Source organism: the organism of the source record quoted next, unplaced genomic scaffold (genome assembly GCF_019419815.1).
Source record: "Pyrus x bretschneideri cultivar Hongxiangsu unplaced genomic scaffold, Pyrus_bretschneideri_v1 Contig73, whole genome shotgun sequence".
Taxonomy (NCBI): Eukaryota; Viridiplantae; Streptophyta; class Magnoliopsida; order Rosales; family Rosaceae; genus Pyrus; species Pyrus x bretschneideri.
This window is the reverse complement of record NW_025999813.1, coordinates 1,986,076-2,058,164: the sequence shown is the minus strand read 5'-3', so window position 1 is coordinate 2,058,164 and position 72,089 is coordinate 1,986,076. Positions and strand designations below refer to the sequence as shown.

At 37.1% G+C, this 72,089-nt stretch overlaps 1 protein-coding gene and 2 long non-coding RNA genes across 4 annotated transcripts; all 3 read left to right on the top strand.

Moving 5' to 3' along the window:
- The first annotated feature begins 16,353 nt into the window (after positions 1 to 16,353).
- LOC103926668 lies at positions 16,354 to 19,104 on the top strand. Of its 2 annotated transcripts, none has more exons than XR_007254667.1 (8): positions 16,354 to 17,009; positions 17,121 to 17,180; positions 17,362 to 17,562; positions 17,681 to 17,766; positions 17,922 to 18,170; positions 18,269 to 18,363; positions 18,482 to 18,566; positions 19,072 to 19,104. It is a non-coding gene; the product is annotated as an uncharacterized LOC103926668 (long non-coding RNA). The 2 variants fall into 2 exon arrangements; XR_007254666.1 differs by having other exon boundaries at positions 17,121 to 17,185.
- Positions 19,105 to 37,960: 18,856 nt separating this feature from the next.
- Positions 37,961 to 59,278, top strand: LOC103965124 (3-isopropylmalate dehydratase large subunit, chloroplastic-like). Its single transcript, XM_048574561.1, has 21 exons — positions 37,961 to 38,177; positions 38,695 to 38,786; positions 38,932 to 39,048; positions 39,184 to 39,264; positions 40,347 to 40,437; positions 40,807 to 40,971; positions 53,189 to 53,542; positions 53,633 to 53,761; positions 53,861 to 54,031; positions 54,739 to 54,891; positions 54,974 to 55,042; positions 55,125 to 55,241; positions 56,551 to 56,621; positions 56,781 to 56,862; positions 56,948 to 57,043; positions 57,273 to 57,322; positions 57,876 to 57,930; positions 58,042 to 58,173; positions 58,343 to 58,390; positions 58,513 to 58,671; positions 58,919 to 59,278. The coding sequence occupies exons 7-21, from the start codon at positions 53,483 to 53,485 to the stop codon at positions 59,057 to 59,059; spliced, it is 1,533 nt and encodes a 510-aa protein (XP_048430518.1). The 5' UTR covers positions 37,961 to 38,177; positions 38,695 to 38,786; positions 38,932 to 39,048; positions 39,184 to 39,264; positions 40,347 to 40,437; positions 40,807 to 40,971; positions 53,189 to 53,482; the 3' UTR covers positions 59,060 to 59,278.
- Positions 59,279 to 63,636: 4,358 nt separating this feature from the next.
- On the top strand, positions 63,637 to 64,789 carry LOC125472758. Its single transcript, XR_007254668.1, has 2 exons — positions 63,637 to 63,796; positions 64,370 to 64,789. It is a non-coding gene; the product is annotated as an uncharacterized LOC125472758 (long non-coding RNA).
- The last annotated feature ends 7,300 nt before the right edge of the window (positions 64,790 to 72,089 follow it).

Sequence of the window (72,089 nt, the reverse complement as noted above, 5' to 3'; positions counted from 1 at the left end):
TCTCACCCCAATTCCTCCTATCCTCTGCAGTGCCGAGCTTTGGAGCTCTGCTTCAGTGTGGCTCTGGAGCGGTTGCCCACTGCCCAAAACATGAGTCTCGACATGGAGCCCCCCCATCTCTAATGCTCTCATGGCCGCCTTGAAGCGAGCTCAGGCTCACCAGCACTGCGGCTGGCCCGAACAGCAGCAGCAACCTCTATTAGCCGTCAAATTCGATTTCGTCGGAACCCACATCTCCGTGGCCCTCAAAAAGCGTGGAGACATCGTCCTAACGTCAGCCCAAGTCAGTGCCTTCGGGCCCTCGGGCCAGCACAAATCGACGGGCCTGGCGCTTGAGCCTGCTCGGGCTCCCTCGCCAGCCAACGCTGGACTTCCTCCCTCAGGCAATCCAACCCTGTTCCGGAGCTCGTCCCTCGAGCATGAGCTCCTGCTGGAGTTGCTCTAAGGGTTTATAATATTTGTAGTGACTACCCTCTGTAAGGTTTGATTATATTTATATGGTCAATGCATTTAGGTACTTCTAAAATGTGTTGGACCCTCATGCTTGAAATCTTGATTAAAATATGTATAATTTGTATTGGAATGCAAAAGCCCAAAAAAAGAAAAAAAAGTGTTATTAAGTGGTGAAACGGGTAACTCATTAACTTAATGTGTTGAATTTGAGTGACTTATTAACTTAACGGTTAGGATTAAGGTGACTCGTTAGCTTAACGAGTTGAGTGAATGTTGGGAATAACCTAAGAATTAAGATTTTAACCCTAAATCACAATATGATATATAGAACAAGAAGACTTACCCATCTAAGCCAACGTGGTTGTCAAAAGAACTCTTCTACTCACTCAAGCCCTTTATGCTCTTATGGTGAGAGAACCCTAGACTTAGAACCGATGCTTTGTGAGTAGGGAATCCCTTTTATTTATTGATGACTAGCATCCAACTTCCATCGTATCATGGGTGAGTTGGTTATCGTCTCATATCATCACAACCTGGAAGTTATTGAGTAGTGGAGGAACGGTTTGTATTCAAAACACGTTGGATGTATTTCCTCAATTATAGGATGTTGGTTTTACACGTATTCAAACTCTAATGATTTGCATTACCAACATATTACTTCTCCTTTATCTACTAGTTGAGTCCACATAGGATTCTTACAGTGAAATCTGATCTAAACCTAATAAATAGGGTAAAGTACAAAAAACTACCTCAACTATTGGGGTCACGACAGTTTCATACCTCATCTTTAAAAATTGACAATGACATACCGCATCTTACAAATTTGTGACAATGTCATACCTCCGTCAATTTTTCTGTTAGTTTTTCTGTTAAATGCTGACGTGGCAAGAGATGGGGACCACTTTCTATTAAAAAATTATTAAAAACTAAAAAAAATATTAATAATAAATAAAAGTAAATTAAAAAAAAAAGGGTAAAGTACAAAAAACTACCTCAACTATTGGGGTCACGACAGTTTCATACCTCATCTTTTAAAATTGACAATGTCATAACGCATCTTACAAATTTGTGACAATGTCATACTTCCGTCAATTTTTCTGTTAGTTTTTCTGTTAAGTGTTGACGTGGCTTGATTCGGGACATACTTTCTATTAAAAAATTATTAAAAACTAAAAAACAATTATCTAATATTTTTTAAATATTAAAATAATAATAAAAAGCAGAGAAAAAAAAAACATCAGTTCGTCCCTCCCCTCCCCCTCCCCCCTCCCCCTCCTCTCTCGTCTCCCCATCTTCATTTTCTTCCCCCCACTTGCAAACCCAAAAAAATAAAAAAAATAAAAAATTTTTGAAAACCCAACAACCCCATGCGGAAGAACAAGAAGGAGAAGGAGGAGGAGGAGGAAGAAGAAGAAGAAGAGGAAAAAAAAGGAGGAAGGAAAAAAAAAATTCCCCCTATCGGCGCGGGAGAAGAAGAAGGGAGAAGGAGAAGGAGGAAGAAGAAGAAGAGGAAGAAAAAATTAAAAAAAAATTTGAAAACCCATCAACACCCCCTGCAGAAGAAGAAGAAGGAGAAGGAGAAGGAGAAGGAGGAAGAAGAAGGAGAAGAGGAAAAAAAGGAGGAAGGAAATTTTTTTTTTTTAAACCATCAACTCCCCTGCAGAAGAAGAAGAAGAAGAAGAAGAAGAAAAAAAGAAGGAAAAAAAAAAAAAATTGAAAACCCATCAAACCCCAAATCCACCACTTTCATCCATTCTCCACATCCTCTTCCGCACCCATCCTCCATCTTCTTTGCTCACCCATCTTCCCGCCGATGGGATCTGGGGTTTTTTTTTTTCTTTGTTGGGATTTGCAGGTGGGGGAAGAAGATGAAGATGGGGAGAGGAAGGAGAAGGGGGGGAGGGGAGGGACGAAATGAGGGGTTTTTTTTTTTTTCTTTTCTGCTTTTTATTATTATTTTAATATTTAAAAAATATTAAATAATTATATTTTAGTTTTTAATAGAAAGTAGGTCCCAAATCAAGTCACGTCAGCACTTAACAGAAAAATTGATGGATGTATGACATTGTCACAAATTCGTAAGATGCGGTATGACATTGTCAATTTTAAAAGATGAGGTATGAAACTATCGTGACCCCAATAGTTGAGGTAGTTTTTTGTACTTTACCCTTTTTTTTTAATTTTACTTTTATTTATTATTTTAATATTTAAAAAATATTAAATATTTTTTTTAGTTTTTAATAATTTTTTATTAATTTTTTAATAGAAAGTGGTCCCCATCTCTTGCCACGTCAGCATTTAACAGAAAAACTAACAGAAAAATTGACAGAGGTATGACATTGTCACAAATTCGTAAGATGCGTCAATTTTAAAAGATGAGGTATGAAACTGTCGTGACCCCAATAGTTGAGGTAGTTTTTTGTACTTTACCCTAATAAATAATTCCGTTTACAGGCCAGTACACTAGTTGAGCTGGTGTTCCCGGCAAATAAATGCATGAAACATAACAAAAAAAATGCAAGCTAACTTATTTTATCAAGGCAATTCATAATTTTCCCTAAAAGTGAAAGAGAATTTGGAAAAAACCATCCCCCACCAAGAACTGACAGCAACCAATCACCCAGCCGCCACGAACTCATGGCAAGACAACGACCCCTCCATTGATGGCGATAATTACAACCTCTGATCAAAATGAAGGGGTGGCCGATGACAATTTATAGTGCCTTTCTCTCATGTAAGGGAGGTTAGAACGAAAAATAGGAAGGTAGAAGGAGATAGAAAGAAAAACGAGAGGGGAAGGGAGAGATGGGTGGGCATGGGGCGGAGGTCAGAGACTTTGATGGGAATTTGAGTCAGTTTATTTAATTAACTTTTTATTCAAATTTATTTTCTGAAAATTAGAATTAAATGGGAAGATTGTTTGCAACGTGTCAAAACAGAGGCTAGGTGTCTAATATAAGCTACATGTTAGGTGTTCATATGTTGGGAACACTAGCTATGGTACCAGGTACGCCAAAATATTAATGCTAGAGAGATTAAATTTGTAGACTAAATTTTGTAGACTAAATAATATGGAAGTTGATGATTGAATTATTACTTAAACATTGATGAATGTGCTCATTTCCTATTGGTGACATATTTAGTCTATAATTTAGTTTACAAATTTAATCTCTCTTGTGACGACCTATCCCTACTTTTCACTGGAATTTCTTTTTCCGTTGGTGTGTTTTGACAATTTTACCATTTTTGGACAAAAGTGGAATCTGACGTGGACATTGTTTTCGACTGTTATTTCTTTTTCCTGGTTTCGTACTTAAGTAGTATTCGTCGTTACGAATGCATGAGCATGAGTTAGACCCAAATTGGATTTGTAACAAAAAAGCTACACTTTGTTAAAGTACATGACCACGAGTACTTTTGTACACTCGCGTACAAATTAACAGTGTCAGAAACACTGTAAGGAAGTAGATTTTGTACATTAAAAATTGTACAAAATCTGAAATCAAATTCTTCCTTTAATTGGTGGATCCGTGTCCCCTCTCCCCCACACAAACAACCAATCATCTCCTTGATTTCCTCCTCACCACCCAATCAGTTGCTTTCCCTTATTTGAAAGCAACCAATCAGACTTTATTACCATCATTTGCACCAACCAATCAGAAAACTCAGCACTCTCTCTCTTTTCTCTCTCCCTGAAGCACTTTCTCACCCTCTCACTCTGCAACTCTCTCAAACGAACATTAAACCCTACAAACGTAACCTGAAAACCATACCATTGAACTCATCCCGACCCCACGAGCATAACCATGCAACCAGTTTCAAGAATGGTTGAGTTTTGACTCACCAACTCGAAAGCTCCAACTCGGTAAGTTTTGAGTCGACGATTTTCAGATCAAGTCACGGTGTTTTAGGACTCGGGAAGGCTCATACTCAACTCCCTAAGGGTCCTAGTCAAGATTTGAGGAAGAGTTGGCGTGAAACAACTCAGTTTCAAGGAGTCAAGTTTTTTGCCGAACCTTTCGAGGAATTTTTAGGCCACTTCCCATCCATTTTTGGACTTCCAAGACGTACAATCTTGTTCTACTCTTCATAAGCTTCATAACTTACTCATTTCTCAACCATTTTTTATGAAATTTATATGGAACTCATTTCTCAACCATTTTTGATGAAATTTATATGAAAATGAAGCTTATGAAGAGTAGAACAAGATTGTACCTCTTGGAAGTCCAAAAAATGGACGGGAAGTGGCCTGAAAATGCCTCGAAAGGTTCGGCCAAAAACTTGACTCCTTGAAACCGGGTTGTTTCACGTCAACTCTTCCTCAAACCTTGACTAGGACCCTTAGGGAGTTGAGTAGGAGCTTCCCCGAGTCCTAAAACGCCGTGACTCGGTCTGAAAATCGTCAACCCAAAACTCACCGAGTTGGAGCTTCCAAGTTGGTGAGTCAAAACTTAACCATTCTTGAAATTGGTTGCATGGTTATGTTTGTGGGGTCTAGATAAGTTCAATGGTATGGTTTTTAGATCACGTTTGTAGGGTTTGGTGTTTGTTTGAGAGAGTTGCACAATGAGAAAGTGCCTTCGGGGAGAGAGAAATAAGAGAGAGAGTGTTGAGTTTTTTGATTGGTTGGTGCAAATGATGGTGATGAAATCTGATTGTTTGTTTTCAAAGGACGGAAAGCAATTGATTGGGTGGTGAGAACGAAATCAAAGAGATGATTGGTTATTTGTGTGAGGGAGAGGGGACATGGAAGAATTTGATTTTAGATTTTGTACAATTTTTAATTTACAAAATATTTTTCCTTACATTGTTTTTGACACTGTTAATTTGTACGTGCGTGTACAAAAGTACTCGTGGTCATGTACTTTAGAGCAACTCCACCCCTAAAGACTTTGCGCCAGCACCCAGCCCATTTATCCACTTCAGTGAACAGTAATAGACCCAATGAATAGTAATAGGCCAAAGCATCTCCACCCCAAAAAAAATGTGCTGGCACCCAGTCTAAAAATGCGCTGGCACAAACGATCTTCACCCCTACAAAATGCGTTGGCACCCAGTCCATTTAAAATATTAAATAATTTTTTTATAAAATAATAAATAAATAAAAATAGTTTTAATTTCGGATAGGATTTTTAACCAATCTCGTCACGCCACGTGTCATTATCCGAACGTACTATTTTTTGAATAGATTTCCGCTAAGATTTTCAACCAATCCCAACAACCCATGTGTCACTTCCTGTTTACAATAATTTAGGCAAGATTTTGATAAGATTTTTAACCAATCTTGTCACGCCACGTGTTATTATCCGAACGTACTATTTTGTAGATAGATTTCTGATAAGATTTTCAACCAATCCCGACACGCCACGTGTCACTTCCTATTTACAATAATTTAGCCAAGATTTCAATAAGATTTTCAACCAATCACGTAGTGCCACGTGGCATTGTCCCTTCCGTGTCTTCAACTGTGTTGGCTTCTTGTTCTGCTGTGTCTGCTTCTGGCGAACTGTGTAGACCCATACCGTGCATGACAACTTCTGGACCGGTTGCCACAATTTTGTATCTAGGGCAATCTTTGACAATTTGCCAACATTCCCATTTGTTGAATGATTTGTTATGGTTCTTTGCATTGTAGAATGCTTGTGCTTGTAGTGTCTATAAAAATGTGGGATAAGATAGTATTAAAAAATACAGGTGTAACACAAATAAATAAATTAAAATATTGATGGACGTGGAATGCATATAAATTACATAAGAAATTAAATAAATTAAAATATTGATGTGGGTGTAACACAAATAAATAAATTAAAATATTGATGGACGTGGAATGCATATTACATAGAAATTACATAAGAAATTAAATAAATTAAAATATTGATGTGGGTGGAATGCATATAAATAAATAAAAATATTGTTACCTCATCCGCTAAACTTGTCCCACTACGCAGATTACCAGAAGCATGAGAGATGGCGTTTTTCCAACAAGTAAAGGATGCGTTGAGTTTTTTTCCAACGACCTTGAAGACCTTGACTAGATCTGGCATCTTTTCCATGTACATCGCAAAACGATTTCGTAATTTTACTCCACATTTATCGCTTATCCATCTCATTACCCATAATCGGGTCATGAGTAGTGCGAACCCAACATTCACACAACGTAACATCTTTACTGAGCTTCCACGAAGTCATTTTTTTCTCTCAAAGTGTACAAAATATTCAAATGTAGAAAGTGTAGAAAGTGTAGAAAATATTGAAATGTGGTGTAAGATGGAAGATGAGAGTTAGGTATTTATAGAAAAAAAAAATTAATTTTTTAAAATTTTTCTGTATTTTTTAAAAAAATTTCACAATTTTTAATTAATTTTTAATAAATTTTAATGTTGTAATTAATCTGGACCGTTGGATTTGAAAAATAATCAAATCCAACAGCCAACTAGCTGCCACGTGGTCAACGGTCAAATTTCTGACCGTTGGGCCTTTTTTTTTTTTTTGGTGAAAAAAACGTGGACCGTTGATCTGTGATCGGACGGTCCAATTTAAAAGTCAAATTAAAAATTTTTTTACCGTTGGAAATCCAACGACTCTGAGGACGGCCACGTAGCCCTCAGCTGGGTATATGCAAGTGGCCTGAGAAGTGGGCCCCACCGCCTGCAATGGCTGTCGGCTACTCGCGCCCAGTCGCGAGTGTTGTGCACGCGCCAAGCTTTTGGACCGGCTTCTGGGTCTGTCCGAAATAGGCTGGGCTGCTGCCTGGCTTGAGCTGGGTGCCAGGCTGTTTTGCGGGCTGGAGGTGATGAACAGGGTGCCGGGCTGTTTTCTTCACTTGGTGCCGGTCCAAATGGTGAGGGCTGGAACTGCTCTTAACGGAGTGTAACTTTTTCGTTACAGATCGGATTCGGGTCTAACTTGTGTTTATGCGTTCGTAACAACGAGTACTACTTAAACACGAAACCAGGAAAAAGAAATAACGGTCGAAAACAACGTCCACGTCAAATTCCACTTTTGTCCAAAAATGGTAAAATTGTAAAAACACACCAACGGAAAAAACAAAATTTTCCAGTGAAAAGTAGGGACGAGTCGTCACAGCCTACCCCCTTAAGAAAATTTCGTCCCCAAAATTTAAAATCATTTGTTATACAAAATTCGAAAATAGGGAGGATAAAATATATGTACGTGACAAAGAAATTAAGTCAGAGTGGTTGTACAAAAAGGGAAAATGCCGCTCCGTAACGATCGGAGTGCATTAATTCTTTTTTCATGCTTCTAACTCATTCTTTCCTTCTTCTTTAGTACAGTACTATAATATAATAGTTTTCACAAAACAAAACATCGAAAATATTTATATGTACTAACGTCCCTTCAAAAATACATATATACAACAACAAAAGGTTAAAGTAGTTATACTGATTTTAAAACTGAACACAGGATTTTTCAACTACGCACTCGAGTGTTGCGTATTACGAAGTAAGTATACAGTAACCTTGGGTCGGGCCCAAGTAATTTAATAGGTAAATACAACAAATACATAAATAAGTACTAACGTAAAAGAATCTACCTATTTACTTGCTTAACTAATCCAACGAATAAGTCATTGATATTACGGTCTGCAACCCGCAATATCGACAACTCACTGTTGTCATGATAAGCAAGTAAATAACTCCCGAGGGAGCAATATTACCATCATGCTCCCATTGGGAATTACACAAACAACTTCTGGTCAAGTCTCTACCGTGCTCACGCACTAACCCCTTAGGCAACAACAGCAATAAAACAATTCTATATTATGAACTCTCACAATTGAACACTTGTTCGTAAAACTCCTATGTCAAACAAGTGTTAAGTAAAGAATCTCCATACTACGTCTCAACAGTGTCACAACCAAGACCAAAAATAGTAGCCGTAGTTACAAGCAGTTCTAACAGAAATAAGTGTCTAATACGATAATGCTACCACTAAAGAGCAGATAAACGCAATATGCCACGAAGGTCCAGGTAAATCGTTCAGACTGGCCGTTAGTCTGAGGGAGAAATGTAGTTGGTGATGAAACTTACTACACGTGGCCTTCAAGAAGACTTCTCCAAAACTTGGAAGTAAAACACTCATCACAATGAGATACCACAGTGACGTACCTGCCACGTAAACAAACCATGTAGTCCGCAACTCCTTAGTAAACAACTTCATAGTAAAGCTTTCTCGAACTTAGTGAGAAAGTAACTACGTCGAGAAGGCTTGAAGAATACTCGAGAATTTGAGGATCAAAACAAGTCCATCAAATCTAAAGTACTAGATAACTGGATTGGATGCATAACATCAAACTACAACAATAGTTTTCAAGATATTCAATCACCACGGAAGATTCATTCAATTAAGTATTTGTTAGGTGATTGAGAAATTAATGGTCACGACTGCACTTCCATTGTCAACGGTGCTCTTAGACAATGCATCATTTTCAAGGCAATACGAAATGCAGTAGGGTAGACACGTACCCAAGGTTGACTGGAATGCCTTTTAGTACAGAGTGGTAACAATGGGATTACCGTCAGAGTAGGTATTCATCAAAATGTCAGAAGACCCAATAGGTTTCAAGACTGAGCAATTTTACCAAGAGGTGTAAAATGTTGTCCATTTGGACCAACGGAATGCGAATTAACTCGTTAAGTCAATCAATGACTAAAGTTACGTGAAGTAGTGAAATGACGAAATTTAGGAAATTATTTTGAACTTTATAGGTTCACAGGTATGCGTGAGTTACCATGATTATACTTACAGCCTTGATTAATTAATGTTACGAGAATTGTTGTGCTATTGTGAAATGCTAAAATAATCCTACGGGATGCGAAGGTAAGTTACTTTGTTGACTAGAATTATTGAATTGTTATGGTATGATTATATTTATGTTATCTACTCATCATTGCTGCACCTCGGTGATAGTACTCGCCCCAGGGCCAGGGCCAATCCTTCACGTGTATGTTCACATCCACACCGTTCGCTTGCCTTGGATCCAAGTAGGTGCTAGTCCTATCGTACAAATTGCATCAGGCAATTCCGACTCATATGTGACTGCGCTTTGACGCCAGCCTTCACGTTTACCTATTAAATTACTTGGGCCCTACCCAAGGTTACTATATACTTACTTTGGAGTACGCAACACTCAAGTGTGTAGTTAAAAAAAATCCTATGTTCAGTTTTATTATCAGTACAACTACTTTAACCTTATGTTGTTATATATATGTATTTTCGACGGGACGTTAGTACATATAAATATTTTTGACATTTTGTTTTTGCGAAAACTATTATATTATAGTATTGTATTGAAGAAGAAGGAAAGTATGAGTTGGAGGCATGAAAAAGGAATTAATGCGCTCCGATCACGACGGAGCGGCATTTTCCCTTTTTGTACAACCAATCTGACTTGATTTCTTCGTCACGTACATATATATTTTATTCTTCCTATCTTTGAATTTTGTGTAACAAATGATTTTAAATTTCGGGTACGAAATTTTCTAAAGAGGGGTAGATTGTGACGACCCGTCCCTACTTTTCACTGGAATTCTTTTTCCGCTAGTGTGTTTTGACGATTTTACCCTTTTTGGACAAAAGTGGAATCTGACGCGAACGTTGTTTTCAACTATTAATTCTTTTTCCTGGTTTCTCACTGAAGTAGTACTCGTCGTTATGAACACGTGAGCACGAATTAGACCTGAATTAGATCTGTAACGAAGAAGTTACGCTCTGTTAAAGTACATGATCACGAGAACTTTTGTACACACGTGTACAAATTAACAATGTTAGAAACATTGTAAGGAAGCAGATTTTGTACATTAAAAATTGTACAAAATTTGAAATCAAATTCTTCCCTTGATTGGTGGATCCGTGTCCCCTCTCTCTCACACAAACAACCAATCATCTCCTTGAATTCCACCTCACCACCCAATCAATTACTTTCCTTCCTTTTGGAACCAACCAATCAGACTTCACTTTCACACTTCACACCCAATCAAATTTCAAAAAAATCAAACTAGCACCCTCTCTCTTATCTTATTCTCCCCGAACGCACTCTCTCACTCTCTCACTCTGTAACTTTCTCAAACAAACACCAAACCCTATGAGCGTGACCTAAAAATCATACCATTGAACTCATCTCAACCCCACGAACACAACCATGCAACCAGTTTCAAGAATGGTTGAGTTTTGACTCACCAACTCGGAAGTGTGGATTAGGTGAGTTTTGGGTTGACAATTTTCAGATCGAGTCATGAAGTTTGACGACTCAGGAAAGCTCCTACTCAATTCCCTAAGGGTCCTGGTCAAGGTTTAAGGAAGAGTTGACTTGAAACAACCCGGTTTCAAGGAGTCGAGTTTTTGGCAAAACCTTTTGAGGCATTTTCAGGCCACTTCCCATCCATTTTTTGGACTTCCAAGAGGTACAATCTTGTTCTATTCTTCATAAGCATCATTTCCATATAAATTTCATAAAAAATGGTTGAGAAATGAACAAGTTATGAAGCTTTGAAATTTTACCCAGAAATTGGTGAAAAATTCCATATTCTAGCATAACCTGACGGCAACCAACGATGCTCGCTAGAGAAGACAACAGAATATTCTGTCAAAGTTGACAGAATATTCTAACGATGTCTGGTAACGCCATTAAACTCTGTTAATTATTTAACGGAATATTATGTGAAACTGACGGAATATTCCGTTAAACCCTATGTTTGAGCAAACTACAGAGGTTTTATTTAAGTTTCTGTTTAAGTGTTATTAAACTAAGTTAATTAGTAATTTCACATATAGGGGAAACGTATCCTGAGGACATACAGGGTCAAGCAAGGCTCAGAGGCTTCGTTTCGACTGCGTAACTATGAGTGGGTCATTTCTTTTTATAAGTATACGCATACTTGCTAGTTTCCAGTTATACTTTAAAAAGAATTTACTACGTATGACCTGCTTATACTAAAATTACATGAAGTAGTGAACTGACTGAACTTAGGGTATTATTTTGCGCCCTATAGGTTCACAGGTATGCACGAGATACCATGATATTATATTGGGTAAAGTACAAAAAACTACCTCAACTATTGGGGTCACTACAGTTTCATACCGCATCTTTTAAAATTGACAATGTTATACCGCATCTTACGAATTTGTGACAATGTCATACCTCTGTCAATTTTTCTGTTAGTTTTTCTGTTAAGTGCTAACGTGGCTTGATTCGGGACCTACTTTCTATTAAAAAATTATTAAAAACTAAAAAACAATTATTTAATATTTTTTTAATATTAAAATAATAATAAAAAGTAGAAAAAAAAGAAAGAAAAACCCTCATTTCATCCCTCCCCTCCCCCTCCTCCCTCATCTCTCCTCTCTCCTCTCCCCATCTTCATCTTCTTCCCCCCACCTGCAAATCCCAAAAAAAAAAAAAAAAAAAACTAGATCCCGTCGGCGGGAAGATGGGTGTGCAGAGAAGGTGGAGGATGGGTGCGGAAGAGGATGTGGAGAATGGATGAGAGTGGTGGATTTGGGGTTTGATGGGTTTTCAAAAAAATATTTTTTTTTTCCTTCCTCCTTTTTTTCCTCCTCCTCTTCTTCTTCCTCCTTCTCATTCTCCTTCTTTTTCTTCCGCATGGGGTGTTGATGGGTTTTCAAATTTTTTTTTTTCTTCCTCTTCTTCTTCTTCCTCCTTCTCCTTCTCCCTTCTTCTTCTTCCACGCCGACGTGGGGGGGGGAATTTTTTTTTTCCTTCCTCCTTTTTTTCCTCTTCTTCTTCTTCCTCCTCCTCCTCCTCCTTCTCCTTCTTGTTTTTCCGCGGGGGGGTTGTTGGGTTTTATTTTTTTTTTAATTTTTTTGGGTTTGCAGGTGGGGGGAAGAAAATGAAGATGAGGAGAAGAGAGAGGAGGGGGAGGGGCAGGGGAGGGATGAATTGATGTTTTTCTTTTTTTAGCTTTTATTATTATTTTAATATTTAAATAATATTAAATTTAATAGAAAGTAGACCCTAAATCAAGCCACGTCAGCATTTAACTGAAAAGTAAATGGCCAAGTAACGGAAGATATAACATTGGACCAAATTCTAAAGATGAGGTATGACATTGTCAATTTTAAAAGATGAGGTATGAAAGTGTCGTGACACCAATAGTTGAGGTAGTTTTTTGTACTTTACCCTATTATATTTACAGCTGTGATTATTACTATGTTGATAGAGTTATCGAATCTTTGTGGCATGATTATATTTATGTTATTTGCTCATCATTGTTGCACCCCTGTGTTAATACTCACCCTAGGCCAAGGCCAATCCTTCACGTGTATGTTCACATCCGCATCATTCGCTCGCCTTGGATCCAAGTAGGTGCCAGTCTTGTCGTACAGATTGCACTAGGAAATTTTGACTTGTATGTGACCGTGTTTCAGCGTCAACCTTCATGTGATCGTAGTACTAGAGCGTATTGATTACACCCAGTTTTGTCATACAAGTCGCATTAGGCAACTCCGACTCGTGTGCTAGCATAGATTGATGAGCAATCAGTTCAATTGTACAAATTACATTAGGCAACTCCGACTTGTGTGCTAGTAGATTGTTAAGCATTCTTTATGTTATGTTTACATATTGCGAGATTATGTGATTATGGTCACCTTGTGCTTACTTACGATAGCTGTATTTTATTGATTTTCTTGAGACTTTGCAGGTTACGGTAAGTATTTTCTTATTATACGTAGTACGAATATTTTGGAAACTATACTTGATTTTACGGCGAAGGGTTATATCGTTTTTGAAAAGGTTTTTACAAAACACTATTTTTTGACCCACTTAGTTTTGTTTTTCGCCCCTCCAGGTTTAGTAGCTATGCTTACATGTAAGCGAGGACTTTGGAAAAATCGTTGTAGATGGTTATCTTCAATGGTATAACCTTCACCCTACTTTACTGTACTATTCTTATGCTCTGACATCACGTGAGAATTGGGTTAAATCCCGCTCACCCGCACACTTTTATGATTAGGCACACTTTTAGGTTTTAATTTATTCACATTCTTTTTCCACTACACTACACTTTATGGCTTCGTCACCCTCCAGGTGTCAGCCAACACAACTCAATTCGAAGTCCAAGTGGACATTTCAGGTCGGGGTGTGTTCATAAAAAATGGTTGAGAAATGAGTAAGTTATGAAGCTTTGAAATTTTACCCATAAACCAGCAAAAATTTCCAAATTTAGGCGAAACAAGATGACGGCGACCGGCGAAGCTCGTCGGAGAAGACGACGAAATATTTTGTCAAAGTTGATGGAATATTCTAATGGCGTCAGGTAACACCGTTAACTTCCATTAGTTATTTAACGGAATATTCCGTCAGACTAATGGAATATTCCTAATGAACGTCAAGGTTTGGCCTGCGCATGGTGGCACGTATGGCCATGCCCTAGTTGGCTCATCCGCCCTCCAATTAGCTTTCTGTCAATTTGTGTAGGTCCGTGACGTCAAGTAGATCGATTTCTTATATTCAAACCCTATGTTTGAGCAATCTATGGAGGTTTTATTTAAGTTTCCATTTATGTGTCATTAAACTAAGTTAATTAGTAATTTCACATATAAGGGAAACGTATCCCAAGGATGTATGGGGTCAAGCAAGGCTCGGAGGCTTCATTTTGACTGCATAACTGTGAGCTAGTCATTTCTTTTTACAAGTATATGCATACTTGCTAGTTTCTAGTTATACCTTGAAAAGAATTTACTACGTATGCCTTGCTTAGACTAAAATTACATGAAGTAGTGAAATGACTGAACCTAGAGAATTATTCTACGTCTTATAGGTTCCCAGGTATGCACGAGATACCATGATATTATATTTACAGCTGTGATAATTACTATGTTGATTAGAGTTATCGAATCTTTGTGGCACGATTTTACTTATGTCATCTGCTCATCATTGTTGCACCCCGATGTTAGTAATTCGCCCAAGGTCAGAGCCATCCTTTCACGTGTATGTTCACATCCGCACCGTTCACTCGCATTGGATCCAAGTTAGGTGCCAGTCTTATTGTACATATTGTATTAGGCAATTCCGGCTCGTATATGACCATGCTTCAGCACCAGACTTAGCGTGATTGTAATACTAGAGCGCATTTATTACACCCAGTCTTGTCGTATAGGTTGGATTAGGCAACTCCGACTCATGTGTCAGCATGTGTCGATGAGCATTTGTTATGTTATGTTATGTTTACTTATTACGAGGTTATGTGAAATTGGTCCCCTTGAGCTTATTTGCGATAGATGTGCCTTATTGATTTCTTGAGACTTTGCAGGCTACGGTAAGTATTTTCTTACTATATATAATACGTATATATTTTGGAAACTATACTTGATTTTACGGCGAGAGGTTATAATGTTTTAAAAAGATCTTTTACAAAGCATTATTTTCTAACCCACTCAACTTTTTTTTTCACCCCTCCAGGTTTAGTAGCTGGGATTTTGTGTAAACGAGGACTCTAGTAAGACCTCAGTAGATGGTTATCTTTAGTGGTATAACCTTCACCCTAATTATTGTACTGTTCTTATGCTCTGCCATAACATGTGAAATGGGTTCAATCCCGCTCACCCGCGCACTCTTTTGATTACGCACTTTTAGGTTTTAACTTTATTCGTATTTTTCCACTACACTACACTTTATGGCTTCGTCACCCTCTAGGTATCGGTCAACACAATTCGATTCGGAGTCCAAGTGGACATTCCGGGTTAGGGTTTGTCATCTCTATCGTTACTATTCTCAGATGGATGATGGAACACGCCCATGTGGGCATGTCAGCCAGACTAATGAGCTTAACGGAAGAGGATCCTCGCCGGATTGGTGGATCCTCCCACCATAACCGTTCATCGTGAATCGTGCAGTCAGAAATCATTGTAATTTTTTTGTTTAAAATTGACTATAAACAGTACCTGACAAAAACTGACCGAACGATGCACGATGAACGGTTGTGATGGGAGGATTCCCGGGATCCTCACAAAGAGGATCCGGCAAGGATCCTCGAGCTTAACAATCTTGGATTAAATTCAATCGTTGATATCTCTATGATCAAATCAAAGGGTATAAAAAAAATTTAACGGCTCAAATTTAAATTTAATATTCACCTAATTTAGTGATTTTTTTAATGATTATCGGAATTCAAATATTTTTAAGTTAAAAATGTTCATAAAAATAAATTAGGATAATCTACATATAAAAAAAAAACTTAAAAAAGAAACTACATTTATTTTTTTAATAATTTTGAACTAAAAAATTTAACTTAGAAATATTGGAACAGAAAAACTGTTCGTGAATTAAAGCCTAAACGTTTTATGTTAAAAAATTTAAATTTTATTCTAAAAGTTGAAGATGATTTAATAAATTGTAATTTCATTCTTGCAAATGTATTTTTTTTAGGTTACTTTTCGTTTTTTAATCCAAATTTTAGGTTACACTCTTATTCAACTTGGGTATCGCTGTCCCGATCCCTAACTGATCATGTTTTTCTTTCTAAAAATGCGGTTTTTGATGCAATTTCTTTTCCAATTTCTTTTCCCACGATGCTTCATTTCCCACAGAATATACCCAAACTCTAGGACTGTAGCTGCACATAGCCCTCCCCTAGCCTTCATCACAACCTGCTGCTAATGTACTACTTTAGTACAACACAAACCCACTACCAAACCCTAGTGAGCAATAGAAATTACTTTAGTCTAAAGAAAGAGGCGAAATTGTACTGTAGAAATTAGCCGTGTTTTGGACCACATTTCAGTTTATTTACAGAATTGCCACTCGGTTGCTTTTAACATACTTTCGTTTTATTTACAAAATTGCCACTCAGGCTTAAGAACTGATTTTCAACCGTTAGCTGCATTTTAGCTTTTGACTCGGGGAGAGAGGGGAGGGGGATATCACGGCTGACAGATTGGAGAGAGACGATGACTCCCATTTTTGACTCGGAGACAGCTGGGTGTCGCTGTGTCGAGCAGAGAGAGGGGGACAGAGCGACTACAGAGCAGGGAGACACAGGGCCTGCATTTCAGCTTTGACTTTGGGAGAGAGAGGGGAAGGGGAGATCATGGCTGACGAATTTGAGAGAGATAATGGCCCCCTTTTTTTACTCGGAGACAGCTGGGTGTCGCTGTGGCGAGCGGAGAGAGGGGGACAGAGAGACTACAGAAGAGGGAGACACAGGGCCTGACAGATTGGAGACGGATGGGAGCTACGGATTTGGACTGAGTGAGAGAAAGATTTTGCTAGCTCCTCTGCCAGGATCTATGGGATTTTCTCCCATTTTAGAGAGAGAGATGGACATGGAGAGAGATACAGAGCGGAAAGCATGGGTGTGTGTATTCTTTAGGGTTGACAGGTTACGAACAGAGTCGGTGATGAGGGGATGCCTCAGGGACGAATGGCAGGGTCTGGCCTTCATTTCTGTAGCTCGAGAGCTTCGGTGAGATGAAGGAAAGGAGCAGGGAGATGGGCTCGAGTCGGCGAACGGCCGAAAAGATCTTCAGGGATTACAGTGATCGGAGAACCGACGCCGTCCACGATTTAACTAACGGTACTCTGATCTCTCTCTCTCTCTCACTCTCCTCCGTTTCTCTCTCTTAATTTCCTTTTGGTTTTGGAAATCTCTGACCTTTTGGGTGATGTTGTTTTCTCATGTGGACAGAGAGAGAGGTCGAGCAAGGTTTCGTCGATTTCGGTCAACTTGGGCTACCCCCAACGTTTGGTAAGGTATCAATCTCTTACTGGTTTTCACTTTGATTTTTTTTTATGGAAGGTATGAGATTTCTTTAATCATACAATCAGCTTGCCCTTAATTATTCTTTCACTATATTTGACTGTTGTAGTCCTCAAATGACACAATAAAAATCCCAAGAAAAATTTTCTCACTCTGTAATTTCCCTCAGATCCCTCGCCGATCTCTTCTCTCGCCTATGTCGTCTTACTCCACCGTTCACGTCAGGAAGGCCCGTGCGTGGTTTTTTGGGTGGGGATTTCAGATTTCAAGGGGGAGAGAGGCTGTGCTTCGTTTCAATTGGGCCAAGCCTCTATCTGCAAATCGAGTCCCCGGTGAAGCATAAGCATTACAGGCCTGCAGTAAATTCTAGGTCACCTCCTCCGTCTCCGATAAGCTCTCCTATATACATAAGTATTAAAAGAACAATTTCCAATATTTAATTTCACCATTTTCTCACACTTCCAGTTGATTGTCCCTCGAATTTGCAGGGAAAGAAGAAGGAAGGAAATGCCGCGAGGTACGTCACCAGATCACAAGCTGTCAAGCAGCTTCAAGTCAGTCTTCCCCTCTTCAGGTCTGTCTTTGGTATTCAAGTTGTAATTTCTGTATTTTCACATGATTTATGTAATTTATGTTAATCTAGGGTTTAGGGTTTGTGCATTATTCGGATTTATCGGTTGAATTATTGTATGATTGCTTAATACATGTGCATGTTGTTGGAAATTATAGAAAATTGTGTATTCTAAAGGGCGTGTTCCCTTGGGAGCTGAAGAAAAAGGTGAAAGGAAATCACCATACCTATTATTACTTGAATGATGTTTCTTTAATTCAGCATGAACCGCTACTCGAGTAGTTGAGAGAGATAAAAGCATACGAAAGAAAAGTAAAGAGAGCCGATGCGAAGAAGAACAAGGAACGAGCTGCTCTCCTAAAAGAAAGAAGACCCACTTACAAATTAGATAGAATTATTTTGCAGAGGTTTGTTGGGTTTTTCTTACTGTTAAAAAATTAGTTGCATGTCTGATATTGTATGTAGGGCCTCTGACAGTTGTTGTTTGGTATGTTTGGAATTGCAGATATCCAAAATTCGTTGATGCACTTAGAGATATAGACGACTGCCTCAGCTATTGAGGACAGAATTGATGTCAAACGCATTCATAACTGTCGAAAGGTATATTTAAATTTTTCTAAAAAAAGTAGTTCTGAAGTATGAAATGATGCTTAGTTACTTCTAGGAGTTAATCGTTTCGTGGAATCTTCCCTTAATATTGGTGTTGCTTTCGTACCAGGTTGAGTCATGAATGACAAGCTTACATATCTTGGACTCATAAATTGCGTAAAGTCTTTGTATCTGTTAAAGGCATATATTATCAGGTTTGGTTATGTATTGTACACTGCTTATCAAATCTTCAACTGTGCATTTTATGTTATTGTGTTATTTGGATATGAATTCTTCCGTTGTTTGTCCATGCAAGCAGAGGTTAAGGGGGAAAAAAGTCAGATGGTTGATCCCTCACCCTTTGCACCAAGTTTCGACTGATGATATTGATTATATTTCGTACTTTGTATTTCTTTTTGTCCGTTATCAACCTCTGTTCGATTCCGGATTGGGAGTTTGATAAAGAATGTGACTTTGAGATGACAGAGTTTTTGAAATTGTGTTGTAGCCATGTGTGAAGCTAAATGATGCAACCTTTGATCTCTCCCATCTGAATAAAGCTAAATTTTTGTATTAAAATGTTATAATATTCAAATGTATACTAAGTTTCTCGGTAGCCAAAACAGACCCTTTACATGATTTTGTCTAGAATTCATTTAAAGATTTAAAATTTCTCTTCACTCTGTTAATGGGTTTGATTTTTCCCCATCTGTTTTGCAGTTTGAGTCTACTGAGTTCTGCGGATTCACTCAATTGCAATCATCTATTTTGCAAGTAATCTCTACCTTCATTATTATTCGCATATGAATGTTAGGTTTTATTTAGATGTATTAATACTTGGAATGTGCTTGATCATATTGCCAGTGTTTGCTTATTTTTTACAGCATTTGCATCGTGAAGTCAATGAAATTGGGTTCCATTTGTCCGGTTTATAAAATTCCATATCGACGCAGAGGTATGAATCATGATAATTTTATGTGTGCAATGATCAATTGGCGATGATACATCAATCTTTTGTGTTTCAGTTTCTTTTGTGTTTGTGTAACTGATCCTAGGATGTTTGTTGCAGGCACTGGGAAGACGACTCTGTCTACGGATCATAATCGGTATCTAATTGGATTTGATGAGCACTGCTGGAGCAACAATGGTGTGTCAAACATTGAAGGTGGTTGCTATGCCAAGTGCATTGATTTGTAAAAGAACTGGGAACCAGATATTTGGAATGCTATCAAATTTGGGACTGGTACTTAACATCATGATTTAATTGAACATTCTACTTTAAAAATGACAGTTAGCGCGAAATGTTTATGTTCTGTGTCATGATTGGAGTGATATTTCAAATTCTTATCAAATAGGTTGCAAGTGTTTGGCAGTTTTGGAGAATGTTGTGTTCGATGACCATAATCGATAAGTTGATTACTCAGAAATCTGTTACTGGTAAGTAATTTAAATTTTGGGGTATTTAGTTGAAAGTTTTAATTTATAGTTTAGTTTAGTTTTTTATTTATTTATAATTTTGGTATTTTGTTTGTGTTTGATTATATTGAATTCGGATTTTAGTGAACTTATGTTTGGGCTTGATATTTTCCTACAGGTTGTGATTGAGGGAGCTAGAAATAATAGTTGGATTTCATCGTCGTAGGTAAGGAAGACCTCCCTCTCTTATTTCCATGCTAATCATTCCAATTTTCATTTTTGTGTCCAATTCTAAATTTTAGAATCAGGGTTTAGATTAGAACCATGTGTTACGCATTTGGGATTTTGAGTACAGTTAGTATTTCATATTTTCCCTCTTTTTTTTTTATAGAGATAATCAACTGTTATTAAGCTGTTTTGGTAGTGATTATAACTTCCTTTAGAAATAATGAATCAAGTGATAGAGAGATAAGCTAATCGAAACAGTTCAAATATGAAGGAAAAAAGGTTTTGCTTTTTTAAGGTTTCAATTTTTTTGAAGTTTGGAGGCTTATGTCAATCTATAACAATTGTTTGAATGGTTGTATCTAAGTATGCATTATACATTCAATTGAGCCGATGATGCATGTGTGCCAATGAATTTTGAAGAGTTCGGCTTGGTTTTCTCTCTTTGGTCTTTAACATGAAAGGTGAGGCACCTATTCGTTGACTAATTGAGTCCCTTCTCCAAGTTTTTAGTATAGATTGGGTCGCTGTAATTTTCTTTTATGAGCACATCTGTGACTAAAGAAAATTTAAGCTGTCAAGTTCCCAAAATGTCTAAGGATATATCAAGTTTAACAAGTCACGAACTGTGATCAATTGAAATGCAGTGAAATTAGGGATTTTACACTAAAAAACTCAGTTAGCTTTAGACCATAGGATTAGCATTTTGTTGCACATGTGAGTATCATTAACCTGCTCATTTTATCTTTCTGGATAAGAAACAAACTGTCATTGAAGGGAGAAGACACTGTACAAAAACAAAGTTTATGTAAGATTTATATACGTGAGATCTTTGCTGCCATAGTTTTTACTTGCTATATATATTGGGTCATAGTGGATAGCTAGGATAACCTCACAATAAGTATGTATTTTTCTTCTATATAATCAATTCTATAGCTGTTGTTTTTTCCTGATCTATATTTGCATTCTACATGTTATCTTTGTGACTGGCTTATCAAGTCACTAAGCAGCAAGCAGATGTGCTGTTTTTAATTTTAGTCAAATGGAACAAACTAATGGTCTAAGAGATTGCCTAAATGGATCCTAGAATAGTAAAAAATGCATAAAAGTTTGAAATAAATTGAGATCCAATATTATGAGTTGATTATCAGTACCATACATAAAACAAGGGAGTTCTTGATTCAAAGGTGAACCATTCCATGAAATTAATTTTACATGCGTGGTTATAGCTTTGATGAATAAGCAATATAGGGTGCTTATTCTTCGTCCTATAGTAGCTGCGTGATAGGTTTTAAAGACACCATTTCATCTTTGCTTTTTTTTTACTGCCAATTGGAACCAGCTTTATGCCGCCTCCCAAATGCTAATCGTTATACAACCACATATCACTTCGGCAACACTAATTCATCCATAATCACAAAATTTACTCCAAATCTCCAATGTCATATCACCAATCAATCATTTACAATTATATAATCTCTCAATTTTTATACAAAGAAAATTGAACTAAGCAACTTTAAAGGATTAGAGATCATGAGCAAGAAATGAAAGCATCATATACTCTCATCTTTGCCTTTTAACCAATGCACGCAGCTCCACTTTCAGTCCTTAATGAAAATAATAGAAATCAAAGTCACTCAATGATGGAAATCCCCTAAAATAGACCACACAAATAATCAGCATGCAATCAGCAATGAAGGTGATGATCAACCTTGGCTTACAAAGCAAATGATCCAGAAGCATGAATACATTGAAGCTTAAATGGTTGGATTCATATCTCAGTTTTCCTAAGGAATTCTAGAGGGAGAGTTTCTCTCATTAAACTTATTAGTGCAGCCCCAAACTCCTTAGTAAAAACTGGTGCATGCTAAACGTAACCTGTAACGTAAGATTGAAAATGAATTCCCAAACCACCAGGGGCAAAATCCACCATTGGATTTTTCTTAAGAAAAACTAATGAAAGGAGCTTGAAAACTTTGAGTTTGAATCAAAACGACAAAAATGTGTCGTAAGTGAATAGTACTAGGAGTATTTTATTAAAACCTTAAGACTAAATAGAATATCATTATAAAGAGATTTTACCGTAATATTAATTTGCTATAACTATCAAGGTATGCAAGAGTAATTCGTAAATGACATCTTTCAAGCAGTCTTGCAAATCTCTTTCATGTGTTTTTATAAACCTTATATGGTGTATTTTTAATCTCTTGAATACCTAGTTTTGCAAATCTCTTTGAATGAGGGAAATAGTTTTGGACTTAGCAATCAAAAGATCCCTTCGCGTCAACCTACATATGACCGTAATCCTCCAGAGTAGGTGTCCTCTTGTCGCCATCAGTTAACCTGGTACTGGGCAGCATGTCCAATGAGACAATATCTTGTCTTGCATATCAGAGGCCTTGTCCTCTACCTCATCTAACCCCTGCAGCACAGTTGTCTTTTGCGTTTGTGCGTTTGGTTACTTTGTTTCTCCCTAAACCTAGATTCTTACCCATGAGAGGCAGGATAATATTAAACAAGGCCGAAATACTTAATCGAAAACATTGGATTCAGTAGTAAGATTTGATATTGGACTAGATTAAGGAGGACACATTGGATCTCAGAGACGGAAAAACTTGGTAGAAATGTTCATAAACTAAAATCATAATATTGAGTATCAGAGTAATAAACAATTTTGATCAATGTGATCGTTTGGGTTGGCTTTGAAGAGCATTGGTGTATTGAGTGGCTTGAAAAATCACTTGGAGTTTGAATCGTAGAGATAAACTTTTGATGAAGGTCCTGAGCATAAATGGCAATTCTATTTATAGATGAAGGTAAATCGACCTATTGACTACGACGTTTCGTGGTCGGTCTTACCATGAATGTCTTGAACGAAGCCATTCTTTTTGTATCAAAGCTTGAAGATTGATTTTCTGCATTTCAAAGGCTGAAGTTGAAGTTGCAAGGAACATTTGTTGATCTTTTTGGGTTTTTCTACATTTCATAAGACCGAAGTCGAAGTGTAGTGTCGTTTCGAAGTTTGTTTGAAGGAATTGTTGAGAAATTTCTTGTTGTGTAAAATATTTTCTTGGTGTTTAACAATGTTCGAGTGAGAGTTCTAAACTATGGATATCGATTATGGTTTCCTTTTGGCTTTGATTGCGTTCTTTTTCTCTATGGCAATTGATCCAAAACATTTTGGTAGGAAGATCAATTCGTCAGATGACTTCTACGTGATAGAACTTGTGTCCTTGCTGAAGCCAATAGGAGTAGAGTCTATGTTCTTCATGTTGCTCGTATTTGCGGTTCAGATGGAGTATCCACTCCTGCTTGGTTTGGCATTGTTCGTGGGCAAAGTCATGTACTGGGTGTCTCAGTATGAGACATTACCCAAGTATCTATACTACATCGTGTTTGGCATTCTGATCTTCCTATTGTTTGGTTCTTTGGGTTTGAAAATAACCTTTGATTTTGGATGGGGGAATGTCGACCTTGCTCATCGACGTTCTCCTATCCAAAATCAAAGATTATTTTCAAAGCCAAAGAACTAAACAGTAGGAAGTGCAGAATGCCAAACACGATGTAATATAGATACTTGGGTAATGTCTTATACTGAGACACCCAGTACATGGCTTTGCCCACGAACAATGTCAAACCAAGTAAGAGTGAATACTACATTTGAACCGCAAATACGAGCAACATGAAAAACATAGACTCTACTCCTATTGACTTCAACACGAAGGACACGAGTTCTATCACGTAGGAGTCATCTGACGAATTGATCTTCCTACCAAAATGTTTTGGATCAATTGTCATAGCGAAAAAGAACGCAATCAAAGCCAAAAGGAAACCGGGATCGATATCCATAGTTTAGAACTCTCACTCAGACATTATTAAACACCAAGAAAATGTTTTACACACCAAGAAATTTCTCAACAATTCCTTCAAACAAACTTCGAAACGACATTACACTTCGACTTCGGTCTTATGAAACCTAGAAAGATCAACAAATGTTCCTTTCAACTTCAGCCTTTGAAATGCAGAAAATCAATCTTCAAGCTTTGATACAAAAAGAATGGCTTCGGCCTTATATTCTTTCGATCTTTATCTACTCACATATGGCATCGGCCTTTAATACATCAAGAAAATATATGTGAAACCCATAAATCTTCTCACTTAGGCATTTAATCAAACACCTGATAGACATAAACAACCAGAGAAAAGAACGAATGAACCTGAGAAGATCTGCAGCCTTGAGCTTGCATGCACAGTTAACTCTTTATTTTATTTTATGAGCTAATTTTTTCTTGCTCATGTAGATAAAAGGTGGAAAATCTTTAAAATCTGGGTGAGACAATGTTGTCAATTTGTTCTGACTTGTTTTGCAAAGGAGTTAGAAGATGCGAGAAGAAATATTTTGATGAATGATGACTACTAGATTTTTAATCTGTCTTTATTCTTTCTATCAACTTTGTTTTTGTGTTTCTTTTTTTTCTCTCACTATCTTAACACTTTTCTCTGCTTAACTTACTAGCGCTATATAAATTACTTGGCAGGCGGTTAGAGATCCTTTCTCTAAGCACATTGTATGTGATTTTTTTTTTTTCTTTCTTTCAGTTTTATGTATAAAAAAAAAATCTAATTAAATGTTCGTTCAAGACCATCATGGTAAAACCGACCACGAAATGCCGTAGTCAATAGGTCGATTTACCTTCATCTATAAATAGAATTGCTATTTATGCTCAGGACCTTCATCAAAAGTTTAATCTCTACGATTCAAACTCCAAGTGATTTTTCAAGCCACTCAATACGCCAATGCTCTTCAAAGCCAACCCAAACGATCACATTGATCAAAATTGTTTATTACTCTGCTACTCAATATTATCATTTTAGTTTATGAACGTTTCTACCAAGTTTTTCCATCTTTGAGATCCAATGTGTCCTCCTTAATCTAGTCCAATATCAAATCTTACTATGGAATTCAATGTTTTTGATTAAGTATTCCGGCCTTGTTTAATATTATCCTGCCTCTCATGGGTAAAAATCTAGGTTTACGGAGAAACAAAGTAACCAAACGCAAAAGACAACTGTGCTGTAGGGGTCAGATGAGGTAGAGGACAAGGCCTTTGATATGGAAGACAGGATATTGTCTCATTGGACATGCTGCCCAGTACCAGGTTAACTGATGACGACAAGAGGACACCTACTCAAAACTATTTCCCTCATTCAAAGAGATTTGCAAAACTAGGTATTCGAGAGATTAAAAATACACCATATAATGATTATAAAAACACGTGAAAGATTTGCAAGACTGCTTGAAAGATGTCATTTACGAATCACTCTTGCATACCTTGGTAGTTGTAGCAAGTTACTATTACGATAAAATCTCTTTATAATGATATTCTATTTAGTCTTAAGGTTTTAATGAAATACTCCTAGTACTATTCACTTACAACACCTTTTTGTCATTTTGATTAAAACTCAAAGTTTTCAAGCTCATTTCATTAGTTTTTCTTAAGAAAAATCCAATGGTGGATTGCCCCTGGTGGTTTGGGAATTCATTTTCAACTTACTGTGTCTTGTGTTCAAACCCTCATATTTCCCCTCTATTAATGTAGGGCCTTTTCCGACCCTGTCAAGGTGAAAGAACACATGCCTAAAGGAACACTAAAGTTAAGGCCCAATGAGTATAGAAAGGCGAAGCCGAGTACTTCACGGGGGCCCATGGATTGGTCTCTGAGTGTCTTGTCAACAATCAAGTCGAGCGCTTCTTCGTAAAGAGCCTTTCGAGCACCAAAAGGCAAGTTGACCATTGACAGCTTTAAGGTATGAGGTCCCAAGAATAAAAGGGGCAAGCCTAGTTAAACGTCAACCTTAAACAACATGGTAGCTAGAATAGAGGCCTACGAAGGGACATAAAGGCTGACAGGTAGAACACTCGGGTATAAGTTCCCACTAACTCCAAGCTAAGCAAGCCGTTCAACCACATTATCCCAAAAAAGGACACAAGTGGACCTGCTCCAATGTCCCCTTATTGCCACATGTTGGCCAAAGAATGAAGGGACAACTAGCAGGTCTAATTTGTAGATTTGGCACATTAAATGCAAAGGAAGTGACACATTTGAACCTAAAGGTTTCCCGGGAAGGCTTATATGAGAAGGACAAGTACTCTTTATAATGGGCCGGACGAATTGAGATAAAAATTGTACTATTCTAGCCGAGCGTTATTTGTAACCTGATTCTCAATTTATAAAAGAAACTCAGTGGATGTAATCCAATTTTGAAGGGTGGACCACTTAAATCATGTGTCTATTCACATTTGTTTGCAAAGCACAAACACTTGATCTATTCAACTTTTGTTGGCCTCACCAGTTACACCCTTGCGTAAAGTTTTTAATTTATTTTTTAAGAAGCAAACTAGTGCAATTGTTTCAACTGTTGTTAAGTACTGTAATTATCTACCCCATGGGGCTTGTATAGTAAAAAGCAAACAAAGATTTGGAATCCCCAACCTTAGTTCGCCCATGATGCATTCCTTAAGGCACCGATAATATGCTCTAGCACCGTTTGACCTGGAGGTCAAAATTACGTTGACACATTTTTAGTTAATTTGTATTAATCCTATTATAGCAAAATTAGTAATTTCGAAACCCCATCAATTTAAATCTCATCGCCAACTGATAAACATGTTTACCTTGACTTCATTTTTTATTGCATATTCAATAAACTTTCCATCTGCATCAAAATAACCTTCTTCCCTCTCCGTTCAAGTTGAAAGGTTCAATTTGAATCTCATCCGCAACAAAGTCCTCGTAATCCTACCAACCTAATCACTGGCTATCGTTTCCATTGATTCAAATCATCCAATTAGCAAAGTATCCAACAATCTCCTCGACTGAAAAAATTCCTGACAATTTAGAAAAGAACTATTCCAAATTACGGATGTACTCTATTAATTTAACCAAGAACATGTACGGCACCACCACTATTAAGAAGCATCAACATACAAAGACAAAAGTTTCTACAATCAGTTGTTAAATTGCTACCAAAAACATACATGAAAAGAATAAAAATGACCACAAAGATGGCAAAACAATTAACCACATATGTTGTTTATATGCCCACTGAGAGGCAAAATTAAGCTTCTGCATTTGAAAAAACCTATTTGTATATAACAGACATGTCCCTTTAGCTTAAGCTCACACACCATCTGAAAGAGCCTTTTGTATCCATTCCAATTATTCTACTGTGGAGCATGTCCCTCTACTATTCCCCACCAGCAATCAACCATAAAAGCCATCTACATTAACTGATTTCAATACCCTTAGCTGTAGACCATCTGGGTCAACCAGTTCACACTACATATTAATGACACCTAACTGCCACCAAAATAAAAGACATGATGAAGAGCATACAAATTAGAGACTAAGCTTAAAAACAACCCTTGTGTATTAAGCAGAACTTGAACTCACTTGACTTGGCAACCTCTAATGCAAGGTATAGAGTAGAAAAGCAAACGCATTGTCAAACAGAAAACCAACAATTTAACTTGCACTGCAAATAAACATTAGTAAAGTTATAGAACTCACTGGTAGCATTACACATACCAATAAGAAACCTAAATATCAGTGTATGGGAAAGTTTAGTTTATTTGAACTGTCAGGAGTATCTGGTGTATGTACAGGGTAGACGGTTCTTACAAAATAGAATGAGAGAGATGAGGTCTAAATGAACTGGTGGCAGCGGTGATTGAAACTTGAAAGGATATGGTTTAAGTTTTTCAATGGTGAAGCGGTGAGCGACAGGAGCTGGAGAGGGATGAAGGTTTGCCAGATGAGGCGAGGAGGGAGAGGGAAAGAAGAAAGGAAGGAGGAACGACAGCTCATGCATAAGGACACGTGTTAACGTGGGGCAATTTCGCAATTTTATTGTGCACATGAGAAAAACAAAGAGCAATTCGAACAGTAAAAGAGGGGCAATTCGAACAGTAAAACAGGGGCAATTCCGTCTTTACATTGTTCTTATGAACAATGTTTTTTGCCGTAGGGCTTTAGTATATATAATATAATAAATTTTAGAGTTTTAGGTGTCAATTGTATTGGTGAAGAATGCTGCAACGTGGAGGCTTGAAGTGGTGAATGCATGTTGATTGTTGCAATGCATGGAACCTGGAGGTGGCAAGGGTACATATGTTTTAGTGTTTGGTCACCTATATTTGTTTTTACATGCGTGGTTATAGCTTTGATGAATAAGCGATATAGGGTGCTTATTCTTCGTCCTATAGTAGCTGCGTGATAGGTTTTTAAGACACCATTTTATCTTTGCTTTTTTTTACTACCAATTGGAACCAGCTTTATGCCGCCTCCCAAATGCTAATCGTTATACAACCACTTATCACTTCGGCAACACTAATTCATCCAAAATCACAAAATATACTCCAAATCTCCAATGTCATATCACCAATCAATCATTTACAACTATATAATCTCTCAATTTTTATACAAAGAAAATTGAACTAAGCAAAAGGATTAGAGATCATGAACAAGAAATGAAAGCATCATATACTCTCATCTCTGCCTTTTAACCAATGCACGCAGCTCCACTTTCAGTCCTTAATGAAAATAATAGAAATCAAAGTCACTCAATGATGGAAATCCCCCAAAATAGACCACACAAATAATCAGCATGCAATCAGCAATGACGGTGATGATCAACCTTGGCTTACAAAGCAAATGATCCAGAAGCATGAATACATTGAAGCTTAAATGGTTGGATTCATATCTCAGTTTTCCTAAGGAATTCTAGAGGTCGAGTTTCTCTCACTAAACTTATTAGTGCAGCCCCAAACTCCTTAGTAAAAACTGGTGCATGCTAAACGTAACCTGTAACATAAGATTGAATAATCAGAAACAAAGTGATGTTATTACCACCACCAGAGCATTACTCAATCAGCATTATCACAGGCTTAACGTGCCTCACAGTCAAAGAAAAGTATTGAACCAATTAAAGGAAAAGAGTCGCAATAAACGTCAACTAAAACAGAAAGAAACGGAGTTAATTCACTGAGCTCTGAGAATGAATTATACTGTAGTCCGCCTTGCCATATCATAGGAATGGCTAACCACGATGTTTCTCCCTCCATGATCAAGGGGAGTAAAGTGAAAAGAACCTGAACACAAATATAATACAGAAAAATTCTTATATAGAAAATACAATACACAAAATTATATATGTTAATGAGATTCGAGTACGGGGCTGCCCAGTCACCACATCTCTGATGTTCTGGAAATTTCCTGGTGGATAACGACATTGCCGGTAATAGATTTTCGACCAAAATCAAAGCACGACCACGAAAACAGTCAACTTTCTCCCACATTTTAATTGGCAGCAACGTCGAACTTGTAGACATAAAAGGGCGCTGATATTTCTTCCCGATTAGGATACAGCAACCTTCCGTGCTCCACAAGCAAAATCCCCCCATTGTTTCCACCAATTGATGCACTAAATATGCAGCCGTCACTTGGAACCATTTGATCCATCAAGGGCTGTAAATCCATGATTTTCATGGGAAAATTCTGTCAAATATATTGCAGAAATATACCAACTATTTATATGATCAAATATAATAAATTAAATGTATAATCACTATTAGACTCATGAAAAATTAAATTAGGAAAAATGAATAAGAATATCTGACCTGTGAACCGAAGAGAGGCGCGATGTTGCTGCCCTAAAGTCGTAGACGCCTCCCTATGTGCAGGTTATAGTGGTGCCTAAAACTCCAAGATACAACCCAAAGCCTCACAGGATATTTGATCCATTATGCATACCAACGGCAGAGATGTAAATTGACTGACAGAGATGTGAGAAGTGAAGGAGACAGAATAGTTTATAACGTATTCTATTTTCTATCTGAGGTTTCTTATTTAAAGACTTCTCATATCCCTTTAGAAAAGGATTATGACTCTTCAAATAAAATACAACTCTTAAATATTAAAAATAAATAAAATAATAATAATTTTTGAATCTTTAAAATAAAATATAATTAAAATAACCAACAATCCCCCACAAGATTCAAAACTCTATGAGAAATAAAATAGACACAGTTAAAGTACTAGATAACTGGATTGGATGCATAACATCAAACTACAACAGTAGTTTTCGAGATATTCAATCACCACGGAAGATTCGTTCAATCGAGTATTTGTTAGGTGATTGAGAAATTAATGGTCACAATTGCACTTCCATTGTCAACAGTGCTATTAGACAATGCATCATTTTCAAGGCAATACGAAATGCAGTAGGGTAGACACGTACCCAAGGTTGACTGGAATGCCTTTCAGTACAGAGGGGTAAAAATGGGATTACCGTCAGAGTAGGTATTGATCGAAATGTCAGAAGACCCAATAGGTTTCAAGACTGAGCAATTTTACCAAGAGGTGTAAAATGTTGTCCATTTGGACCAACGGAACACGAATTGACTTGTCAAGTCAATCGATGACTAAAGTTATGTGAAGTAGTGAAATGACGAAATTTAGGAAATTATTTTGAAATCTATAGGTTCACAGGTATTCGTGAGTTACCATGATTATACTTACAGCCTTGATTAATTAATGTTACGAGAATTGTTGTGCTATTGTGAAATGCTAAAATAATCCTACGGGATGCGAAGGTAAGTTACTTTGTTGACTAGAATTATTGAATTGTTATGGTATGATTATATTTATGTTATCTGCTCATCATTGCTGCACCCCGGTGATAGTACTCGCCCCAGGGCTAGGGCCAATCCTTCACGTGTATGTTCACATCCACACCGTTCGCTTGCCTTGGATCCAAGTAGGTGTTAGTCCTATCGTACAAATTGCATCAGGCAATTCCGACTCATATGTGACTGCGCTTCGACGCTAACCTTCACATTTACCTATTAAATTACTTGGGCCCTACCCAAGGTTACTATATACTTACTTTGGAGTACACAACACTCAAGTGCGTAGTTAAAAAAAAATCCTATGTTCAGTTTTATTATCAGTACAACTACTTTAACCTTATGTTGATATATATATATATATATATATATGTATTTTCGACGAGATGTTAGTACATATAAATATTTTTGACGTTTTGTTTTTGCAAAAACTATTATATTATAGTATTGTATTGAAGAAGAAGGAAAGTATGAGTTGGAGGCATGAAAAAGGAATTAATGCGCTCCAGTCACGACGGAGCGGCATTTTCCCTTTTTGTACAACCACTCTGACTTGATTTCTTCGTCACATACATATGTATATTTTATTCTTCCTATCTTTGAATTTTGTGTAACAAATGATTTTAAATTTCGGGTACGAAATTTTCTAAAGAGGGGTAGATTGTGATGACCCGTCCCTACTTTTCACTGGAATTCTTTTTCCGCTAGTGTGTTTTGACAATTTTACCCTTTTTGGACAAAAAGGGAATCTGACGCGGACGTTGTTTTCGACTGTTAATTCTTTTTCCTGGTTTCGTACTTAAGTAGTACTCGTCGTTATGAACGCGTGAGCATGAATTAGACCTGAATTAGATCTGTAACGAAGAAGTTACGCTCTGTTAAAGTACATGATCATGAGAACTTTTGTACACACGTGTACAAATTAACAATGTTGGAAACATTGTAAGGAAGCAGATTTTGTACATTAAAAATTGTACAAAATCTGAAATCAAATTCTTCCCTTGATTGGTGGATCTGTGTCCCCTCTCCCTCACATAAACAACTAATCATCTCCTTGAATTCCACCTCACCACCCAATCAATTACTTTCCCTCCTTTTGGAACCAACCAATCAGACTTCACTTTCACACTTCACACCCAATCAAATTTCAGAAAAATCAATCTAGCACCCTCTTTCTTATCTCGTTCTCCCCGAACGCACTCTCTCACTCTCTCAAACAAACACCAAACCCTATGAACGTGACCTAAAAATCATACCATTGAACTCATCTCAACCCCACGAACACAACCATGCAACCAGTTTCAAGAATGGTTGAGTTTTGACTCACCAACTCGGAAGTTTCAATTCGGTGAGTTTTGGGTTGACAATTTTCAGACCGAGTCACAGAGTTTGACGACTCGGGGAAGCTCCCACTCAACTCCCTAAGGGTCCTGGTCAAGGTTTAAGGAAGAGTTGACTTGAAACAACCCGGTTTCATGGAGTCGAGTTTTTGGCAAAACCTTTTGAGGCATTTTCAGGCCACTTCCCATCCATTTTTTGGACTTCCAAGAGGTACAATCTTGTTCTATTCTTCATAAGCATCATTTCCATATAAATTTCATAAAAAATGGTTGAGAAATGAGCAAGTTATGAAGCTTTGAAATTTTACCCAGAAATCGGTGAAAATTTCTAGATTCTAGCGTAACCAGACGGCAACCAGCGATGCTCGCTAGAGAAGACAACAGAATATTCTGTCAAAGTTGACAGAATATTCTAACGATATCAGGTAACACCGTTAAACTTTGTTAATTATTTAACGGAATATTCTGTCAAACGGATGGAATATTCTTAACGGATGTCAGGGTTTGGCCTGTGCGTGGTGATGCGTATGACCGTGCCTTAGCAGGTGCATCTGGCCTTCGATTGGCTTTCTATCAGTTTGTGTAGGTCCGTGACGTCGAGTAGATCAATTTTGTATATTTAAACCCTATGTTTGAGCAAACTACAGAGGTTTTATTTAAGTTTCTGTTTAAGTGTTATTAAACTAAGTTAATTAGTAATATCACATATAGGGGAAACGTATCCTGAGGACATACGAGGTCAAGCAAGGCTCAGAGGCTTCGTTTCAACTGCGTAACTATAAGTGGGTCATTTCTTTTTATAAGTATACGCATACTTGCTAGTTTCCAGTTATACTTTAAAAAGAATTTACTACGTATGGCCTGCTTATAATAAAATTACATGAAGTAGTGAACTGACTGAACTTAGGGAATTATTATGCGCCCTATAGGTTCACAAGTATGCACGAGATACCATGATATTATATTTACAGCTGTGATTATTACTATGTTGATTAGAGTTATCGAATCTTTGTGGCATGATTATATTTATGTGATATGCTCATCATTGTTGCACCCCGGTGTTAATACTCACCCTCGGTCAGGGCTAATCCTTCATGTGTATGTTCACATCCGCACCATTCGCTCGCCTTGGATCCAAGTAGGTGCTAGTCCTATCGTACAGATTGCATTAGGAAATTTTGACTTGTATGTGGCCGTGTTTCAGCGTCAACCTTCACGTGATCGTAGTACTAGAGCGCATTGATTACACCCAGTTTTGTCGTACAAGTCGCATTAGGTGATTCCGACTCGTGTGCTAGCATAGATTGATGAGCAATCAGTTCAATTGTACAAATTGCGTTAGGCAACTCCGACTTGTGTGCTAGTAGATTGTTAAGCATTCTTTATGTTATGTTTACATATTGCGAGATTATGTGATTACGATCACCTTGTGCTTACTTACGATAGCTGTATTTTATGATTTTCTTGAGACTTTGCAGGCTACGGTAAGTATTTTCTTATTATACGTAGTACGAATATTTTGGAAACTATACTTGATTTTACGGCAAAAGGTTATATCGTTTTTGAAAAGGTTTTTACAAAACACTATTTTTTGACCCACTTAATTTTGTTTTTCGCCCCTCCAAGTTTAGTAGCTATGCTTACGTGTCAGCGAGGACTCTGGAAAAATCGTTGTAGATGGTTATCTTCAATGGTATAACCTTCCCCCTACTTTACTGTACTGTTCTTATGCTCTGACATCACGTGTGAATTGGGTTAAATCCCGCTCACCCACACACTCTTATGATTAGGCACTTTTAGGTTTTAATTTATTCACATTCTTTTTCCACTACACTACACTTTATGGCTTTGTCACTCTCCAGGTGTCGGCCAACACAACTCGATTCGAAGTCCAAGTGGACATTTCAGGTCGGGGCGTGTTCATAAAAAATGGTTGAGAAATAAGCAAGTTATGAAGCTTTGAAATTTTACCCAGAAACCAACAAAAATTTCCAAATTTAGGCGAAACAAGACGACGGAATATTTTGTCAAAGTTGATGGAATATTCTAATGGCGTCAGGTAACACCGTTAACTTCCATTAGTTATTTAACGGAATATTCTTGACGAACGTCAAGGTTTGGCCTGCGCATGGTGGCGCGTATGGCCATGCCCTAGTTGGCTCATCTGGCCTCCAATTAGCTTTCTGTCAATTTGTGTAGGTCCGTGACATCAAGTAGATCGAGTTCATATATTCAAACCCTATGTTTGAGCAATCTATGGAGGTTTTATTTAAGTTTCCATTTATGTGTTATTAAACTAAGTTAATTAGTAATTTCACATATAAGGGAAATGTATCCCAAGGATGTACGGGGTCAAGCAAGGCTTGGAGGCTTCATTTCGACTGCATAATTGTGAGCTAGTCATTTCTTTTTATAAGTATATGCATACTTGCTAGTTTCTAGTTATACCTTGAAAAGAATTTACTACGTATGCCTTGCTTAGACTTAAATTACATGAAGTAGTGAAATGACTGAACCTAGGGAATTATTCTACGTCCTATAGGTTCACAAGTATGCACGAGATACCATGATATTATATTTAGAGCTATGATAATTACTATGTTGATTAGAGTTATCGAATCTTTGTGGCACGATTTTACTTATGTAATCTGCTCATCATTGCTACACCCCGATGTTAGTAATTCGCCCAAGGTCAGGGCCATCCTTTCACGTGTATGTTCACATCCGTACCGTTCACTCGCATTGTGACACACCCCGATCGAGATCAGGGCATTCTGGCCGTCACGTGGAAGTGACATAACCATGTGCACAGTGCGGAAGCTAATAAATAATAATAATAATAATAATAGTATGAATGATTAAAAACCAGCTTTACACAAGTAATAACAAACATGTGCAAACCTAAGTGTGAACACAAAGTTCAGAGCATGACGACCTAATGCAGTCCGGGAGAAAACAACACTACGAAAGCACACCCGAAGGTGGTCCTACACAGGTGATAATCTGTCAGATATGCCGGGGAATTCCTCAGGGAAACCACCAAACGTGCTAGCCAACTAGAACCTGAAGGGGCGCAAAACAAAAAGTGTGAGTGGGCAAAAACAAAGCTTTTCAAAAACCATTTCATAAACAAGTTCTAACCCCTCGCCGTAAAACCTGTATACTTTCCAGAAAATATAATATACATATATATCAATCATGCTCGGAAAGTATGTTATGCCAAAACCTCAAAGTAAAATGCAAGTGCTCAGGTAATGCCAAATCCAATGCCATGTAATCTATCAGCCGGAGTCACCTAACGTGACCTGTACGCCTGAATCTAGAGCTCAAATCTCCATCTCACTAACTATACCTGTACACGAGTCGGAACCACTTAAAGTGGTCTGTATGACAAGCCTGGGTGTAATATATATATACGCTCAAGTGCTACGATCACGTGAAGGCTGGACGAATAATCGTGGGTCACCTACGAGTCGGAACCACCTAAAGTGGTCTGTACGACAGGACTGTGCACCTAACTTGGATCCAAGATGAGCGTGTGGTGTGGGAGGTGAACATCACGTGAAGGACTGTGCGCAACTCTGGGCGAGAGCACTAACACCGGGGGTGCAGGTTATGAGCTCTCTAAGCATCTCAAATCACTACTGAACGTAAACATAAATCATAACTCACCTGACACTTACCTGTGCGTCCGTAGCACCAAACATATATAAACATATGCGACTCATAATGCGTAAATAAATGACAAACTATAAGCATGGCATATAAACGAATAAACGTTTCATTTCACTTTCTGGGAAAAGTATAAGTATATAGGTATATACGGAAAACCAAAAGCCCACTCACTGGTATGTGGAAGGGTCGTAACCCCCTTGCCTCGAGTGACCACGCTCGTCCTCGGGATAGGTATCACCTATATACGAAACAACTATAAAAACGTTAATTTTAAAGCACATAACCAACCTTAAGAAATAACTTCTCATACAATGCTCAAATGGGGTGTATGAATACACCAACGTGATCTACTCAACCTCAGGAACATCCCCATATTTTTAGAAAAAATTTTCACCGTCGCACGCGCCCCCATGTGCCGGCCACGCGCAGGCACGTGCCTGGCACGTTGACGGCGTCAGTTAACGCCGTTAGGAATATTCCGTTAACGTCGTTAGGAATATTCCGTCCAAATTGATGGAATATTTCGTTGTCTTCTCCGGCGAGGCTCCGGCGCCGTCGCCGGTGCCGAAAAATCGTGAAATCTTTAAAACTTCGTATCTTCTTCGTTTTTCAACCAAATTTCATAAAATTGGTACCAAAATGAAGCTTACAACGAAATGAACAAATTCATACCACTTTCAAGTGCTAAAACACACGGGATCTCGCCGGGAAAACACCACCAACTCTGGCCAACCTCGAAACTCACGATCCCGACGTCCAAAACCTTCAAACGAACCACCCCGAGCCTCCTAAGGACCTCACCAAGATTCCTACAAGCTTGAAATTCCCAAAAACACAAGAATTAATGTGTGCATGAACAGCGACAAAAATCGGGTATCCCGAGTTCGACGTGAAAACGAAGGTATCCTTACCTGAAATGGGTATGGTTGAACTTCTACAGACCTCACGAGCATGGATATGTACTTTGTTCCTTCAATCTGTGAAGATTACAAGGGTTTTGGGGGTATGTCCGTACAAATGGGATAGAAAATAGGGAAGGGAAATGGCACGGGACAGGGTGCAGGGCAGGGAAGGGTGAAGGAAATGTGTGGGGAAATGTGTGTGGTCCACAACCAGCCACACCAAGCTCAAAACAACCACACAACGAAAAAAAAATCACACTAGGGCAAAATCGTCTTTTCACGCGTACGTTTTAAAATTTTTCGGAACGGGCTGTCACACATTGGATCCAAGTTAGGTGTCAGTCTTGTCGTACATATTGCATTAGGCAATTCTGGCTCGTATATGATCGTGCTTCGGTGCCAGACTTCATGTGATTGTAGTACTAGAGCGCATTTATTACACCCAGTCTTGTCGTATAGGATGGATTAGGCAACTCTGACTCGTGTGTCAGCATGTGTCGACGAGCATTTGTTATGTTATGTTTACTTATTACGAGGTTATGTGTGCTTATTTGTGATAGCTGTGCCTTATTAATTTCTTGAGACTTTGCAGGCTACGGTAAGTATTTTCTTACTATATATAATACATATATATTTTGGAAACTATACTTGATTTTATGGCGAGAGGTTATAATGTTCTAAAACGATCATTTACAAAACGTTATTTTTTGATCCACTCAACTTTTTTTTTCACCCCTCCAGGTTTAGTAGGTGGGATTTCGTGTAAACGAGAACTCTAGTAAGACCTCAGTAGATGGTTATCTTTAGTGGTATAACCTTCACCCTAATTATTGTACTGTTCTTATGCTCTGCCATAACATGTGAAATAAGTTCAATCCCACTCACCCGCGCACTCTTTTGATTACGCACTTTTAGGTTTTAAATTTATTCGTATTTTCCCACTACACTACACTTTATGACTTTGTCACCCTCCAGGTGTCGGCCAGCATAATTCGATTTGGAGTCCAAGTGGACATTCCGGGTCAGGGTGTGTCATCTCTATCGTTACTATTCTCAGATGGATGATAGAACATGCCCATGTGGGCATGTCAGCCAGACTAATGAGCTTAACGGAAGAGGATCCTCGCCGGATTGGCGGATCCTCTCACCATAACCGTCCATTTAACACTTACTTCTGCATAACTTCGTTGTCAGTATATCTGTGAGTACATGCCCGTTACGTACTTCTAATAGCAAGAAGCAGCTTAGGAATGGACAGTTATTTCACTTCTGCATGAGCTTTGTGCACTTTGAAATCTTTATTTTGGGTTCATTCTTATAACATCTTTAGAAATATTTCAAAACTTGACTCCCTTTTTCTTAGTCATGATTGCTATTTTCTTTTTAACCAGGTCATGAGAAAAGTTAGGGTGAGCATCTACGAGTATCAGCTGGAAAGCATGTTTGTTCAGCACATGAGGCCGATAATTGTTCAGTTGTATATGGATTTGCTTTTGTTGGACTGTGCTGCTTTAAAGTTCTGGATTGGTGCTATCAGTGAAGATGCCCCCTTGTGCTGCATTCGGGACTTTCTTGATTCAAGTATTATTCACTTGGTTTTCTTATTTTCTTACAAGTTTTCATTTGAAAAAAAAAAATGCTTCATTCATATGCATTCTATGTTGCTACTGAGGTTTACAATTTTTTTACTTTTTGCTTTTTATTTTTCCTCCTCAGGTAATATTTTCCTTTTACTGCATATTGTATCTTCTGTTTGAGAATGCCTCTGTTTTTTTTAACTTGCTGAGAATGCATCTGTCAAAATTTTAAGGGCCTTTCTTTGTTTCATCCAATCATTTTCTTCATTTTCTATGTCCAACTATGAAGCATTTTTTTTTATTGATATAAAGACCTTTTCTTTCTCCAATTATGCCTCTGTTAACTCTTTTTAATTTAAATGCACTCATTTAGCACTCACATTTATCTGATTGAGTAGATGAAAAAGAGGGAAACATGGATTATATATGCACCTTCACTTTGTTTTCTTATACGTCCTACTGTTATGAGATTAAATTTAACAGACATCCATACTAACAGCTTTGGTTTTCAAAATTTGTAGAAACCAGCTGTGATCTGTTGCAGGAAAGATTCAGAAAAGAAAACACCTCTAAATACCGAAGATTATGTCTAACTTTAGCATACTTGAAACTGGTATGCTATGCCATCAGCTGCTTCTAATTTTGTAAACAGTTAATACTATCTTAAAATTGAAATGCCAATGATGCGAAGCTCATGACTGAATTATTATAGGTCTGTAAGATTTATTGAATACTTTTTTTCAAACTGTCTCTTGCAGCAGAATCACCGCCACCAACAGCTATGGTTGCACAGTTCGTCGACGTCCAGTATTCCTCCGAAATTCAACTCTCTCTCTCTTTTTTCTCTCCAACTCAGTGCGTCTCTATTCTTCCAGGTACACCCATATCTATATCCCAAACGACTCTTTATATGTATCTATTTGTTAGAGAGGCTTTTGCCCTTTGGGTTCAATTTTATCTGCTATCTGCATTGGATTTGATGTCTTCTCAGTCCTTATTTTTTTATCCAGCAATGGAGCTTGCATAATCACTTGAGAAATTGGCAAATGAAAGCTGCTTCACTTGCACAGTGTAAAACATTCATTGTTATTGTATGATGTCTTCTTAATATAAGCTGAATAGGTGTAGGTGATTATATTTTGTACCAGTAACATGGGTTGGTTGGTGTTGTGAATTAACAATTATGTGATTGTGAGACAATTGTACGAAGATAAAGTATTGGATTGGTGTTTGGTGTGGGTGCAAGTTGTGCCGGATTAGTGCTTTGGAGCATCATTTTTGAAAAAACATATGGTCAAGTCAGAGAAAAATGTTAGTTATGTGCTTATATACTGTAAGGATGCTTGGGCTGGTATATATATTTCCACATATTGTATTGGTAGCCACAAACATTTGTGTTTTATCCGACAATGTGATGCCATTTTTATCCCAACAGGTTCTGTAAGTGATCTCTGTTTCTGTTATCAAATGTGTGTAGTTTCCTATTTTTTTTCTTCTTTTGGCTGGAAAGTAATGGAGAAGATAAAATTTGAAAGACAGTTGTGGTAATCCTTGAGATAAAAGTAGATGATCCATGTATTACTACATATATTTCAAGGAATTAATGTTGGATGCAAAGAACAATGTTATAGTTTCACTATCATATATCCAAATATTGTAAGTTTGGGACTTAACCTAAGGTGTAGTTAGCAAGACCACTTGCAAGTTATAAATGTTTTTTTTTTTTTTTTTTTTAATTTTTTTTTTGGGAAGCAGTTGAAAAACTTGATATCACCTTTGCATTTGTATGTTATCAATGTAAAGATTATTCTTTTGATCAGTTAGATGTCACAGTTTTTATAATCAATGCTTTGGTTAACTATAAATCCACACACCATTTTCATAAGATTTGTTTTTCTGCCACCATGTTAATTTTGCTCAATGATAATGCCATAATTGGAATATTCTTTTTTATAGAAATGATGTGTTAATCTGAAATTTCAAACTGAACTCTTACATGACTGCTTTTGCACATGCTCCTCTTTTTTGGTTGTTGGGTTTTAATTTTATTTCATTTTTTGGTAAATGCAATTGTTGGTTTTGCAAAGAATTGACTTTTATCTAATTTATAGTTCTCTATGCATGTAGTTTCACCTTTTTTGATCTCGAATATCTGGTTGGCTTTATTTATCAGGCCCAGGGTTGTGATTCTGGATGCTAACATGATTAACCACAGGTTGGTGTTCCTTGGGAACTTGGTGCGGAGAAATTGCTGCATATTATGGGTATATTACTACTACTTTTTTTCTCCTTTCTGTAAATGATACTAGATTTTAACTGAGACCAGATTGTATCAAACAAAAGCATTGTTTTCCAACTGGTATAAAACAAGATTCTTTTCCACCAAAAAAGATTAGGTATACATACTGTATCGTTATTTTCTTTATAGTATAAACCTGTTGAATCAACCATTGAATTGGTTTTGGAGTTTTTGTTTGATCATAGTTTTTTTTTGGGTGAAAGTTTTAATCGGTGAGACTCGGAAGAAAATGGAAGAATTTTCCTTTTGTATGCTCTAAGAATCAGACCCTATGCATTCTTACTGTTTAATGTGAGAGTTTCTATTCTGTTATATTATAATGGAACCAATGCAGGTTTACTTCGACTACATGAGGAGCTTCAGAGTTGAATTTGATGAGTTTTTTGAGGAAGGAATAATATCAGAAATTGAAGTTGGATTAGGTCTCTGTGGAGAGCTACGGTATCCTTCTTATCCTGAACGGCATGGTTGGAAATATCCTGGTATTGGTGAATTCTAGGTACCTTAATAAACGGTGATCCCTTCTTTCGTTAGTGGCATGCATAATAGCCCTTCATTCATCTGTGGTTATGACCTTAAGCCTGTAACTCATTTGATTTTTTACTTCTATCTGAACTTTGAAGTAGTTCTTTGATTCAACCTGATTTTTTGCAACCACATCTTTTGTAATCAAGAACGTTCAATTTTGTCCTGTTAATTGTACTATGTCTTTTCATATCAGTTATGTTGAATGTATATAAAAACCAAGCTGCGTATCTTACCGACCCTTTTCACTCATCTATTCCTTTGTTCATTTATGGTTATGTTTAATTTATTCAGGTTGAATGCGTCTTATTCATGCAGTTAAGGCTAGTGCATTCAAGTCCTGCAGCAATGCGCGGGCATATTTTCTAGTTTTAAACTATAAAAGAGTGAGGTGAGAGGTGAGAGGAGAGAGGAGCAGAAAGAGAGAGAGGGAGAGAGAGAGTGTTCGTAGAGAGGTGAGGAGCAGAGAGGGGGAGGGACGGATTTCTGGATGTGTTCATCTCTCTTGTGCAAAATGGGTTTCCACTGTGAGTCCAAGTTCTCGGTGTTCTTCGAAGCTCAAGGCTGTAGATCTTCTCAGGTTTATTCGTTCTTTTCTCTGGTTGTTTATGTCTATCAGTTTGATTAAATGCCTAAGTGAGAAGATTTTTGGGTTTCGCATAGATTTTCTTGATGTATTAAAATTCAATGCTGTATGTGAGTAGTTAAAGATTGAAACAATATAAGGCCATAGCCTTTCTTTCTGTATCAAAGCTTGAAGATTTGTTGATCTTTCTGGGTTTTACTACATTTCATAAGGCCAAAGCCGAAGTGTAGTGTCGTTCCGAAGTTTGTTTGAAGGAATTGTTGAGAAATTTCTTGGTGTGTAAAACATTTTCTTGGTGTTTAACAATGTCCGAGTGAGAGTTCTAAGCTATAGATATCGATCCCGGTTTTCTTTTGGCTTTGATTGCGTTCTTTTTCGCTATGACAATTGATCCAAAACATTTTGGTAGGAAGATCAATTCGTCAGATGACTCCTACGTGATAGAACTCGTGTCCTTCGTGTTGAAGTCAATAGGAGTATAGTCTATGCTCTTCATGTTGCTCGTATTTGCGGTTTAAATGGAGTATCCACTCCTACTGGGTTTGACATTTTCGTGGGCAAAGCCATGTACTGGTTGTCTTAGTATGAGACATTACCCAAGTATCTATATTACATCGTGTTTGGCATTCTAAACTTCCTACTGTTTGGTTCTTTGGCTCTAAAAATAACCTTTGATTTTGGATGGGGGAACGTTGATGAGCCAGGTCGACGTTCCCCCATCCAAAATCAAAGGTTATTTTCAAAGCCAAAGAACCAAACAGTAGGAAGTTCAGAATGCCAAACACGATGTAGTATAGATACTTGGGTAATGTCTCATACTGAGACACCCAGTACATGACTTTGCCCACAAACAATGCCAAACCAAGCAGGAGTGGATACTCCATCTGAACCGCAAATACCAGCAACATGAAGAACATAGACTCTACTCCTATTGACTTCAGCAAGGACACAAGTTCTATCACGTAGGAGTCATTTGACGAATTGATCTTCCTACCAAAATGTTTTGGATAATTGTTATAGTGAAAAAGAACGTAATCAAAGCCAAAAGGAAATCGGGATCGATATCCATAGCTTAGAACTCTCACTCAGACATTGTTAAACACCAAGAAAATGTTTTAAACACCAAGAAATTTCTCAACAATTCCTTCAAACAAACTTCGGAACGACACTACACTTCGACTTTGGTCTTATGAAATGTAGAAAGATCAACAAATGTTCCTTGCAACTTCAGCTTCGGCCTTTGAAATGCAGAAAATCAATCTTCAAGCTTTGATACATAAAGAATGGCTTCGGCATTATATTCTTTCGATCTTTATCTACTCACATATGGCATCGGCATTTAATACATCAAGAAAATATATGTGAAGCCCATTAATCTTCTCACTTAGGCATTTAATCAAACACCTGATAGACAAACAACCAGAGAAAAGAACGAATGAACCTGAGAAGATCTACAGCCTTGAGCTTCGAAGAACACCGAGAACTTGCACTCACAGTGGAAACCAATTTTGCACAAAAGAGATGAACACAGCCAGAAATCCTTCCCTCCGCTTCTCTCTCTGCTCCTCACCTCTCTACGAACACTCTCTCTCTTTCTGCTCCTCTCACTATTTTATAGTTTAAAACTAGAAAATATGCCCGCGCATTGCTGCGGGACTTGAATGCACTAGCCTTAACTGCATGAATAAGACGCATTCAACCTGAATAAATTAAACATAAACATAAATGAACAAAGGAATAGATGAGTGAAAGAGGTCGGTAAGATAAGCAGCTTGGTTTTTATATACATTCAACATAGCTGATATGAAAAGACATATTACAATTAACAGGACAAAATTGAACGTTCTTGATTACAAAAGATGTGGTTGCAAAAAATCAGGTTGAGTAAGTGTCAAAATAATTAATTCCTTTATTTTGAGTGAATCCCTTGGCAACTAGTCTAGCTTTGTACTTGCCTATACTTTCATCAAGCTTCAGTTTCTTCCTAAATACCTACTTACAACCAATTGGTGTAGTACCCGATGGTAAATCCGTTAACTCCCAAGTGTTGTTTTGCAAAATAGACTCAACTTCACTATTTATAGCTTCCTTCCAAAATGGAGCATCGACGAAGATCATGGCTTCTTTATATGTTGTCGGATCACCTTCAATTAAAAAGGTATAAAAATCATCACCAAAGTTCTTCTCCACTCTAGGTCTCTTACTTCTTCTAAGTTCTGCTGAAGGCTCTTCTTCATTTGTAACTTGATGGCTAATACTTGTGGAAGCTTTGTCAGTACTAGTGCATGATCTATCTGCCACTTGCCTTTGCATTCTAGTCTTGAAAGGAAATATGTCTTCAAAATATGTTGCATCCTTAGACTCTAATATAGTGTTATTCAAAATTTCATTTATTTCAAAGTTGATGACTAGAAATCTATTGGCACTGCTATTATGAGCAAAACCTAAGAAAACAGTATCCACAGTTTTAGGTCCTATCTTCTTTCTCTTAGGTTCTAGGATTGCAGCTTTAACCAAATACCCCCACACTTTCAAGACTTGAAGATTTGGGGTTCTCTTTTTCCAAATTTCATATGGAGTAGTAGTGTTGTCTTTAATGATTACTCTATTTAATATAAAACATGCAGTCAAAATTGCTTCCCCCACAAATTTTCAGGTAATCCAGAACTCAGAAGCATTGCGTTCACCATGTCCAATAAGGTCCTATTCTTCTTTTTAGCAACTCCATTAGATTGAGGAGAATAGGGTGTTGTTACTTCATGTATAATACCATGCTCTTCACAGAAAACACTAAGATCAGTTAGAGTGTACTCACCATCTTTACCAGACCTAAGTCTCTTTATCCTTTTCTCTAATTGATTTTCCACTTCTGTCTTGTAAATCTTAAATATAACAAATACTTCATCCTTAGTCTTTATCAAATAAATATAACTATACTTCGAACAATCATCTATAAATGTGACAAAATACTTTTTACCAACTCTAGTAGGTGATATGTTTGAGTCACAAACATCACTATGTATAAGCTCTAAAATTTGGGTATTCCTTTCAACGGACTTAAAAGGTTTCTTGGGTTGCTTTGCGTGTACACAAATTTCACACTTGTGCTTGATATTCATGTTTGACTTGGGGACCAGGTTTAAATCTATCATTTTCTTAATTTTGAACAAGTTTACATGTCCTAACCATGCATGACAAACATTACTAGATTCAACATTGAGAACTTTTGGAAGAGTATTGCACTCGGAAGAAACTTAAATAATCCTTCACTAATAAAACCTTTTCCAATAAATACACTATTCTTGGTTATTACAACCTTATTTGAGTCCATTACAACTATATAGCCTTGCTTTACTAAACATGATCCAATAATTAAATTTCTTCTAATATCAGGTACATGTTGCATGTCCTTCAAAGTTAAGACCTTTCCAGATGTCATCTTCAATTCTATCACTCTAATTCCAAGCACTTGAGACATTAAGTCATTCCCTAGAGTTACACGTCTGCCACTTGATTCCTAGAAGGTTTTGAAACATTCACGATCAAAACAAACATGTATATTAGCTCCAAAATCTACCCACCAATCTTTATTTTCATAATAAATTTGACAAAGGAATCATACTTAAAATGTTTTTGAGAAGATTGTTGCTCCATCAGCATATTCAATTGGGTTTTTGGACCATTATGATTTGACTTAGACTTGTTCTGCTCAATCTTCTTGTAGAAGCAATCCTTGGCCATATGGTTGGTCCTTCTGCGAACAAAGCAAACCCCCTTCTCTCTCCTTTGATCCTTAGTCTTCTGGAAGTTCTATTTTGGTTGGGTGATTTGAACTTAAAATTTGTTCTTTTGGATTTGAAATTCTTTTTATTATTTTTGGTGAACTTGTTTTCATTTTTGCCAATTTTGTTGGTGTCATTTTCAACGAAGTGCACAATTGTTTAATTTTCGGTTTCCTTCTTTTGGCTTGACCTATGTTTCTCTTCGACCCTTACTGAATTCATGACTTGAACCAAAAGAAGTTCTCCTTGTTTATACCTTAGGGTTCTAGCAAGTCATTCCAAGATTGAGGGAATTTATCAACAAGGCAGGAGACTTTAAAGTCCTCATTGAACTTTGTTCCTTTCTTTTCAACTCTTCTTAATTGCTCCTGATACTCATGTATTTGTTCCCTCACATACTTGTTATCAACCATCTCATAATCATTAAAGTTTGAGACTGTGAACCTATTCATCCCAGCATCTACAATTCCATATTCCGTTTCTAAAGTTTCCCAAAGTTTTTTGGCGGTGGATCTAGTAGCATGATACTGATTAGAAAGGGCACTTAAGATTATGTTGTGACAATGGTATTCTATTAGTTCAGGAGTTAGTTTAGAAGATGACTCTTTAGAAGAGCAATCTCTGTTTGATTGAGTTTCTTCAAGTGCAGATACAAGTCCTAAGACAGTTAACCAATATTTTACTTGTTTTTGCCACCCATGGAAATTATAGCCACTATATTTTTCAGGCTGAACCCTATTGGCTTCTTCTAGACTTGCCATTTGTTATGTAATATTGACTAATAATAAGTGAGAGAGAGAAATAAGATTGCTATAACACTGTAGAAATTAAAACAAATTTGTCACTCAAAAGTTTCAATAAATATAGAATGAACTATACTAGTGTATAATATTCTTAGATCAATTAACAGTGATAATTACAAACAGATTTGATTAAAGCACCAAAGAGAAATTAAAATATCAATATGCAATCATGAAATAGTAAACAATTAACTAGAAAACTCAATTAATTCTACTTATACTATATAGGATCAATCCCAGCGAATAAATGACAGATAAGCAGGATTAAAGTGCTTTGGTATTGAATAAAATACACAGAGAATCAAAGATGCAATGAAGGTAGTATTATAAACACACTTCTTTACAACTATATTAGTAATTCAAGAACCAAATAATTAATGACAGGAGTAAAAGGGTTCAACTGCTATTTAGATGCAATCAAAGTAAGGCATGGTTAGCCTTTCCCAGAAAATTCAACAACAGGAAAACTACAATTATTGGGGCTTTCAAAGCACTGTGAAAACAGATTGTAAAATTTTGCAATTATATTATCACACTTATACGGCTTGAGATGTAGAAATATACCAACTATTTATTTGATCAAATATATTAAATTAAATGTATATCACTATTAGACTTATGAAAAATTAAATTTGGAAAAATGAATAAGAATATCTGGCTTGTGAACCGAAGAGAGGCGTGATGTCGCTGCCCTAAAGCCGTAGACGTACAGGTTATGTCGGTGCCTACAACTCCAAGATACAACCCAAAGCCTCACAAAGTGTTTGATCCATTATGCACGCCAACGCCAGACGGGATTGCCAAGTCGTGATCAATTGCCCAAGAATTATAAAGTAGGAATGTAAATTGACTGACAGAGATGTGAGAAGCGAATGAGAGAATAGTTTTTAACGTATTCTATTTTCTGTCTAAGGTTTCTTATTTAAAGAACTTCTCATACCCCTTTAGAAAAGGATTATGACTCTTCAAATAAAACACAACTCTTAAATATTAAAAATAAATAAAATAATAATAAGTTTTGAATCTTTAAAATAAAATATAATTAAAATAATTAAAATAACCAACAAATTAATAAGTGTAGGTTTTCCCCTGTTGTGAGTTGTATATTAGTTAAGGTGTAAATAATAGTATGTTGTCCCACGTTGACGAAGTGCATATGTTATACCAATTGTTACTCCTATATATACTCCACTTTGGAGATTAGTGAATATACAAGAAATTATCAAGTATTGTCATATATATTTTTTATATTTACCATATTTAGTTTGACTTTGCATCAAAGCAGTTCGTTCTTGGTAACATGTGCGCCTATTTTTTGGGTCGTGATTTCCTTCGTTCAAAAAAAAAAAAAAAAAACAGTTAACATTGTTGTGAACAGTGATTTTGCTATAGTATCTACTACAATGTTGTGAACAGTGATTTCGCTACAGGTTTTGGTAAATTGTTTTAATTCTACTACGTATCTTTTTTGCTTTTATTGTTCATGGCTTAGCTAAATGGCTTAATATAATAATAGTGTTGTTGTGCATCTTGGTGGAACAATATATAGATAATTGATACTGGAACCACTAATCATGTGTCTAGTGATCCTAGAGTGTTTGATGACTTACGTGACTATGTTTGTGATCCGTATATTACTAGTGCAAATAGAGCACTTTCCCCTATGAAAGGTGCATGTATTATCTCACTTACTCCAACCGTATCACTGATCCATGCTTTACTTGTTCTTGATGTTAAGTGCAATATTTTGTCGGTAAGAAAACTACTTGATACCTTATATGGTTTTCTTCACTTCTACCCCACGTATTGTTATTTTCAAGATATTCAAAATCATAAGATAATTGATTGTGGTAAAAGAAATGGGGGTTTGTACATCTTGACTATGGAGGATACTATTTTTTTTAGGTTCAAATAATCATCAAGTTCTAAGTGCTAAAGTGGATGACAAACATCAAATTTGGTTGTGGCATCGACGTTTGGGACATCCATCATTCAGTTATATGAAGCATCTATTTCCTTCTTTGTTTCGCACTTGTAGTGATTCAAAGTTCCAAGTGTGAAACATGTGTCATGGCTAAGAGTCATCGTGCTTCCTTTCCCATAAGTGATTCTAAAGCTACTTTGCTATTTTATTTAATACATTCTGATGTGTGGGGTCCAGTGAAGGTTACTTCTAAGGGCTGGTTTGGTATTGCTGTACTTTGAAAAAAAGCTGCTTCTGCTGTGCTGTGAGAATAAGCAGCTGTGAAATAAAGCAGTAGAGTGTTTGGTAAACTTTTTTGTAAAAGTGTTTTTGAAAAAAAAAAAGCAGTATTAGAGTGTTTGGTAAACTTTTATGTAAAATAGATGTGAAAAAAAAGCCGGTTTTTCAAAGTTAGGTTTTGCAGATTCTTGTTTTTGGCTTTTTTTCATCTAAAACTGTGAAAAAAAGCTGAAGTTGAGTGTTTACCAAACACAAAAATAGCTCCCAGCTTTTTTTGATAGCAGCTTTTTTCAGAATCACCTCAGTACCAAACCAGGTCTAATAGATTTCATTGGTTTGTTACTTTTATTGATGATTGTACTAAATTAACTTGGGTGTTCTTGATGAAGAATAAGAGTGATGTCCCTTTTCTTCTTCAAGAATTTTGTGCAATGGTGTCTACTCAATTTCAAACCAAAGTTAAGGTCTTCAGGTCTGATAACGGAGGAGAATATGTGAATCACGCTTTGGCATATTTTTTTCATGATCAAGGTATTATTCACCAAACAATTACTCCGTTTACACCCCAACAAAATGATGTGTCTGAACGGAAGAATCGTTAAATAATGAAGGTTGCTCGCTCCTTGATGTTGGATAAATGTGTTCCTAATCATTTATGGGGTCATGCTGTTTTGGCTGCTGTGTATTTGATAAATCGTGTTCCGAGTAGGGTTCTTGATTTTTAAATACAGTTTGATGTGCTGCAAAAACATGTTTTTGTTGTCTCTGTATCCAAACTTCCTCCGAATGTGTTTGGGTGTATTGCGTATGTGCATGTCTACTCTTATCATGTGCTCTCTGATATGAATTTATTGGGTTTGCAAACAATCAAAAAGGCTATAAGTGTTATTATCCTCCAACTCATAAAACTTATATTACCATGGATGTTACCTTCCATGAGGAACTTTCGTATTTTGTGAAGCCCTCTTCCGACACTCCACTTCAAGGGAAGAGGGGGAGTGAAGTGCAGATTCAAATAGATGGCATAGATGATATGTTACAGGCAGATTTGGGGACATAACCTATTATGTTGCGTGATAATGATCAGTCGGTTATAGATAGTGATCGATCAACTATCATTCCCGAGATGTTGCGTGATAATGATTAGTTGGCTATTCATGGTGATCGGTCAACTGACATTCTCGAGACTATTTCTACTGATGACTGGTTGGATGTGCCCAACGAGTTGCATATTGATGACCAACCTGCTACTAATATGCTTAACGAGTTGCCTGATAATGGTTCATCCAGTGATGATTCTTCTAACGGTTTGGTACAAGATGGTGACATACATGAGGTAAATTTTGATGATGCTTCTAACGGTTTGGTACAAGATGGTGACATACATGAGGTAAATTTTGATGATTCTTCTACTTATCAGTTGCCTCTATGAGCTAATCGTGGAAAACCTAAAGTTGTTTATAAGCTTGATATGTATACCAAAGCCAAGTGTCCTATCAACAATTATGTGTCTACTCATCGTTTGTCCAAACCATATGCATCTTACATATGTCAGCTATCTAGTGTATCAGTTCCAACAAGATTGCACGATGCTTTGTCTGACCCCTAAGTGGGTTAATGCCATAAATATTGGGATGGAAGCTTTGGAAAAGAATTCCACTTGGGATTTGGTTCCTTTGCCAAACGAGAAGAAAGATGTTGGATGTAGATGGGTGTTCACTATTAAGCATAAAGCAAATGGTTCTATTGACTGGTACAAAGCCAAATTAGTTGCTAAGGGTAATACTTAAACCTATGTGGTGGATTATCATGAGACTTTTGCTCATGTTGCCAAACTTAATATTGTACGTGTTCTTCTATCCTTATTAGCAAACTAGGATTAGCCCCTATTGAGGTTTGATGTTAAAAATGCTTTCTTTCATAATGATCTCAATGAGGAAGCTTATATGGATCTCCCACCTGGTATCAGAATATCTCCTGAAAAGATGTTGTGTGCAGATTGCGAAATGCTTTGTATGGTTTGAAACAATCTCCTAGAGCATGGTTTGGGAGGTTTACCAGTTCAATGTTTCTAAAGAGACAAAATGGTAAGCTAACTGCATTGATTATTTATGTTGATGACATGATAATGACTGGTGATGATTAAAAGAAGATACAGTGCCTTCAAAAGTACCTAGCTACTGAATTTGAGATGAAAGAATTGGGTGAATTGAAATATTTTCTTGGAATCAAGGTTGCACGATCCAAACATGGTATTTTTTTGTCTCAACGAAAGTATGTTCTTGATTTGTTAGCGGAAACAGGTATGTTAGATTGTAAACCTGTTAATACTCCGATTAAGCAGAATCATCGTATGGGCTTATTTTCGGATCAATCCTACTCATAAAGAATGGTATCAGAGGCTTGTGGGGAGATTAATTTATTTGTCTCACACTCGCCCTGGCATTGCTTATGCAGTTACTGTGGTAAGTCAGTTTATGCATTCACCTAGTGAAGCTCATATGGATGCAGTAACTGTATTTTGAGGTACTTGAAGATGGCTCCTGGCAGAGGCTTGGTTTTCTCCAAGAATGATCATTTGAATGTCGAAGGGTACACAGATGCAGATTGGGCAGGTTCTATCAATGACTAGCAATCTACATCTAGATACTTTACGTTTGTGGGTGATAATCTAGTTACTTGGAGAAGCAAGAAACAAAAAGTGTTGGCTAGGTCAAGTGCTGAAGCTGAGTTTCATGGTATGTCTCATGGTGTATGTGAGTTGTTGTTGAAAAAATTGTTAAGAGATCTTAGATTTAAACCCAAGGGTGCTATGAAACTCCATTGTCATAACAAGGCTGCTATTGAGATTGCTCATAATCCAGTGCAGCATGATCGAACAAAACATGTGGAGATTGATCGACATTTCATCAAGGAAAAATTGGATGCTGGAATTATTATGTTTCTGTTCATGGGATCTGAAGATCAACATGCTGATGTGCTTACTAAGGTTGTGTCTAATAATGTGTTTTCCAACTCGCTTGACAAGTTGGGCATGCGTGACTTCTTTGCTCCTTCCAACTTGAGGGGGAGTGTTGCTAGTTGTATATTAGTTAAGGTGTAAATAGTAGTATATTGACGAAGTGCATAGGTAATACCAATTGTAACTCCACTTTGAAGATTAATGAATATACAAAAAATTCCCAAATATTGTCATATATATTTTTTGTATTTACCATATTTAGTTTAACTAAGTCCCAAACAAGAACTTATTGGTCCCCGAACAATGCAAACAAATGGCCATTGTGGAATACAATCTCACGATACTTTGGATTATAACCAAATAGGTTAGTCCATGCACCGTTGTCTTCGCCATGCTTATAGAATATGCTAGTCTTCCTTCTACTCCATCGTGAATACAAATCCACATACTTAATGTACCAAATCGTAGTCTTAATATATACCAGACTGTATTCTCAATACACACAAAAATTTCTCCTCAAATAGCACTACTATAATCTTCAATTATCCTTTACTCTCTTTTGGAAATCCACGTGATGAGGATGATATGGTAATGTCAGCTATGCCTATTAAACAAAACGATTAACAATAAATTTGTTAATAAGAGATTTTTTAATTTTTTAATTTTTTTTTGTCAAATGATAAATTTTATTAATTTCTAATATAAATGTTTACATATTCTGCAAGAATATTAAAAAAGAATTCATGGCCATAAGCATCCTACTAGAATGAACCACCACGCGAGGTAGCATAGGAAGCCATTGCATGGGCAGCGAGATTACCACTCCTCTAAACATACATAAACTCCACCTCTCTAATCTGAGACGCCAAGGTCTTCATATAAAAAATGAAACATTCCAAGCTTGCATCAATAGAGCATTCCTCATTTATCATGTTGTAACTTGTAAGAGAGAGCATTAGACTCTATCTCTACCATCTCATAATTCAAGTCTCTGCACATCACCAAAGCTACACAAATTGGAGCTGCCTCCGGCTTTCCGCCATATTTGCACCATTAAAAAACTCGGCCCCCACCCCCACCAACCATCTTCAAAAGTCCCGCAAAATCTCTCACCACCCACCCATAGCCACCTAACATCGATTTTCCACTCCATGCCCCATCACAGTTAATCTTCAAAGTCCCAAAACTGGGACATTTCCATCGAACTTTTTGCCCAACAAACACCAACGTCGAGGGCTTCCCGCAGCTCTCATTCTCCCTTGATTTTTCCGGCTGGGCATCTCTAAATTCTTGAATGTGGCTTCATGATAAATCAATTTCATCCTTCAGAGTTTTATACGTACTTTCAAAAGCCTACAAAAAGAAAAAACTTGCCATCAACATCGGGTTTCTCATATAATTTGCTCAATCTTATTCATGTGTGTCTCATTAAAAAAATCATTAAAAGGGTTTTAAGTGTGAAATAATATTTATCACATAATATTATAATTTGATGATATTTTCTTCACATATAAATGACAAGTAAGAAGTTTTAAGTTCAAATTTCATAAACGACAATTCGAAACTAATTTATCATTCGATCTATTAGTATAAATATATCATTATATAAAATAGTAAACGTTTGATGAAAACTAGTGTTATATTTAAGGTACAAATTGAGCTTTTCATTTTTTTTTAATAAATAATAGAAAATTATCATTGCATTTCAAAAATCTCATTTTGTACTACAAACTTTTTATAATTAGTAAAAAAATTACACTTGTGAGGAGAAGTGTAGAATAAGATTTTTAAAGTATTAATAACCGTTACCAAATAATATTGTACACTAATCTATATTTTAAATTTAAAATGTAATAAGTTGCAGGAAACGCGTGTTATTTTGCTGCTACGTAAGTTTGGTCGCCTGCTGCATTGTCCCAGATGATCGAGCTCCCGCTCCGGACAACATAAAATAAGGCAACACCAACTACACACGACACGTCCACATGTCATTTCTGCCTCACAGTCGCAGCCACTCCAAAACACACGCCACTCAGCCGCCGCTTCCCACAAAGTAGCAAAACCAAAACACAACTCTTCCACTTCTTCGTCGCTTCTTCTTCTTCTGCAGAGACATCAGTGTTACGCCGCATAAACTCGCATTCTGACACCCATGGCTTACTCCACCGCTGCTCCGCCGTCCACCTCCTTCATCGGCAACAAGGCCCCTTTTGTTTTTTTGGCTCCAAGTTTTTTTTTTCTTCCAAATTTTTTTGTTGGGTTTTCACTAAACCATTGCTGAATTTGATTTCAACCTCATAAGGATCTGAATCTCTCTGCTTTCTCCTCCGCAACGCCGATTTCCAGTCAGAAATGCAAGAGAAAATCCAAGAAAATTTGCTCCGTCATGGCTTCTCAGCAATCGGAGCGCAAGCCCGCCACCACCGGCTCGGTTAGGATGAACTTTTTTTTTCATTGTTTTGTGCGATTAGGATTGATGAGAATCTCCATTTGGCGGGTTTTTTTTAATTGGGTTTTGGTTAATTTTCAGGTTAAGACGGGGATGACGATGACTGAGAAGATATTTGCTCGAGCTTCTGAGAAAACCCAGCTGAGTCCGGGTGAGAATGTTTGGGTTGATGTCGATGTTTTGATGACCCATGACGTCTGTGGCCCCGGTTCATTTGGAATCCTCAAGAAAGAGTTCGGCCAGAACGCAAAGGTACTTCCTTTTCCTCTTTTTCTTTTTCTTTTTGTTTTTCTAAATGCATTACTGTATTAAACACCCAGTACCATCGGAAGCCATATCTGTGGGTTTTGAATAGCTTAGTTTGCTGATCTAGGCATGCTTTACAAACCAAAAAGGAAAAGAGGTTGGTATAAATATTTAGTCAGAAGTAATAGGTTCATTGATCAAGTCGTTGACTCTTATGGCAATGGTAATGATCACATTAGAGAATCTACTTCTATGTGTCGGGTTAGCCAGCTCCGCAAGAAACATTCTGCATGAATGTGTTCCAAATGGTTTCTGCACATCACTGCCAGAGTCGAGGAACATTAGCATCATAGCGTAGCTTGACCAAACACTACGGTGGATGGCAGAAATGAGTAGGTTGTATTTGTTTTTTGTTGTCATAGTCCACATGCCCGTTTCTGCTGCCAATACAACATATCAACTTACAAGTCCTCTCTTACTGCTTTCTTAGTGAATAACCATAACTAGTCACAGAAATAAAAAAAAAGAAGCAATTCATTTGCATTTAACTCATTGCTTGATGACATATTTTCTTTTTTTAGCTCACTATTCATCATCTCTGTATGTGTTGATTACTATTGAAAGGGTCTATTTTTCATATCTGAGATTTTGTAATCACTGCAGTTTTTGTTGTCATGGGGTATCAATAGAGCTTCATTGTTTTTCTATTGCAGGTTTGGAACCGCGAAAAGGTTGTAATCATACCTGACCATTATATATTTACAACTGATGAACGTGCAAACCGTAATGTGGATATCTTAAGGGACTTGTGCATGGAGCAAAACATCAAGTATTTCTATGATATCAAGGATCTAAGTAATTTCAAGGTGTGGGTTTTAAGTGTTATCTTTTCACCATGTTTTAATTGGTTTAATCAGCAGATATTGAGTTTAGTTGACAATTTGGCAGGCCAACCCAGATTATAAGGGCGTATGCCATGTTGCTCTTGCTCAAGAAGGTCATTGCAGGCCAGGGGAGGTACGTTCCTTTGAAGAGTTCAATATTATTTTATGGTTTTTTCAGTCCAAAGCAGCAACCAAACACCTGATTTGGTCTTCAGGTTCTGCTGGGTACAGATTCTCATACATGTACTGCTGGAGCTTTTGGACAATTTGCTTCTGGAATTGGGAACACTGATGCAGGATTTGTATTGGGCACTGGGAAGCTTCTGCTCAAGGTTTGCAGATTTTAAATATGTTTTCATTTCTGCTTTTCTGATCACATATAATTGTCACTCTCCGGCGGAGTTCACGCGAATGGTTTAATTCCACGGATAGTTTAGCTTCCCTTAATATAATATTGTGACTATTGGCCCTTTTTACCCTGTTTAGCTTTCATACTGTGTTTTACACGTATTAAAAATTTGAGCCATTGTAATACCGTAGTGCTTCAATGGTTTCGGAGTTGTTTCTTACCTTTTCTTTTGTTTTATTTAAATTGTGATGGTAATAATGAGTTTCTAAGTTCTTTGTAATAAATGAAGGGTCAATGAACCATCATCATTGGTATCATGATCTTCCATCAGATATGTTATATATCTACAGACTGATAGAATCATTGATTTTTGGCAGAGTATTCGACTTCAAACATCAAGAACTATGTATTTAGTTGAAGAAAGTAGTAGTATTTATGTTCCAATAAGTGATGGGAAAACAATATGAAATGGCTTTGAATAGTAGGTAGTGACAACCAATACGATTTAAATGCTCGTTGCAGAACTTTTCTGCCTTCATTACTCTTGTTTAAGTGTGATCATGAAGGTGGTGATGGTTTTCGAAAGTGCACTGGCAGGCATGATGAGTTCGTGAAACTTTGATATTGTGCACATGAAAGGATTTTAGTAAATGGTTGATTTAGATTGATTTATACAGTTATAGATTGTTGTATATGTCCTGGAAGCAAGTGTTGTGTGAGGTGTTTAGATACATGCCATATGAAACAACTGGCTCTAGTACCATTTGCATGTGACACTCAAGTTTTATTAAGCACAAGTACCATGTCTGCATGCCCAAGTTGAGATGTTTTCATCTTATATTATGTTCTAATACTAGGAGGTGGGGTTTTCATTTGGTTTCCCTTTGATTTTTGAAGCTATGGGTTAGACTTTATAAAAGCCATAACTTTACTGTATTATTTGATATTGTTCATTGGGATCATGAAGGCAATATCAAGAAGGGTACATGTTGCAGCCTCACTCAATCTGAGGTCTGAATGTCTCAAAACAAATCATTGGACATTGTTAAAAAATCAGAAAACAGGAAAGTACTCCATGTAGAGAACCGAAAAGGGAGAATTATGCTTTTTGATAAGCTAAATGTGTTTCTCTTTCCAATATGAGCTATGAGTGATCGAGGTTGTTGTATCTGTTGATTCACAATTTCTGCAGTACTGCTTTATCTCATACTTTAATGTTATAATTGTTTGCAGTAATTTCTGTGAATTTTATTGTGTTTTCGTACTCTTCTGATTTCCTTCTAAAATTGCAGGTGCCACCAACATTGAGATTTGTGATGGATGGTGAAATGCCCGACTATTTGCTTGCCAAAGATTTGATTCTGCAAGTAAGTTTAACTGTTCTCAAAGCATTTTTTTTTCCACTCAGTCTGCATATACAAAGAAGTTAAAATTATAAAAGTTAGACTGATCATATGATTTTATTTTCTTAATATATAACACATCCAGGCTTGTTGTCTCCTTGATAAATGAATTTCATCTGGCAAATTATTGGTGAAATAACTGTTGCTGGTGGAACATATAAAGCTATGGAATTTGTTGGCAGCACTGTTGAAAGCTTATCTGTAAGTGAATTTTACTGTATGTATGATCATACCATTCATCTGGTTGTATCTGTTAATTACTCTTTCACAAACCTGTGCTGGACAGATGGAAGAACGAATGACATTATGCAACATGGTTGTTGAGGCTGGAGGTAAAAATGGTATTGTTCCTGCTGATAGCACTACATTTAATTACCTTGAGGTTAGTGCTACAAATCTTCAAATGTTACGATGGCTCTCTCTCCCTCTCTTTCCCCTCCTTTAGAGTCAGTAAAATGGAGTTGGGAGCACAACATTTTCACGTTTTTTATTTTTTATTTTTTTATTTTTTATTTTTTGGTGGGTGGCTGTCACAAATTTGTTCTTTTTGAATCTCACATACATTTGTGTTGTGTAGCACAGGCTATATAATGTTTAATGTTGAACTGCAGGATAACACGTCTGTTCCCTATGAACCTGTTTACAGTGATGCTAAAGCAAGGTAATTAATGCTACTGATTATCCACATTTTATTCGACCATTTCATGATCCAGTTTATAACGTTTGAACTCTGAAGCATGTATTTTGCTTTCAACGTGGACATGCACTCTAGAATCTTATGTTCCTTTTAGATTTAATAACGTTTTAATGCGATATATTTAAAATAGTATTTCCTATGGTTTTGAGGGACTTTTGACGCAGTGATGGTGCATTTGAATTTTGACAATGTTATGTTAGTGGATGAGACATCATTCTATATTCATCTCTTTGAAAATATACTAGTAGAACTGTCACATTTAAAGTACTATGTGGTCATCATCTTATGTAGTTTAGTTCAGGTTGTCACGGACTACCTTATCATCATTTGTAAATCTACAGCAGATGTAAGAGAATTGGATGTTAAGCATACCTAGGATTCGAATATGCATATTCTTTTATATTCCTTTTTATAATATGCATATTCTTTTATTCCTTCTGTTGACTAACTTAAGATTTGTGAGATTTGGCCTTTTGGAATTCGTTTGTATTAATGAGTTTGTTTTGTGTGCATTTAGATTTCTTAAAGAGTACAGATTTGATATCTCAAAATTGGAGCCATTGGTGGCAAAGGTGAGCAGCACATGATTGGTCTCTTATAGTTTAATCTCCCTTGTAGATATTCAATGATTTGTAATTTTGCCTCTCTTCCATGGTTAATTCATAACAAGAATTGTTTTCCAGCCTCATTCTCCAGATAATCGTGCTTTAGCAAGAGAATGCAAAGATGTGAAAATTGACAGAGTATACATCGGTTCTTGCACTGGTGGAAAAATGGAGGATTTTATGGCTGCAGCCAGAGTTTTTCTAGCATCTGTAAGGAGTCAAATCTTTGTCACATGAGTATTGGGATATTGTTTACATATGCTGACTTCGGATATTGTTTACATATTCTGTAATGCTGACTTCAATTGACATCTGAATGTTTTTTTTGGAAATTCTCTTTTCTTGGTTTAAGCTTAAAGATTTAATTCCTTTGCTGCAGGGGAAAAAGGTCAAAGTTCCCACATTTCTTGTGCCTGCTACCCAAAAGGTTTGTCAAGCTACAGAATTAAGTACTTCGGTGACAACATCTGTATATATAAATTTATCAAGAAATTTTATGAAAGGCATGATAAATGAAATCTTGTTTATTGTATATTCTGAAATCTGCAGGTTTGGATGGACGTGTATAGTCTGCTAGTTCCAGGGTCTGGTGGCAAGACTTGCTCCCAGATATTTGAGGAAGCTGGATGTGACGCACCTGCAAGTCCCACTTGCGGTGCTTGCATGGGGGGTCCGAAAGACACGCATGCACGCTTAAATGAACCTCAGGCGAGTGCATCCTTTCTGCAACACATTCATAAGGATCTAATGTGCTCTCCTGTCTTGGGGCAGCTGGACGTCACGCATTGTTGCATTTCACTATGTCGTCTTCGATAGAATTGGGACTGACTTCCCTGCCTTTGGGGTTCATAACCCAATTTGCAGATAACCTTGTTGCAAGGAGAACATCTTGGTTTTAGTTTCAATTGTATTGAAAATAAATACTGGTAGATTATTAACCATCTTGTCTTTGCAGGTATGCGTCTCGACAACAAACAGGAACTTCCCAGGTCGAATGGGTCACAAGGAAGGCCAGATATATCTCGCTTCCCCCTATACGGCGGCTGCGTCAGCTTTGACTGGTTACGTCACCGACCCGAGAGAGTTTTTGCAGTAAGCAGTTTTATCATTACAATCTGATCAGTGTATGTCATCTTTATATTCTGCAACTAAATGCTGTTAGATAGCAGAGATTACGGAATAATGGGTATAACATCCATCCTACAAGGTTTTATGTTTTGTGATTGTCGGGTAGCAGCCATATTGTATGTGTAATCGTTTGAGCATGTTAGAATGTATTTATGAAACGATGGAATAAAGAGGGCTTGTCGGTGAACTTCTCACTCTATGCAGCATAGTCTGTTCCAACACAGAACGGATGTGAGTTATAAGAGCCAGTAACACAATCACAATCAATGGTGAGATGCTGCTCAATACCAGTAACTCTCAGAGATTACTCTCTGTATAACAAGAGCAGAGCTTTGATACCAATTGAAATTGGTATTAGGCAGAGTATCCTGCTAATAAAAATTTTAACTTTGCACAGTAAACTAGTTAAATGAGCTAGCTAATTAGTTACAAGTTCTTCAGTGACAGAAAGTACAGTTGCAAGAACTAAACTTAATTGACTAATATGTCTAACTAGTTAGAGTCTACCTAGATCTGTCTAACAACAAAAAATCACAAAAATGGAACGCATTCACATATCTGTTCATTATGCAAACAACGATGACAAAGCAATTATGAATTAAAGTAGGCTGGATTGACTAGTCAAATTCACTAGTCAATTAAGTACAGATTCGTTAGTTAACCAAGCACAAATCTAACAAACAGACTTAGTTTCCTACGAGTTATTTTAGTCAACAACAATATAGTTCATTTTTAATATTAGAAAGCCAGAAAGAGAGTTTGGTGTCTCAAGGCTTCACAAAAAATAATTGGACTATAAAGCCCCTCAAACAAAAAAAATCTAAAACTAAAACTGAATTTGATACATGAAAACAAGGGCAATTTTGTAAAAAAAACATAAATCTAAAATTCTTTTTATTAGAAGAAAAAAAAAACAAATAAAAAGGGGAAGAAGTGCTGGAACTGGTGAAACATTTAATATCTCAAAATTGCCCCTTTTGTTACAGGTTGTAAAAATAATAAAAAGTCAAAAAGTAAGGACATGATGATAAAAACGTGGCAAGGAGAGAAAGTGGAGGAAAGAAAATACAACGTGCAGAAAGAAAGAAACTGTATTTGAAGCAGTTGCCGTAGTAGTCTCCCACTATAACAAAATTATATTTTAAAAAAAAATATCTAAGAAATTTAAAAATGAGATAAAAAAGGGACGTGCTGAAATCCCTGATTTATTTTCTGAAAAAAAAAAAATGAGATAAAATGAATTTAACCCAACCAACCAACACCACTCCTCCATTTTAGAAGAGCCTGAGTGTTTAATATCTCACAAAAAAAAATGAAAATACAAAATAAAACACAGCCATAGTATTGAAACAAAAAATCGAAACTTAAAATTGTTTTTATTAAAAAAGAAAAAAAGAAAAAGAAAAGACGTGACCAACTCCACTGACACACCCCAACCGAGATCAGGGCATGCTGGCCGCCACGTGGAAGTGACGTAGCCATGTGCACAGTGCGGAAGCTAGAAACAGTAATATAAAAGTGAGAATAATTTAAAACTAGCAAATATAAAGTGTTGAGTATGTGCTAGTAAAAGTAAGACGCTTAAATCAGAGCTTTAAGTCTACAGCAGTCCAAAGGAAACTTTACAACCATAGTACACCCGAAGGTGACCCTACGTAGATGGGTGTCTGTCAGAATGCCGGGACGTCCTCCGGGAAAACCACCAAACCCGCTAAGCTACTAGAACCTGGAGGGGCGCAAAAACAAAAGCGTGAGTGGGCAAAACAAATCTCTTAGAAAACCATTTCATAAAACATAATATAACCCCTCGCCGTAAAACCTGTATACTTCCCAGAGAATAACATATATACAAAGGTATAAATATGCCAAGTATACTCAAGGGTATGCCAACATGCTCAAATGTATGCCGTCATGCTCAACGCCTCATAGTAACATGCAAGTGCTCAGGTATGTATATCACATCAATAGCATAATAAACTGACAGCCGGAGTCCCCTAAGTGACCTATACGGCTGAATCGAGAGCTCAAATCACCACTATCTCCCTAAACCTGCCCACGAGTCGGAACCACCTATAGTGGTCTGTACGACAAGCCTGGGTGTAATACATATGACGCTCTAGTGCTACGATCACGTGAAGACTGTGCGAATAATCGCGGGTCACCTACGAGTCAGAACCACCTATAGTGGTCTGTACGACAGGACTGTGCACCTAACTTGGATTCAAGCTGAGCGTGTGGTGCGGGAGGTGAATAACACGTGAAGGACTGTGCCCTACTCTGGGCGGGAGCACTAACACCGGGGGTGCAGGTTATGAGCTCTCTAAGCACCTCTAATCGCTATTTAATGCAAATGATAAACCATGCTTACCTGGCACTTACCTGGGCCGCCACAGCACCAACATATATGTAAATGACGTAATAATAAATATAAACCAATTCATGTGCCACTAATCATGCATACTCAAACATATAAAATTAATGGCGTAAAACGAAGCATTTATACTAATTCCTGGGAAATAACATGTATATAGGTATATACGGAAAACAAAAGCCCACTCACTGGTATGTAGAAGGGTCGTAGCCCCCTGCCTCGAATGTGCACGCTCGTCCTCGGGATACGTGTCACCTATATGCGAATTAACTAAAAAAACGTTAACTTTAAAGCACATAACCATCCATTCAAAATAACTTCTCAAACATTGCTCAAAATGGACAAATGAATATACCAACGTGATCTACACAACCTCACGATCACAACCATATTTTTAAAATAATTTTTGGACACGTCACGCGCCCCCACGCGCCAGCATAGACACGGGTCCACGCGCCCCCACGCGCGGCCACGTGACCTGCACGCTGACGGCGTCAAGTGACGCCGTCAGGAATATTCCCTGGAATATTCCGTTAACCTTGACTGACGCCATTACTGTCCGTTAGGAATATTCCGTTAAACCCTAACGGAATATTCCCCTGTCTTCTCCGGCGAGCCACCGCCGCCGTCGCCGTCGTCGGAAAACTGCAAAATTTTCCAACTTTGTTTTCTCACTCGTTTTTCAACCATTCTTCACGTTCTTTATATCAAAATGAAGCTTAGGACTAGTAGATTCACGTTAAACTAGTTTTAAGGCCTAAAAATCAAAGAATCTCACCTGCAACAACGATCCAAGTTCGGCCAACTTTGAACCAAGCTTTCCCGACGTCCAAATTCACCCAACGAAGCACTCCCAAGCTCCTGGGAACCTCACTAACACATCTACAAGCTTAAAATGTCCAAAAACATACTAGATTAGGTTTGCATGAATAGTGACCCAAAACGGACCTTGTGAAATCGACGTGAAAACGTCGAGATTCTTACCTGAAAATGGCACCACTAGACTCATCTCAGCTCCACGAGTTCAATGGTAGTCTTGGATCCCTCGATCTGTGACGTTTTAAGGTGGGTGTGTGTGTGTCCGTACGTTTACAGAGGGAAGAAGGAGAAATGGAGCTCGGGGGAGAGAGAGAGAGAGGGAAGTCAGAGGGAGAGGGAGAGAAAGCAAGTGTGAATGTGTGTGTGTGTGACCCCCACACATGTCCACACCACACTAAACACCAAAAACATAATAGAACAAACTAGGGGTAAAATGGTCATTTCACACGTACGGTTCGATAGTTTCGGGACGGGATGTCACATCCACTCCTCCATTTTCGAAGAAAGAAATGGACTAAATGTCATAGAAATATTGTTAAAAAAACAGAAACTTAAAAGTTGTTTTATTGAAAAATGAAAAAGAAAAAAAAGAAAAAAGAAGGAGACTTGACCAACTCCACTCCTCTTTCATTTTCGGAGAAAATATTAATCTAACAAAATTATATTTAAAAAAATATCTAAGAAATTTAAAAATGAGATAAAAAGAATTTAATAACTCACAAAATTATATATTTATATATAGATACATACGAAATCAACATGGGAGAAAGAAAGGAGTAGAGGTTGCCGTGAGTTTTCAAAAAGGAGTGTAATTCGCCCACAAGCACTAACTTCCCAGTTTGTAAAATTTTCCGTTTCTACTCATTTCCCATATCCAAATTCAAATGTTCTAATTTCCCCCTCAGTTATGTAATTGCTATCAACCGTTGTTGCTTGGTATTACAGACTCTCACACTCCAACATGGGATAAAACGGGTTTAAGCAATGTCTGAGTCATCATTCTTCTTTTTTTATCAATTTTTTCGCTTTTTTGCTTTGCCACTCTTCTTTCTCTCCCTCTCCCTAGGCGTAAAAGGGAAATTAATTTGGGTGTCAGCTTCTTTTGCTATAGCTTTTGCAAACTCTAATTCATATACATATTCATTTGTGTATATATATAAATATATGTATATGCATTTTTGTGGTTAAAATCTTGGTGCTTTTTATTTCAATTTTCTTGTTCTTTCTCTCTCCTTTTTGTTATGGGGTCAATGGAGTATAAGCCCTATTACTGAGAAAGTACATAATGTTGTGGTGGTCTATTCTTTTCACAAAATGTTTCCGTTGCAAATAATTCTTACCATTTTTCACCGCCTGCACATTTGCAATAAACTCTCTCTCATAAGTGGATAATGTTTCGTTTCTAGGACCTAATGATTGGCTGGAGAAGGCAATAGGTTTACCTTATTTGGCATGACTGGGGCTGTGGAGATCTCATCACTTGTTTCAATTGACTAAAAGCATCTTGGGCACTAGGTGACCAAAGAAACCCTTCTTTCTTTGTGAGTTGATAAAATGGCTAACATATCTTGCCATACCCAAGAATAAACTTCCTGTAATACCCAGAGAGTCAAAAACCCTCTCAGACCCTTCACTGTAGTGTGTATTGGCCAATCCACAATTGCTTGCAATTTAGAGGGGTCACATTATTTCGATTCTCCTCTAAGGCCCTCTCAGGGAAGGCTCCCTTTACTCGGGCGGACTCCCATAATTCCTTTCCCAGTGTCTATATTTCCCCGGTCATCCAAGGCTCAGACTTGGTATGCACTTCCTAAATCATGCGGATAAAAATTTTAGGCATATTGGTTTAACCACAACAAACTGGGTGGGCATTTGATCAATCTCGCCCAAAGTAATTTCTAAGTCTTATGGGTTATCGGTGGTAACTGGATGAGCTTTTACCAGGCCAGTAAGTACAGTACACTTATCAAGACTAATTTAAGTCACACAAATTTACTGATGAGCCTCCTCTTCCGCCTAATAACATGGGTTTCTACAAGTTCCTTCGTCTTCATCTTTCAGCTTGCAGTTTCTTTGCGTGTATTCCAGGCTTCCAGCACAAGAGCAAAGAACAACCCATGAAACAAGTACTGCAACCTATACTTATCTGTGTAACGTGAAGATCGTCCACGGTGAAAGGTCAAAATTTGCTTTCAATAGCGCGAGAACTTCACTCAGGGAAGACACCTTGAAATTTGGTTTCAATTCGAAATTGGCATTTCTGGAGAGTCGTACCTCCCACTTTCATCAAGCAAGCACGCAACAAGCTCCCGCGCGCTTCCCACAAACCACCTGCAAAGTCAGGCAATCAATTGTTCATGGCTTCTCCAAGTACTATTTATGTCACATCAAACAAGATTAGACAGAAGCTCAGAAATGTCAAACATTGTGCAGGTTCAATGCAGATGTTCAGGTCCATTTGATTATCGGTTCATTCCTTCAATTATAAAATCATTCTATTCCTTTCCACAACCCATTTATTTCTTCTTCGTCCGTTCACATGCCAAACCATTATGCTGAATAACAGTATCGTATGCCTGCCACACCATACGACGCACTTTGAGGATGACGATCCACTAATGGTGTAACAAGAACAGCGCAGAATAAATTCTTCAAAAGGACACTAAACAAAAACACTAGTACTCAAATCATCTTTAAGGTAATCTCCGCCATCATTACTTCAGTAGGTTTAACTTCCCAAGCTGAACATATATGCAGTAGTGGAGCTGGATCCGGTTTGTAAGGTCGAAATTCCCGCTCAGCGCTGGAGAAAACGACAACTGCAATAGTGACACGAAAAATAAGATATCAAAGTGCACTTCTAAGTCTTAAGAATGATAAGAAATGAGATGAGCCCCGAACATGCATTACAAAAAGTTAGGGGTTCTGCTCAACGGTCTTAAATAGTGGGATGCATCAAATAGTACACGGGGTATATCTAGAATATAGATATGAAAGATTTTTCATGAGCACAACTGACTTCAGCAAGTAGTCAGATCGGTGTAAGCTCATCTAAGAAACTGGGAATTTTCAAGACATGAAGTGAGAAATTCTCTTAAGTTTAATCTCAATATACAAATAAGCTGCAGTTCCCAAGAGAAACAGAAAATATGGCATAAGGAACGCAAGAACGTAGAAGACTCCCTCATATTTAATCTAACGACATCTCAAGTAGGCCTGATGAACATAAGCAAAAACAATTTGCATTCTCGTTTCAGCATACTTGAGCACGACAGCATTAGAGATGTGCTTCAAGTGATTAATTCCTCCTCCGTTTTTGTTTCCTCAAAGAGGCACATTATAACTTTATTACTTAACTGTAATGTGTTAAGACAACAAAAAAAGTAACATGGAACGCTAATAGATGAATAACTTTGTGTTGCAGACAACATTTTTATACTAACTTTGTGTGTTGAGTTGAAAAATTGCCCAGGGTAAATTTGTTGAAGGTCGTCTTCGATTGTAGAGCCTCCCGTAATAGAAGGAAATATTTGCTTGCTGCCTGATATTCGTTGCAGAATCCATTGCAATTCAAGAATCCGGATTCTTGTTGTAAGGATCGTAGTGGTTTGTGAATTGTGTTGTTCATCGTACATTGTGTGATCAAATATCATTTTAAAAAATTATTTAAATTTAAATACAAACAGTATTTGACGAAAACTGATTACATAATATATAATAAACGGATACAATTTACAAATTTTTAGAAACCTCACAAATAAAATCAGGAGAGAATCTGTTGGGCAATTCAAACTCATGAAAGTGTGAGTAATTAACGTTCTGGCTGTCCGTGACTTTTCAAATAAACCAAAGCCTATGTTGGCTTAAGGCTTACGGCACCTCTTGCTATTTATCCCAAAAAGCATCCTGACAAATTCCCATCACCAGTTTCATTTTTAACTTTCTTAATCTATTTTTCTTTTATTTTTCTCTTCTATTTAAACGGTAATGGTTAAGTTATATTAATATTTTTATAAAGATAATAAGATAAAAAATAATGCATGAGAGGAGAGGAGAGAAAATGATGAAAATAAGAGATAGAGAATCTTACTCCTCTTAAAAATTCACCATTATCTCATTATATCCATTAATTGCATTAATTGCATTAATCTATCGGCAGTTGCCTTGTCACGTCAACAAAACCTCAACTGTTCCAGTCCGCAGTCTACACGCCAAACAGCACAAATCGTTTGAACTGAACTGCTCCTTCCCAGTTTTACATTCCATAATTTTCATAAGAAAATGTCAAAATAATTCAATATTAAAAAATTATAATTACAATTAAAAATCATAACATATTTTTCAATAATATCAAAACATCTAAACACTTGATTACTCGCAGGGCCAACCCTGTAATTTTTGGGCCCGAGTCAAGCTTCTGGGCGGAGGCCTTTGAGTTTTTAAGTCCTTTGATGTGTCATATATACATACATATATATATATATATATATTTTTTTTCATGTTTTAAAATCAAATACAATAAAAGAGAAAAAGTTTTTAAGACATTTATGAAACGAGGAGTCCTGTGTCAAATAAAATAATTTGATGAGGACAAGTTGGCCGTATCAAAAAAAATAAAACACCAAACAAAAATTTATATATACATATACATATATACATATATATATACACATATTTTTTTTTCATGTTTTAAAATCAAATACAATAAAAGAGAAAATTTTTTTAAGACATTTATGAAACAAGGAGTCCTGTGTCAAATAAAATAATTTGATGAGGACAAGTTGGCCGTATCAAAAAAAATAAAACACCAAACAAAAATTTAATCAACATGTAAACTTATAATTGCATCAAAACATCCCACAATCAAGTTTTCTTCCTATCCTTTTTCAATAGATAACATAACTAAGTCACTCAATCTCTACCGAAGACAGTATACTATTTGACCAATTTCAAATAAAATTAATTTCATAGTTTGAAAATTAGATTATCTGAAGTTGTATTCTTCTAAACTGTATGAGATAGTTAATAGCTTGCTTTCTTAAAAATTTTGTGTAATTTTTTTTTTTTGTTAAATGATGAAGGACTAAAACGGATAGGAAAAAGAAAAAGAAATTAAAGAGAAACAAAAGGCATTTGCTTGGATTGAATACCTACCAAGTAGTCAAACCAATTGTTAATTCATTTCACCAACACAGTAACGGTTCAATTTTGAAATATTTTCTATTTTCTATTATTTATTAACCTACAACCTAAGGTAAACGAATTTCAGGCCAGGCGGTCGCCACTCGCGGCTACCCTTAGGGCCTACCCTGATTACTCAGGCCGATGGCGTAAATCGAGTACAGATACATAGACAAAATTATTTCAATGAGATCTTATATTAATTTTCCAAAATTTTTGGTTGTGCTTGCTTTTCTTATCTTTGTCATTATAAGACCATCTCCAACTCTTGGAATAAGTCTCAAAATTTGCCTTCTATACCCCATTTCACTCCAACCCTTGGCTCAAAATTTAGTTTTGGGTTAAAATTCAAATTTTGACAATTCGAACCAGAATTTGAGTTCGGGTTACTAAGTTGGCCCACTTGTGCGCGTGGACTTGACGCGCAGGCCCTTCATGCAGCCACGCTTCAACACTTGAGCTTGCTTTATGCTTCGATAAATGGAGAAATTTTTCAAGGTACCCGATACTAGACTTAGCATTATAGATCCGACCCGTTAACCTGACTCGACCCACTCGTTAAAACTAGTATTTGGGTGAGTGCTTAGTGGGTCATGTTGTTAACGGGTGAGCTCTTTAATCACCCATTAAATAACGGGTCATTTTCAGTCAACCCGCCAAACCTGTTAGCCACCCGTTAACACCTGTTATTGACGGCTTTTGAGTAAATTCAATAGACATAACCAAAAAAACCCTCACTGACTCTCACCGTCTCACACTCTCGCACACTCTCCAGCCATTCTCTGGCTTTCCTTGCTTCTGGCTCCTCTCGCAGTCTCGCTTTCTTTTTTCTCTTCAATCTTGTATGACTCATGGCTTCTTCTAGTTTCTTCTGTTTCTCTGCCATTTTAAGCTATGTCGTGAGCTCTGCCTTTTTACTGTACATTTCCTGCTCTTATTTCTTCATATTTTTTATTAAATAAAGATGGTTTGATTGGCTTTTCAAGCATCAATAATTTTGATTTTTTGAATTAAAATGTGTAATTTAACTGTCTGGTTGTCTTTCAATTGTTACGTGACCACTGTTTTGATGAAAATATGGGTTTTTTTAGGATTTTTAAGTATGATAATTGATTTTTCCGTGCAAAATTATGTGTATTGATTAATATATTGATGCTTAGCTAATAGTTAATGAGGGTTTACTGTGGCAGGCTCTTGTTCTTTGAATGTCATGACTTTTGATCATATTTTGTGTTTTTATGAATTGGGTTTAATTCTGTATGTGAAATTTTAATCTTGGTTAGTGGTTTTGGTTCTTAAAAGTTGCTACCTAGGATTGAAAGTCCTCTGTTTAAATTATTTTATTTTATTTATTTATTATTTATTTTTATTACTTGTATGTTAACTGATATGATTTTCATCTACATGTGAATTTGTGATCTGACCAGGTGGGTATTAAATCCTGAAAGGCACTGATCAGAACTAGAGTTGATCTCATGAGTTGTTGAGAAGACACCAAAGTTGCAAAATCCATCTTCCCAAACCAAAATCCTGCATTCCACCTATATAGTTCATCTCATGAGTTCCTTTTGTAAGGGTTTATAATATTTGTAGTGACTACCCTCTGTAAGGTTTGATTATATTTATATGGTCAATGCATTTGGGTACTTCTAAAATGTGTTGGACCCTCATGCTTGAAATCTTGATTAAAATATGTATAATTAAGGTGACTTGTTAGCTTAACGAGTCGAGTGAATGTTGGGAATAACCTAAGAATTAAGATTTTAACCCTAAATCACAATATGATATATAGAACAAGAAGACTTACCCATCTAAGCCATTGTGGTTGTCAAAAGAACTCTTCTACTCACTCAAACCCTTTATGCTCTTATGGTGAGGGAACCCTAGACTTAGAACCGATGCTTTTTGAGTAGGGAATCCCTTTTATTTATTGATGACTGGCATCCAACTTCCATCTATCATGGGTGAGTTGGTTATTGTCTCATATCATCACAACCTGGAAGTTATTGAGTAGTGGAGGAACGGTTTGTATTCAAAGCACATTGAATTTACTTCCTCAATTATGGGATGTTGGTTTTACATGTATTCAAACTCTAATGATTTGCATTACCAACATATTACTTCTCCTTTATCTACTAGTTGAATCCACATAGGATTCTTACAGTGAAATCTGATCCAAACCTAATAAATAATTTCGTTTACAGGCCAATACACTAGTTGAGCTGGTGTTCCTGGCAAATAAATGTGTGACACATAACAAAAAAATGCAAGCTAACTTATTTTATCAATGCGATTCATAATTTTCCCTAAAAGTGAAAGAGAATTTGGAAAAAACCACCCCCCACCAAGAAATGACAGCAACTAGTCACCCAGCCGCCACGAACTCACGGCAAGACAACGACCCCTCCGTTGATGGCGATAATTACAACCTCTGATCAAAGTGCAGGGGTGGCCAGCGGCAATTTATTGTGCCTTTCTCCGATGTAAGGGAGGTTAGAATGAAAAATAGGAAGGTAGAAGGAGATAGAAAGAAAAACGAGAGGGGAAGGGAGAGATGGGTGGGCATGGGGTGGAGGTCAAAAACTCCGATGGGAATTTGAATCAGTTTATTTAATTAACTTTTTGTTCAAATTTATTTTCTGAAAATTAGAATTAAATGGGAAGATTGTTTGCAACGTGTCAAAACAGAGGCTAGGTGTCTAATATAAGCTATGTGTTAGGTGTTCATATGTTGGGAACACTAGTTAAATTTGTAGATTAAATTTTGTAAACTAAATAATATGGAAGTTGATGATTGGATTATTATTTAAACATTGATGAACGTGCTCATTTCCTATTGGTGACATATTTAGTCTGTAAATTTAATTTACAAATTTAATCTCTCTTGTGACGACCTATCCCTACTTTTCATTGGAATTTCTTTTTCTGTTGGTATGTTTTGACGAGTTTACCCTTTTTGGACAAAAGTGGAATCTGACGTGGGTGTTGTATTCGATTGTTATTTATTTTTCTTGGTTTCGTACTTAAGTAGTATTCGTCGTTACGAATGCATGAGCATGAGTTAGACCCAAATCAGATTTGTAACGAAAAAGCTACGTTCTGTTAAAGTACATGACCACGAGTACTTTTGTACACGCGTGTACAAATTAACAGTGTCAGAAACACTGTAAGGAAGTAGAATTTGTACATTAAAAATTGTACAAAATCTAAAATCAAATTCTTCCTTTAATTGGTGGATCTGTGTCCCTTCTCCCTCACACAAACAACCAATCATTTCCTTGATTTCCTCATCACCACCCAATCAATTGCTTTCCCTCATTTGAAAGCAACCAATCAGACTTTATTACCCTCTCACTCTGCAACTCTCTAAAACGAACATTAAACCCTATAAACGTGACATGAAAACTATACCATTGAACTCATCTTGACCCCACGAACACAACCATGCAACCAGTTTCAAGAATGGTTGAGTTTTGACTCACCAACTCAGAAGCTCCGACTCGGTGAGTTTTGAATTGACAATTTTCAGATCGAGTCACGGTCTTTTAGGACTCGGGGAAGCTCCTACTCAACTCCCTAATGGTCCTAGTCAAGGTTTGAGGAAGAGTTGACATGAAACAACTCGGTTTCAAGGAGTCGAGTTTTTTGCCGAACCTTTTAAGGCATTTTCAGGCCACTTCCCATCCATTTTTGGACTTCCAAGAGGTACAATCTTGCTTTACTCTTCATAAGCTTCATAACTTGCTCATTGCTCAACCATTTTTGATGAAATTTATATGGAAATGAAGCTTATGAAGAGTATAACAAGATTGTACCTCTTGGAAGTCCAAAAAATGGACAGGAAGTGGCCTGAAAATGCCTCGAAAAGTTTGGCCAAAAACTCGACTCCTTGAAACCGAGTTGTTTCACGTTAACTCTTCCTCAAACCTTGACTAGGACCCTTAGGGAGTTGAGTTGGAGCTTTCCTGAGTCCTAAAACACCATGACTCGGTCTGAAAATCGTCGACCCAAAACTCACCGAGTTGGAGCTTTCGAGTTGGTGAGTCAAAACTCAACCATTCTTGAAACTGGTTGCATGGTTGTGTTCGTGGGGTCGAGATAAGTTCAATGTTATGGTTTTCAAATCACGTTTGTAGGCTTTGGTGTTTGTTTGAGAGAGTTGCACAATGAGAAAGTGCATTCGGGGAAAGAAAAAGAAGAGAGAGTGCTGAGTTTTCTGATTGGTTGGTGCAAATGATGGTGGTGAAATCTGATTGGTTGCTTTCAAATGAGGGAAAGCAATTGATTGAGTGGTGAGGAGGAAATCAAGGAAATGATTGGTTGTTTGTGTGAGGGAGAGGGGACATGGAAGAATTTGATTTTTGATTTTGTACAATTTTTAATGTACAAAATATTTTTCCTTACTGTGTTTCTGACACTGTTAATTTGTACGTGCGTGTACAAAAGTACTCGTGGTCATGTACTTTAGCGGAGCATAACTTTTTCGTTACAGATCCGATTCGGATCTAACTTGCGCTTACGCGTTCGTAACAACGAGTACTACTTAAATACGAAACTAGGAAAAAGAAATAACAGTTGAAAACAATGTCCACGTCAGATTCCACTTTTGTCCAAAAAGGGTAAAATT

Excerpts from the sequence above, each read along its gene's own strand:
- LOC103965124 (XM_048574561.1), top strand. The coding sequence starts at position 53,483 with ATGGCTTACTCCACCGCTGCTCCGCCGTCCACCTCCTTCATCGGCAAC. Across the intron at positions 53,543-53,632 it reads TCGGCAACAAGGCCCCTTTT|GATCTGAATCTCTCTGCTTT; the intron begins GTTTTTTTGGCT and ends CAACCTCATAAG. Across the intron at positions 56,622-56,780 it reads CTTGCCAAAGATTTGATTCT|GCAAATTATTGGTGAAATAA; the intron begins GCAAGTAAGTTT and ends GAATTTCATCTG.